We start from the raw sequence: 71716 nt of genomic DNA on the forward strand, positions 1-71716 counted from the left end.
TCTTGATTTATTAATCAACTCGATCTCTGTCTAGGAGTTGCAACTAGTTTCTGGTGTTTGTAGGTAGTGTTAGTAGTCTACCAAGTGGCACCCGGTACAGGTGGGCTTGGGACAGACTAGGCACAGTGGCCCGGTGTACCAAGTGGCACCCGGATGGTGGGCTTGGGAACCCTGTACACATCGTTTGGGGCCGTGAGCGACACCCCGGCCGGATCTCCTTGTGGATGGAACCCGAATAGGCGATAAACCTGGACTAGAGACTTGTGTGGTTAGTCAAGTCGTGGCCGACTCCCTCACCAGGCTTCCGCTTGAAGGTTGCCGAGATACACGACGTGTACATGGTGGTAAGTGGCGAGAGCGTGTGTGAAGAAGTACACCCCTGCAGGGTTATCATTATCTATTCGAATAGCCGGATTCCTCAGATATGGAAACCTGGACCCCTTGCATAGTTCATAGACAAGTGAAAGTGGATACTCTAAAACTCGCAAGATAAGCGTGAGTGCTATGGATGGCGTTCTCGCAGGGAGACGGGAGCGGATCCATAGTGGTGTATTGGTATGGTGAATTTGTGGACTCATGTGCGCCACCTCAAAAGAGTTACTTGCAGTCGTAGTTCAGGTTAGCCACTGAGTCAAAGCTGGCTTGCTATAGTTAAACTCCACCACCCCCTTTGTTGATACCGATGCATATGTAGTTAGTTCTGATGTAAGTCTTGTTGGGTACATTTGTACTCACGTTTGCTTAATTTATGTTTTGCAAAGAGATGTTAGTCTCGCTAGTAGTTCCACGTGGACTTCGACCTTTAGCTTGTTACCTCAGCTATGGTCTTGTGCCCTCGGCAGGATCTGGTAGATAGTCAGGCTTCTTAGCCTTTTTCATTTATAGATGTCTGTACTCAGACATGTTAAGCTTCCGCATGTGCTTTGATTGTATGCTATGATTGTTGGGTCATGAGACCCATGTTTGTAATATCTCGCTCCTCGGAGCCTAATGAATAATACTCTGAGTCGTAGAGTCTTGTTGTGATGCCATGTTGTATTGCACATATTGAGCATATTATGTGTATGATTGAAATGCTTGGTATGTGTTGAGGATATTACTACTGGGCGTAAACCGGCCTATCTGGGCCGGGTTAACTTCATCAGTAGTTAAGTATGTTAAAGCCCATGAAGGTAGATGAGGGCTCAAGACCCATAATTGGTTGAGAGCCTGTAGCCGTAAACCGGCGTCAATATGTAACTTGTATTGTAAGTTAGGAATAAGTAGAGACCAAACCGGACACATCTATGAGCCGGTGTTGGGACTCTGTAAACCGACGAGCGTCACCCATGTATATAAGGGGAGGACCCGGCGGCGGTTCAAGGACAACAGACAACAACTCGAGACATAGGCGAAGCTTGTTTGCTCCCTAGTCATCGAAACCCGATCAATTCCATCACAACTAGACGTAGGCTTTTACCTTCATCGAAGGGGCCAAACTAGTATAAACTCTCTTGCGTCCTTGTGTCCGCTTTAACCCCTTCAAGCTAACCCATCGCGATGGCTCCACAACTAAGTCCTTTCTCTAGGACATCTGCCGTGACAAAACCACGACAGTTGGCGCCCACCGTGGGGCTATCGCACGATGGTTTCCGGTTCTTGGAGGGACGCTTTGAAGGACTCGAGGGCTACGCTGTAGGCCGGATGACTAAGAGTCGTCGCGGCAAGCTCTACATCGACGACGCAGGCTGGGGCCCCGAGGCTGGCTCAATTGAGTACGGGTACCGGGTCCCCTTTGGTAGCATTCACGTTTTCATTGGCAAGATCGGTGAACCGGGCCCTAAGCCGGACATCTGCACCGACCTCGTCGAGACGGCTCAGCGTGCGCAATCCGCCCAGGTTAAACCGACCATGAAGCGTGCCTTCGTGGGAGTCATCCATGGAGGAAGTTATGAGGACGGATCGGAGTTTCGCGGGGCGACTGTCGTTTGTTCCGGTGACGAATCTTCGACCGGAGAAACCGAATGTCTTTATCGGCTACAAGATGGCCGGATTGGGGGCTGTTCCGATGGCGACAGTATTCCGGACCCCTCTGATCTGCCCAACCGGGTTGGAATATTCATGATCGGAACACAAGGAGCGCTTCATTCTTCGACAGCCGCGGCAACGATCTCCGGTTCAGCAGCGGCGACGGCTGCTGGGGCAGGAGGCCCTGTGCGCCCGCCGGCTCGGGTTCTATCAGAACTATTTGATGCGTTGGCTGTGCTTATGACGGAAGTTAATCCGCCAGATCAGGACGTTCACAACACGGAGATTGCAAAGGTAAAGGAACAGATCACCCAGGCCAGGGCGGATCTGGCGGCTGAGGACACCAGGATGGCCGCAGAGCGGGCCACTTTAGACGCACAGGCCTACAGGCTTATGTTGGACCAGAGCGCGTCGCATGAAGTCATGAGGAGGAAGCACCGATCCCGCTTACCTCTAGTTTTCGAGGCCAGAGACCTTTTCAACACTCCAGGACCAAGAGCCGGCAATCCGCTGGAGGGGAACCGGGCACAAGCCCCTGGGACCGGTGCACCGGTTCAGCCTCGTCAGATGGACCCGCCTCGTCAAAACACCGTTATACCTCAGGATGCTTTAACACCTCCGGGTCACTACTCCAACCCAATGGACAATCTTGTTGCCGCTGCTGCACGGCTAGAGGCCATTCCAATTGAAGGTGACTCGCCGCAGGCAGTAGAGACGCGACGGGTCAAGGAACTTCTGAGGACAGCTTTGGCCCAACAGGAGGCGTACTCGTACAGCCGCGACCGGATCCACTCGACCCCCCGTCCAAGCCAAAGCTATAGCAGACATATGGATGAACCAGCAGTGTCGAGTAATGAACGACGTGGAGCACCCCGTGGCAACAACCCGACGGGTGGTGCTGATGATGCTCAGAAAGTGGTGAACCGGGCCCGAGCACGCAGGGAGGCCGAGTTAGCCACACAGCATCAGGCTCGGCAGCTCACGCCGGTTCGTCCAACCATCTCGATCGAACCTGGTGTTACTTCTAGTTCTTTGGGGGTGCCGTGCCTTATCCCCGCTTTACGCAACGTGCGCCTGCCCAAGGATTTCAAAGGCCCGTGCAAGGTACCAAATTACACGGCGGATCAACCTCCAGAGACATGGGTGGAGAGCTACGAGATGGCCATGGAGATGCTTGATGTGGATGACACGGCGTGTGCGAAATACTTCACCATGATGCTTGAAGGAACGGCCCGTACTTGGTTAAAAAGCTTGCCAGCTAATTCTATCTGTTCATGGGCCCAATTACGAGCCCGGTTTATCAGTAATTTCAAGGATACCTGTAAACAGCCTATGTCAATAGTGGACTTAGCTCCATGCGTCCAGGAGGAAGGAGAATCAACGACTCATTGGGTGCGCTGGGTTTCACAAGTGTTGCACTCCTCAGACCGCATCAACGCTGACACCGCAGTATTAACCCTAGAAGGTAACTGCCGGTTTGGGCCCCTGAAGTTGAAATTGGGACGGATGAAGCGTCATTGCACCGACATGGGGACCCTCATGGCCGCTTTGGTGAAATATGCTGATTCTGATAATACCAAGGATCCCGAATCTGATGATGACAAGACAGGGAAAGGGAAGAAGAACAGCAGCTCCAAAGGTCAGCAGCATCACTAGGTAGGCAATGGCGGAGGAGGCAAGCGTAAAGCGGATGGTAACATGGACTTTGTGGCTAATACCAACGCACAGGACAATGGTCAGCGACGCAAGGGTAGGCCAAAATATCGTAATGGAGCACCCAAACCTAACCCAAACCGCCTAAACTATCTGCTAAGCCATCCCTGTCCAAGACATGGGACGAAGGAGGAGCCAGCAAACCACCTTTGGAAGGATTGCTTTATTATGCAGGAGTTCAAGAATTCTAATAATTTCCGGTATGATCACGAATCTGGCGGTGGCTCAGGGTCCGGGCCGGGTTACGGTGGAGGAAGTTCCAGTTCAGGATTTAATGGTAATCCGGGCGGGCATAATGGTCAAAATAGTCAGAACAACCAGGGTGGTTACAACCAACAGCAGCAACAGTCAGGTTACCAGAGCAACCCAAAGCAGTTGAGTAGTGGGCAGTACCATGTCTTTACCACTAGCTTGGACAAGCGAGACCGGAAGGTTCAGAGGCGGGCAGTCAACTCTGTTGAACCGGCCATACCCCGTTATCTACGTTGGTCTGAACAGCCAATCATATGGAGCAGAGAGGATCACCCACCGCAGGTCGATAATCCGGGTCAGTTGGCTCTGGTGGTGGCGCCTCAGGTGGGAGGTTATAAGTTCACCAAGGTGCTCATGGATGGAGGGAGCAGCATTAACATCCTGTACTATGAGACCTTTCGTCGTATGGGACTAACAAATAAGAATCTCAAACCGTCTAATACAGTATTCCACGGTGTAGTGCCTGGCAGATCAGCATATCCCGTTGGTAAGATAGCTCTCGAAGTGGCCTTTGGGGATGATCATGATTCCAGGTCGGAGACATTGACGTTTGAAGTGGTGAAAATCCAAAGTCCATATCATGCCCTGTTTGGGCGACCGGCATACGCCAAGTTTGTGGCTCGGCCCTGTTATGTGTATTTGCAGCTCAAGATGCCGGGTCACAAGGGGACAATAACGGTTCACGGAAGCCGCAAAATCGCTTTGGAATGCGAGGAAGGAGATGCGGCTTATGCAGAGTCGGTTTGTGCCACCGAGGAGTTGAAGTACTATAAAGACAATGTTGATCCGGCGGATATGACTCCATCGAAGAAGCCAACTACGGAGCATGATCCGGCCCTGAAGTTCAAATCGGCAGCAGAAACTAAGCTTGTTGACTTCGTACCTGACGATTCGTCCAAGCAGTTCAGCATCAGTGCCAACTTGGATCCGAAATAGGAAAGCACGCTCATCGAGTTCATCCGTGAGAATCGGGACATTTTTGCATGGAAGCCCTCTGACATGCCAGGTGTACCGAGGCAACTCGCTGAGCACACACTTAATGTGGATCCTAAATATAAACCGGTGAAACAGTTCCTCCGCCGGTTTAACGAAGAAAGACGCAAGGCGATTGGAGAAGAGGTAGCCGGGCTCTTAGCAGCTGGCTTTATTGTTGAAGTTTTTCACCCCGAGTGGCTTGCCAATCCGGTGCTGGTCCTCAAGAAAAATGGCACCTGACGCATGTGTGTGGATTACACAGATCTTAATAAAGCTTGTCCAGCAGATCCTTTTGCCCTCCCCCGTATTGATCAAATTATTGATGCTACGGCGGGTTGTGAGCGTTTAAGTTTTTTGGATGCGTACTCTGGCTATCATCAGATCAAAATGGCAGTTAAGGACCAGGAGAAGACAGCATTTATAACTCCCTTTGGAGCCTTCTGCTATGTGTCTATGCCCTTCGGGCTCAAGAGTGCCCAGGCAACTTACCAACGGTGTGTACAAAATTGTCTTCACAAGCAGATTGGCCGTAATGTACATGCTTACATGGATGATATCGTGGTTAAATCCAGGGAGAAGGAGACTCTGATTGATGATTTGAAGGAAATCTTTGATAACCTGAGAACATACAAGATGATGCTTAATCCGGACAATTGTGTCTTTGGTGTACCGGCAGGCAAGCTATTGGGTTTTCTAGTGTCCAACAGGGGAATTGAGGCTAATCCGGAGAAGATCACGGCTATCACCTCCCTGGCTAAACCGAAGTGTATCAACGATGTTCAACGCCTGGCAGGCCGGATTGCTGCGCTAAGCCGATTTATCAGTCGCCTGGGTGAGAAGGCAATCCCTTTGTATCAGATGTTGAAGAGGACGGATCAGTTTGTCTGGAGTTCTGCTGCTGATGAAGCATTTGAGGACTTAAAGCGGCAATTGGCCAATCCGCCTGTGCTCGCCGCTCCCGTTGACAAGGAGCCGTTACTGCTATATGTTGCTGCTAATGTTCGGGTGGTCAGCGTAGCTATTGTGGTGGAGCGAAAGGAGGCAGGTAAGGAGCATCCGGTTCAACGTCCGGTCTATTATATCAGCGAGGTGCTCATTGAGTCCAAGCAAAGGTATCCGCATTGGCAGAAGCTGGTGTATGGAGTTTTTATGGCAAGCCGGAAGCTTAAACAATATTTCCAAGGGCACTCAATTACGGTGGTCAGTTCTGCTCCTTTGGGAGATATCATCCAGAACCGGGAAGCAACTGGCCGGATTGCAAAGTGGGCCATAGAGCTGGGGGCGTACGGTTTGAAGTATGTGCCTCGGACAGCGGTTAAGTCTCAAGCACTTGTTGATTTCATCAATGATTGGACAGAAATGCAAGCACCTGAAGAAAAGCCGGATCATACGTATTGGACCATCCATTTTGACGGATCCAGGCAGTTGGAAGGCTCGGGGGCTGGAGTCATATTAACTTCCCCATGAGGTGATAAGTTTTGTTATGTTCTCCGTTTAATGTTCCCGTGTACTAACAATGCGGCTGAGTATGAAGCCTTGCTCCATGGTCTCCGGATGGCTAAGGAGATGAATCTAAGTCGAGTTAAGTGCTTCGGTGACTCGGACCTTGTGGCTCAGCAAGTGTCTGGCACTTGGGACTCCAAGGACCCACTCATGGCAGCATATCGTCGTGAGGTGGATACTGTCGCAGGTTATTTCAAAGGCTATCAGGTGGACCACGTGGACCGGCGGAAAAATGAAGCGGCAGACGCTTTAAGCCGGCTAGGCTCTCAGCGCAAACCGGTCCCACCCAATGTTTTTCTGGATGTGCTGCACAACCCGTCGGTTAAGATCCCTGGTGAAGAGGATTTGGCTATTCCTGATCTGGAGGCTCAATTGGTGGCAGTTCTTCATGTTATTCCGGATTGGACACTTCCTTACCTGGTGTATCAGGAGCTTTTCAACGTTGCGTGTCTCCTGAAGAAGGCCGTGAAATTTTGCGTGAGATCCACGAAGGAGATTGTGGTCACCACGCCGGTTCAAAGTCTATGGTGGCTAAAGCGTTTTGCCATGGCTTCTATTGGTTAACTGATCATGCTGATGCGGAGGATCTGGTCAGACGATGTGATGGTTGCCAAAGGTTTTCAGGACGTGCTCATGTACCGGCTCAAGAATTGAGAATGATTCCAATTACTTGGCCGTTTGCGACTTGGGGGCTGGATATGGTTGGGCCTTTCAAAAGGTCCAAAGATAAGAAGACCCACCTCCTGGTGGCAGTTGACAAGTTTACAAAGTGGGTGGAGGCAGAACCTGTTAGCAAGTGTGATGCGGCCACGGCGGTTCAGTTCATCAAAAAGGTGATTTTCCGGTTTGGCTTTCCGCACAGTATTATCACAGATAATGGTACCAATTTGTCCAAAGGTGCTATGAAGGAGTTCTGCGAATGGGAGCACATCCGGCTCGACGTTTCATCAGTGGCACATCCACAGTCCAATGGTCAAGCAGAAAGAGCTAATCAAGAGATCTTAAGAGGCATCAAGCCCCGTCTCATGGTTCCTTTGCAGAGAACGCCGGGTTGTTGGGTAGAAGAATTACCATCTGTGTTATGGAGCATCAATACAACACCCAACAGATCAACAGGATACACACCGTTCTTCATGGTTTATGGAGCGGAGGCGGTTCTCCCCAGTGATATCCGTCATGATTCACCTCGTGTCACGGCTTATATTGAAGCGGACAACGAGACAGCACGGCAAGATGCTTTGGACCGGTTGGATGAAGAGCGTGACATCGCAGCCGCCCGATCGGCGATTTACCAGCAGGATCTTCGTCGCTATCACAGTCGCCGGGTCAGAACCAGAACCTTTCAGGAAGGAGATTTGGTGCTTCGGCTCATCCAAGATCAGACTGATATGCATAAGCTATCCCCACCTTGGGAGGGGCCTTTCGTGGTCAGCAAGAATCTGCACAACGGGTCGTACTATCTGATCGATATTCGAGAGCATAAGGACTCACGTACATTAGAGGAGGAGACTAACAGGCCGTGGAATATAGCTCATCTTCGGCCTTATTATACCTGAGCCATTGGCTATACTTATGTACATATTACGACAATGTATATATTATGATTAAATATAATAAACCGGAGCCTCAGCTAAAGCGGGGTATCTGTTCTTTTACATCATGTGAGGTTACACGGAGTTGCTCTAAAGCGGCCTCTGGTTTACCCCTTGAGTTCGCTTTGCTAAAAGCATCGTGTTATATCACTTGGAGGATTGGTCGTGTCCGAACCAATACCATGCCTCTTGATAGGCGAGAGCCACCAGATCACTTGGGGACTTGGTCATGTCTGAACCAGTCATGCCTCTTGATCGGCCTAAGGCCACAGAATCACTTGGGGGCTTGGTCGAACCCGAACCATGACCATGCCATTTTGTCGGCATAAATGCCACAGAATCACTTGGGGACCTGGCTGACTAGAACCATAGTTACACCTAATGGGAGCTTGGTCGTGTTTGGCCATGGTAACGCCATTTGATCAGCTTAAATAAACCTTTTTTGGCAAACGTTTTTGTCGTTGCTTTTGCTTCACACTTTTCTTTGAAGGGGGGTTTTTGCTTTTCATTGTGTTTTTAAACCAACAAAGTTTTTTAACCAATCAATTGACGGAACACAGTTCACGTCAATCCGGAGAATATTTGTCCGGTTTGATCCTTGTTGTTAACATCCTCTTATGGAGTAACACGGTGTTTATTATAACCTGGCACGATTTACATGGTAAAACCAGCGTCATATATATATACAGGAGCTGTTATCTCCTCCAACAGTGTGGGTTTGCAAAACTCCGCTTCAAGATTGGCCAAGCCAACTTCACACTCAACGATGGCAGGTATTATGTATCTCAAAAATTTGATCATATACTTCAAATTTTGTTTTGGATGTTTTGATTTCATATATACAGACATCATATTCCGCCTGACGGTACAACCACGGTGGCACTTGACGAATTTCTCATTTCAGAAAGTGTTTTGGAAAGTTCATTACCACAGGAGGAGCAAGTTATGCACGGAGGCATATCAACATCGAAGGTATCAGCTAGCCTATTACAAGGCAACATGGTGCCCATACTAATATAATTGTTTTTCACAAAGGAGAGGCAGTTTTAAAACCGGCTTCCGGTTCAAGCTTGGTCACCAGCCTGGCCTGATGGTTGTGGGTCATCTTGCGCCGCTTCAGCTTCCGTTTCTCTACCCAGTGGCTGGAAATCCACAGTTGTCCAGTCGGTTCCCATTAATGCTTGAAAAACAGCTTCATCATGGATCAGCAATGATGGGTCAATATCGGGAGCATAAGTATGCTTACGGATTGGAGGGATCAGATTTTCCGATTCATGGATTGGTGCAGCTATTCGCTTGTTCTGACTGCCATATTGTGCTTGATAATGAGACAAGTCTGCTTCCTCAGCCAACTGACAGGCTAGTGGACGTACCTCCCGGTTTATTGCTCGCAGATCCGTTTCACCAAATTCTGACCCGTCTTCCTTCAAGCTGGGATAGCCCTGAGCCGCTTCAATAGGATCAAAATCCGGCACCCAGGCTTTTGCCCGGATTAAGGCATTGATTGCACCGGTTCGAGCAGCAGATTTCTTCAGCTCTTCAACCCGGGCAGGAAGCACTGACAGTTTCATCAGAGTATCTTGAATCAAAGTGGGCGTCAGTTTGTTATGAGACACGGTACAGATGATCCGCTGGGCACCAGTATACAATTTTTCAACCAATGTATAGGCGGCTTTCAATTTCTTCCGCACATCTGACCCCAAGTGACCAATGCGTGTCCCTGAAATACCATAAAGGGTTAATAAACCGGCGACTCTGTAAGAAGGCAGAGCCAATTCAGAAGGCAAGCTGGCTTACCAAAGATAGCAGTGGTCATGGCATGAACGTGCCGCTTTATGCTGGTCAGTTCATCCGTCACTGGTTTTAGTGCAGCCTCGGCATCCTCTGCTCGTTTGATCAAAGCGGACTTTTCAGTGGCCCAATCCGCCCGTTTCTTCTTGAAGTTCTCCTTAAGTTGTTCCATGGCGCTTAAAGCACTGGCCAATTCCTCTTTTTCTTTGGAGGTTTCAGCCTGTTGGGTTTTCAGGTTTTCTTGAAGATCGATGACTTGGTTTTCTTTCGTCTTCAGCTCCGCCTGCATGCATACAGATATATGTTTCAACAAATCGGTAGAAGAATTCAAGTACCAACCACATAACAAGTTATGCGCTTAGCACTTGGGGGCTAATGCATATTCAATCTTCATGTTTCAATTGTTTACAAAGTCCCAAGATCAATACAAGCATTCAACTTGGCACTTGGGGGCTAATGGCTATTTGATCATATATATTCTGATGCGGCAGTTTCAATTACTTAAAGTACTGGTTTAACTACGCTAAGTTGAACCGGCCCTTGGGGGCTACATCAGCAAATTTCAAAGCATCAAGATTTATATTATTAAGTCCCGGTTTGAAAGAATATTTCAAACCGGCCCTTGGGGGCTAGGAGAGTCAGCAAGAATGGAAGCATACAAGTAGGAAGGAGCATATGGAAGTTACCTCATATTTATCTTTCATCATATTAACCAGACCGGCTTCGTAGTCACGGCTGGTATACAGCCGGTTCAGATAGCCGGAATGGATATCTTGGGCGTTCAGAGCAGCGTAAGTCGTCAAATCAGCGTTCCACTTGCCTTTGCCAAAAGCAGCAAATTCTTCCTTGGCAGAATGTTTGGATAAAGCGACAGGATTGCTTGGCTCAGTATGGCCAGTGCCAGTAATGACAACCTCATCATCCTTGGTACCGCCGGTTTGCACTGGAGCTGTTGGCTTGTCAGTACGTTTTGCTGGACCGGTGGGGCTTTCAATCCGGATGGAACCTGTGGGCTGATGGATAGGAGCTGAGGTATCAGTAGGTCTCTCTTCAGCAATAAGATCATCATCTGGCTGCGGTGGATCATTGGGAATATCCTCAGGAATAGCCGCTTTAGCATTGGGTGTCTTGTCTGCTTCAAGAACGACATCTTCTTCGGCCGCTTTGTCCAGGCGGGCTTTCTTGCTTGGCCTAGGTTTGGCCCTGAGAAGAATAATAAAATCAAATCAGCATATGTTCTAAGGCAATGTACTGCAAACATCACAATAAGTATAGCTTACCCAAGCACCGTTTTAAGCGGTGGGAGCTGAGTAGCCGAGGATTCACCATAAGATGAGTGGGAAGTAACCTGGTAATCAGAGACAGATGGATTAAGAGGTTGACGAAAGCAGCCCGCTTTAGGACAAGCATTGACAAGCAAATTAGAGACCTCTGAATGGTGTTTCCGAACCGGACTATTCGGTAAACCGGCGGAGGTAACTACCTGGCCGCTGTGCCGGGTTGTGCAACGAGCTTCGTGTTGTTGGGTCTTCATAAGAAAGTTAGGATCCAAATAAGCAAGAGGATGAGAAAATTTAACTTTCCGGTTTGCCTGGCGGATTTTTTGTTAAGGCAAAGTTTCTGAATCGGAAGAGAGAATAATTACCTCTGCAACATCTGTGTGGCTGGCTTCGGCATCATCCTGACAAATATCATCATCAATAAGATGTATGAAAAATAAACCAAGTGAGTCAAGCTCTACCTCAAAGTCCGGATTATCTACATCATCATCAGCGGCCGGATTAGAAGATGCAGTGGTTCTTTTCCTGTGGGCAGTCTTCTTCACAGCTTTAGTCTTTTGCCGGGTTGCTCTTTCCAGTTTGTCTGGTTTTTCTGGTTTCTCCTGCGGCAGTTTTTTGCTCCAAAACGGATCATTGCCCTGATTATGCAGACACTGATATTAAAAACAATGACCAGACATATCAATAACAGAATCAGCAAATAGAAAAATCAAAGTCTTACAGCTGGCGGTTTGTTGGTGGCACAGAAGGGAAGCAGGCCGGTTCTAGCGCAGACGTGTTCCGGTTCATTCAGTATCTTATGCACAGCTTCTGTGATTTCTTCATCGGAGAGCTGGAGTTTTGAATGTCGCAGTGGGTCATCAACACTGTCAGTATACTCGCACATCAAATCGGAGCACTGACTAAGGGGCAGTATGCTCCATGATATCCAACAGCGAGCGAGATCAACCCCTGTTAAACCGTTGGCCATAAAGGCTCTGAGCTTTGACAGCTGGGGAGCATATTTGCTTCTCTCCTGGGCAGTCAATCTTTGAGGAAAAGGGTGTGTATTGTTGAGCCGCTCCGGACGAAAGCCAGGCAAGGGATTCTCACCAGCAGGGGAGGTGTCTTTGCAGTAGAACCATGTCTGATTCCACTCCTTGGGGTGACTGTGCAGCTTGGCGTGAGGGTATGTGATCTCTTTCCTTTTCTGAATCGCCATGCCACCCAACTCCGTATTAGAGCCATCAGTAAACTCAGTACAGCGGTTTAGATGGAAAAGATCTCTGAACAATTCCACTGTGGGCTCCTCTTGAAAGAACACCTCACAGAGCACTTGGAAGTGGCACATATTTGTAACAGAGTTGCGGCCAGTGTCTTGCGGATGGAGTTGGAAATCGGCTAAAACATCCCGGTAAAATTTAGAACCGGGCGGCTTAAAGCCCCGGGCTAAGTGATCTACGAAAACAACAACCTCTCCTTCTCGAGGTGTGGGAGGGCATTCTTTGCCAGGAGCCCTCCAATGGATGGTATCTTTGCTGCCTAAAGCGCCAATCAGGACTAAATCGTCCAGTTGATCCTCTGTGATGCGAGAAGGAACCCAATTGCACTCATATACTTGCTTGGCCATGATGGAATCTACAAGGTAGAAGATCCCGGTTCAAAAATGCATTTGATCAAGGTACGTTGGTATGGGCACTGTTAAACCGGAGACAGAACTATCTGAACCAGAGTTTCATGAAGCAACCAACATCTGGCGGTTCAACAAGGGGACTAATGGTATATACCGGTTTGTCAATTTTTTCTACAAAGTTAAACCGCCTGGTCTAAACATTGAACAGTCAAGACTGCAGATGAGTAAGTACACAAAAACAGATTTCACAAGATTATACTACAGCTTTGGATCTGGAACATGTTTATAAAGGAGATAAATATTCAAGTCCCAAAAGGAGCAGTGCCGAATCAATGAGCGAAGGTACGGATAAGATCTATGGTCTTAATATGCGAAAGTGAAAACGGAGGATAAAAACTACTGCTACACAGAGCAAAGATTCACAGACTCGTCTAAGGATCTATCATATGAACAAGAAGCAAGCGATGAACGCTAGAGAACATGGAAACCCTAGAACAGATCTATGATGAAAAGGATAGAAGACTTACCGGAGCTGAGGAAGAAGCGGAAGGTCGCCGCAGTGCTCTGGTACGCTCAGGGTGATGCAGCGGTCAAAGTTGGTGCAGAGGTCGACGGCGGCGGCGGAGCTCCGAAGCTGGGCGACGCGAGGAAGATGAAGCAGAAGGGCACGAAGGGGAAAAAGAAATGACCCTTCGGTCCTATTTATAAAGCAAGGGACATGGGTCAGGCACGAAAATCAAGGGGCTGCAAGTTTGGAAATAGAGCTGTCGCCTCGATTATCATAGATCTATTAAACAAGAAGATATCATGGATAGTTTCTTTATGACAGATGACGTCACGCCGGTTTACAGCAATCAGAGAAGATGACATCACGACGGTTCACCAAACTACAAGAAGATGTTGAAGATGAAGTTTTTGCTAAGGATTGACATGAACCTGTTCAAATCAATCTGGGGCCTAATGTTGGGGATATTACTACTGGGCGTAAACCGGCCTATCTGGGCCGGGTTAACTTCATCAGTAGTTAAGTATGTTAAAGCCCATGAAGGTAGATGAGGGCTCAAGACCCATAATTGGTTGAGAGCCTGTAGCCGTAAACCGGCGTCAATATGTAACTTGTATTGTAAGTTAGGAATAAGTAGAGACCAAACCAGACACATCTATGAGCCGGTGTTGGGACTATGAGAACCGACGGGTGTCACCCATGAATATAAGGGGACGACCCGGCGGCGGTTCAAGGACAACAGACAAAAACTCGAGACATAGGCAAAGCTTATTTGCTCCCTAGTCATCGAAACCCCATCAATTCCATCACAACTAGACGTAGGCTTTTACCTTCATCGAAGGGGCCGAACTAGTATAAACTCTCTTGCGTCCTTGTGTCCGCTTTAACCCCTTCAAGCTAACCCGTCGCGATGGCTCCACGACTAAGTCCTTTCTCTAGGACATCTGCCGTGACAAAACCATGACAGTATGTGTGGGATCCGACAACCTAGTTGTTTACCCTTAGTAGCCTCTCTTATGGGGAAATGTAGTCTTGTGCTTCCATGAGCCATAGTAGTCTGCTACAGCCCGGTTCACCGGAGTCCTGCTAGCCCAACACTATTGCTCCAAAACACTTGAGTGGCCGGCATGTGATTCACTTCATTCCTGTGTCTGTCCCTTCGGGGAAATGTCACGCGGTGACATCCGGAGTCCTGCCTAGCATGCTACGGCCCGGTTCACCAGAGTCCTGTTAGCCCAGTGCTACAGCCCGGATTCGCATGCTGCTGACCGACATGCTCGATGTTGATTCATGTATGCCTATCCCCGTAAGTTAGTGCCACTTTGGGTTCACGACTAGTCATGTCGGCCCGGGTTCTCTGTCATATGGATGCTAGAGACACTATCATATACGTGAGCCAAAAGGCGCAAACGGTCCCGGGCCATGGTAAGGCGACACCCGTGGGAATACCGTGCGTAAGGCCGCAAAGTGATATGAGGTGTTACCGGCTAGATCGACGTGACTTGGAATCGGGGTCCTGACAGCTTTGGTATCAGAGCCTGACTGCCTGTAGGATTACCAAGCCAAACTGGTCGAAGTCGTGTCTAGAAATGCTTTAGTTATGTAAGGGAATTAATTATGGAAGGGAACATAAGGCTCTTTTTACTCCTTTACCCTATGGCCTTCTAATCCGAGTCATCCTCTTCTCTTCTACGGGGATTAAGAACTAGGCTTCTCATCTTTCTATCAGGATCACATGTTACTAAACCGTAGTTGCCTAGGATTGTTGATTTCAAGCCTCAATTCAGTTACTACTACTTCCATATGTTCATAGCTGGCCTCAGAACCTTGATATTGTGATGTTGAGTGGTTATGCCACCATTTTGCAAGATGTCTCAAATCTTTTCGAGCATTTACAGCCGTTATGCTGTCCGAGTCATTCCAGGTTTCTAAATAATCTGATGCATTTGCAAATCCTTCCTCCGTTCCCGATGTCCTTTTGGTCAGAATAAGCACTCTAATCGGTGTGTTGAGGTACTCCATGGCCTTGACGTGTATATTGGAGTTAGTATTATGACCCTAGGTGTCCTCAAGAACCACTCAGTAATTTAGCAATGCTTTCGTATCCCCAGTGTGATGATTCTGGCCACCATTCTCGGAAGCACCCCGTGATGCCATTTAGTTAGTAGGCATTCTACTCCTGGGTTTTGAGCCCAAGATTCATCCTACTTACTTCATGTTGATAGTGTTGCTAGTTCCTTTAGGATATTAGTAACCCTTGCAATAGTCCTCGAGGTTCGTGGTATTACCCTCTTCCAAGTACCATTAACTGCTTATGGCAGAAGTTCCTCGCTGAACCGAAAGGTCACAACCAGAGTGCTCTTGACGAGTTCTCGATTCTATGATGTGACTCTGCCAGTTCTACCTTCTCAGCATGGGTTATCCGGAAGAAATATGTTGAACCCGTTCGACATGCTAATCTATGCATCCACAACTCAGAAAAACATATGTTCCTTTAAGTTGTCTCTCTTTAGTTGTATTTTGACCTTGTCTATCAATTGATAGTGGGACTAGTTGTGCATTCGTGTTAACGATGCCTATTATTCTTGTGGTCCATCAAGCCATTCTATTCCGGAATGACTAGGAGAAACAAACTCCAGCACCTCATCCATTTCTTGGACTGGTTAAAGTAGTTGTATTATCGCAGATCAAAATGCTAATCCAGCTTTTGCTCTGTTCTACCTCGGAGTATTACCCCCTTTATGTCAAGAATATCATATAAATTGCATCGTGTCTTATGAATTCTTGACGAAGTGATAATTCTCGCCATCGTTCTTCATTCCTCGGTCTCTGTGTTGTTGCAATCGGAATGCCGAAAAGTGAACTATGATGTGTGAAATCAATACTCCTAGCAACTCTGTTGCTTGGTAGTTAATGGATGATAAATTTCATTCCTTGCGTGATGGTTATCGAATCGTCATCTTAAGATTGATCATGCTACCTAGTCCATATTTCTGGTGCACACTTCGATCAATGAGTTAGGATCGTGCCAATCCCTCGCTTATTTGATCATATCGTCTTGCCCTAGAAAGCAGGATTATTCCCGAGCTTAATAACATATCAGTGGTTCGTGATTTTCTGAATATCCTCTCTGAAGTATCACCGGGTTGTCCCCTGACCGTTATGTTGAGCTCGCGATCAAGTTGGTTTTGTTATAAACCACCCCTTCTCCAAGAATCTATGTTGGATATCCCTGAGCTGGTTGGTTGAGCTACACAACAACTTGGAGAGTTGGAAGATGAAACTTGTCCCACTTAGTTCATTTTCAAAGGGATATCCTTGTGTTGTGTGTTTGTTGAAGAAAGATGATATCTTCATCGATTAATCCTCGTGATCAATTGTCGGTGCCATTGTCTTATACAATCTTTGATTTGTGCATGGGCTATCGTCAAATCAAATCAGAACCAACGATAACCGTAATGTTGTCTTACTCATGGTTGATCCCTCGAGCATACACCATTACATCTTTTGGTCTGACCAATACTATCACATTGTTCACATAATGGTGGAATTCCAGTGATATGGAAATTACGATGAGTTGCTGTTCAGCCCATCAGCAGCATCTTGTCTCCTCCATGATTCATGTTGAACATTGAGCTAGTGTTGGAAACTTTTGTAAGCATTGCCTTCGTGTTCCACTCATGAGGTATATGTTAGGGTGAAAGAAGTGACTTTCTCCAAGTTCACGTGCATTAGGTGTAAGTTGCCGCCATGAATTTGAGAAAGGTTTGTTTCTATTTCCTCTGGTACCATCCCAAGTCATTTATGCATGTGCAAATGCATTCTATGGTTTGGTAGATTAATTACCTCCACTCCATATGTATTCCCTAGCACACCAAGCCACTGATTGATTTGTTCAAGGAGAAGAAGTTCCTTCTTAAGAGCATGCCTTATGCAAGGACTTTGTTATCCTCGATGGTGGTTCCCCACCTGAACTCGGTAGTGTTTTATTATAAGACTACTACGTGGTCATGCTTGTCTGGGACAACATGTTCACATGTGTTAGCAGAGCTAGCTCATGTTTTGGAGCTTACTACCATAGTCCATTTCCCGAGAATCTCGCAACGCCATCTCGTCGATTTGTGTTGCAAACTTTCATTTTCTTCTAGACTCGATGGGTCTGGAATATCCTGTTACCAACCAGATATGAATCTCAGGCAGATATGATGGTTGGAACTTTTCCAAGATCTATGATGTAGGTCCCCGACAAGGTTGATGTTCTGGCCGACACACCTAGCCAAAAGATCTATCATTGTAGTATCTTGATTGAGCTATTTGACCATCTTCTCCATGAGTATTTAGTGTGACCTATTCTTGAAGTTGTTTCTTAGGGATCCTTGTGCTCTCAGTTTCTTCGATGATTCTATAACCATTGGAACATTGGAAACACTCTCGACTGTTGAGTTCTTCCCCAGTTACCAGAATCATTCCCAACATTTGCATTTTGTTCCCAGCTTGCACCTCAGTAGTTGTTGTTCAGGATCATCTTAAAAAGTGGACTTACCATGGGTACCATCCATTTCCGATGGTAAGCTAAAAATCATCCATTGCGTTGTCTTCAACAAGGTAGTCCACATCATCCATCCTAGTCGGAGTATGCCATTCTTTCGAACCCTTCCAACGATCGATTGTGATTACCTCAGGCTGGTATAAAGAGTTTCAATGATCTTTGTATCAAAAGTAATTCTTTTTGCCACTTAAGGGAAATGCTCTACGACTCATCTTTCCCTAAGGTGTCCCGTTATCGAATCATGGCAGATAAGTCCTCTTATCTTGAAACCATGCACCATCTTATTCAGCGTGGAATTGTGCTTATCAACTTGAATCTCCGTTCTCTGTTTCACTCCATCCCTTTGGATGTATGTTTTGTGTCTCAACTCGAGATGTTTCAACATCTCATTCCGTGAGTTGATCGTGAGTTGTTCGATCTTCGAGAAGATCGATTTCGGTAGAGAGTCTCTTTCCGTCATCATCATGTTGGATAAAGATCTCGATAGCAAAGATGTCAAGATCAATTGGAGCAATGAATCAACATCCTTGAGAAGAGCAGTTGGATCATGAAGATTGTGATAGTTCGAGTCCCCTCTTCTTTTACCCACGCTTGAATCTCGGGACGAGATTCTTGTTTAGTGGGGGCGAGTTGTCACAGCCCTAGCTTCAGCCTTGTTGTGGTCTAGTCTTGGTTGTTGCATCATGTTTAAATTTTCTTAAACCTGAAATGGGGATGTCCAAACCCTAGCACCAAATGAAATGCAACTAGGATCAAAATAAAAATATTTTCAATGAACCCAAATGCCCTTTAGAAAAGTCCATGATTTTTGTTAAAGGTGAAAACCTCTGCCAAAAATGATGCACATATTTCTAGGCCATTCTGGATTTTTGAATTAAATATTATTGTATTTGACTTTGGGCATTTAAATCCTATAAATAATTTAAATGTTCAAATAATGTTGGAACTATTTTTGGGACACTGAAATATTTCAGCAAGTGCCCAGGAATATTTTCAGGATTCATAGAAGTGATTTGGTGTTGCTACTAAATCAAAAACAAATTTGCAAAGTAGAAAACAGAAATAAAAGTGAGAGAGAATCACCTGGGCACTTACCTGGCGCTCTAGCCCACCTAGCGGCCCATCTGAGCTGGCCGGCCCAGCCCACCTCTTCCACTCTGTCGTCTTCCTCCCCCTCGCCCCGAAGCAGCTCGGTGGCGAGCGCCGACGCCGCCCTGGCCACCTCCTGCTTGCCACCGAGGCGCCCCCGACACGCCTAGAGATGCCCGAGCCCCCCTGGTCCTTCCCCTCTCTCGCAGCTCACTCTCCCTTCCCCTGCTCTCTCTCTGTAGCACGACCGAACACGGCCGTCGCCGCCGCTCGCCGTTACCGCTGCCACCGGCCACCCTACCCCTCTCCGTACCGCCTAGAGGCTCCGCCGCGACTCCCTCTACCTCTCGACCAAGCCACGTGACGCCAGATGCGCCGCAGCCTCGCCTAGGCCATCATCTTCAACCTTCGGCCGTGGATCGCCGCCGACGATTCGCCGACTCTGAAGCCTCCCCGAGCCCGCTGAGCATCTCGCCGTTGTTGCTGCCAGACCCGCTGTGAGCCTCCGTGCTGAAACCCTCTCTTCCCACTCGCGTTCGCGAGCTCCAGGATGCATCTCCGCCATGGCCGAGAGCTCGGCTCCGCCGCGCATGACGCCGCCGTTGTTCTAGCCACCGCCACTCGCGTCTGAGCTCACCACCGAACTGACCGCACTCCCCTGAGCATAACGCACACACCCATCCATCTCCTCGTGCTCTGTAGCCCCGTCTCACTCAACACCCGAACACCGGCCGCCGCTACGAGCTCGACTCCGGCGAGCTCGGGCCACCTCAGCCCCTGCCGTTTGCACAAATGGATGCGGGCGAGTCCCAGCTCCACGTAGATGCCCTCCACCGGCCATTTGGTCGCCGGAGGAGGAATCCCGAGCCCCTCCTCCGTCTCGGGCTTCGCCGGCGACGAGCCGCGGGTCAACTCCGGCGAGTTGACCCAGGGGTTTGACCCCGTCTGACCAGGGTTTGACCACCTTGGGTCACTGATGCGTGGGGCCAGTCCTGCTAATTAACCCAGGTTAGTGTTAATTTATTTAGTTAGTTTAATTAGCCTCTGACATGTGGGCCCAGGCCTTAACTAAAATAGATTAGGTTTAGTTTAATTTTAATTAACCTTGTTAGTTAACTGTGTCACTGACGTGTGGACCCCACACGTCAGGTTTGACCTGGACCGAGTCGTTGACCTGCTGACGTCACTGTGAGGTCATGCTGACGCAATAATTCCTTTCTGGAATTTAAATAAATCTTAAATGATTTATTATTTTTAGAAAATGCCCAAAACTTCAAAAAATCATAGAAATTCAACCGTAACTCCAAATGAAATAATTTATATATGAAAAATTATCAGAAAAATTCAATCTATCCATCTGTACTAGTTTCATGCATGACAAACCAACCTAAACCTGCTGTATAGATGAAAACACATAAAGGGCATTTAAAATGCTTAAGTTTGGAGTTGCATTTGAATCCTTGATTCAAATGAGCTCCATTGAACTTGTTGCTATTGGCATTAGCACAAACAACATCACATATACATGCCATGATCATGCATCATATTGTTGCATTTGCATTGATTGTGTTCTTCTCTATTGCCGGTGCTTGTCCCCTCTTGGTAGGCGTATCCCGACGATGAGTTCGATGACACCGATGAAGAGCTATAATATCTTCAGAAGTGCCAGGCAAGCAAAAACCCCTTGTTCATTCCGATACAATCCCACTCTCTCGCTCCTGCTCTCTTTTACTACATTAGGACAACAGTGATTCAACTGTTACATGTTGCGGTAGTTGAACCCCTTTCCTCTGCATGACCTGTCATTGCCATAGTAAATAGATGAAACCCACTAGCATGAGTAGGAGTTGTTTGAGCCCTGATGTGCCTACTCATTCATGCTTGTTTCTCATGCCTACTACTGCTTAGAGTTGAGTCAGGTCCGATTCATCGGGGATGAATAGGAATGTGGTGAACATGTCCTACTGTGTGTGAGCTAAGTGTGTGAACACGATTTGATAAAGGTAGCGGTGAGAGGCCATGTAGGAGTACATGGTGGGTTGTCTCATTGCAGCCGTCCTAAGGAACTGAGTTCTGTGTTTGTGATCCATGAACAGTTACTACCACACATTGGGCTCCGGGCGCTCCAAGCTCTCTCGATTTATTAATCAACTCGATCTCTGTCTAGGAGTTGCAACTAGTTTTTGATGTTTGTAGGTAGTGTTAGTAGTCTACCAAGTGGCACCCGGTACAGGTGGGCTTGGGACAGACTAGGCACAGTGGCCCAGTGTACCAAGTGGCACCCGGATGGTGGGCTTGGGAACCCTGTACACATCGTTTGGGGCCGTGAGCGACACCCCGGCCGGATATCCTTGCGGATGGAACCCGAATAGGCGATAAACCTGGACTAGAGACTTGTGTGGTTAGTCAGGTCGTGGCCGACTCCCTCACCAGGCTTCCGCTTGAAGGTTGCCGAGATACACGACGTGTACATGGTGGTAAGTGGCGAGAGCGTGTGTGAAGAAGTACACCCCTGCAGGGTTATCATTATCTATTCGAATAGCTGGATTCCTCGGATATGGAAACTTGGACCCCTTGCATTGTTCATAGACAAGTGAAAGTGGATACTCTAAAACTCGCAAGATAAGCGTGAGTGCTATGCATGGCGTTCTCGCAGGGAGACGGGAGCGGATCCATAGTGGTGTATTGGTATGGTGAATTTGTGGACTCGTGTGGGCCACCTGAAAAGAGTTACTTGCAGTCGTAGTTCAGGTTAGCCACTGAGTCAAAGCTGGCTTGATGCAGTTAAACTCCACCACCCCCTTTGTTGATACCGATGCATATGTAGTTAGTTCTGATGTAAGTCTTGCTGGGTACATTTGTACTCACATTTGCTTAATTTATGTTTTGCAAAGAGACTTCAGTCTCGCTAGTAGTTCCACGTGGACTTCGACGTTTAGCTTGTTACCTCAGCTACGATCTTGTGCCCTCGGCAGGATCTGGTAGATAGTCAGGCTTCTCAGCCTTTTTCATTTATAGATGTCTGTACTCAGACATGTTAAGCTTCCGCATGTGCTTTGATTGTATGCTATGATTGTTGGGTCATGAGACCCATGTTTGTAATATCTCACTCCTCGGAGCCTAATGAATAATACTCTGAGTCGTAGAGTCTTGTTGTGGTGCCATGTTGTATTGCACATATTGAGCATATTGTGTGTATGATTGAAATGTTTGGTATGTGTGGGATCCGACAACCTAGTTGTTTATCCTTAGTAGCCTCTCTTATGGGGAAATGTAGTCTTGTACTTCCATGAGTCATAGTAGTCCGCTACAGCCCGGTTCACGGGAGTCCTGCTAGCCCAGCGCTACTGCTCCGGAACACTTGACTGACCGGCATGTGATTCACTTCGTTCCTGTGTCTATCCCTTCAGGGAAATGTCACGCGGTGACATCCGGAGTCCTGCCTAGCCTGCTACAGCCCGGTTCACCGTAGTCCTGTTAGCCCAGTGCTACAGCCCGGATTCGCACGCTGCTGACTGACATACTCGATGTTGATTCATGTATGCCTGTCCCCGTAAGTTAGTGCCACTTTGGGTTCATGACTAGTCATGTCAGCCCGGGTTCTCTGTCATATGGATGCTAGCGACACTATCATATACGTGACCCAAAAGGCGCAAACGGTCCCGGGCCATGGTAAGGCGACACCCGTGGGAATACCATGTGTGAGGCCGCTAAGTGATATGAGGTGTTACCGGCTAGATCGATATGACTTGGAATCGGGGTCCTGACATAGAGCATAGCCAGACTATATGATTTTGTAGGGATAACTTTCTTTGGCCATGTTAATTTGAGAAGACATGATTGCTTGTATGCTTGAAGTATTATTATTTTTATGTCAATATTAAACTTTTATCTTGAATCTTTCGGATCTGAATATTCATACCACAATTAAGAAGAATTACATTAAAATTGTGCCAAGTAGCACTCCACATCAAAAATTATGTTTTTATCATTTACCTACTCGAGGACGAGTAGGAATTAAGCTTGGGGATGCTTGATACGTCTCCAATGTATCTATAATTTTTGATTGCTCCATGCTATATTATCTACTCTTTTGGACATTATTCGACTTTATTATCCACTTTGATATTATTTTTGGGACTAACCTATTAACCGGAGGCCCAGCCCAGAATTCCTGTTTTTTGCCTGTTTTAGGGTTTCGAAGAAAAGGAATATCAAACGGATTCCAAACGGAATGAAACCTTCGGGAACGTGATTTTCTCAACGAACAAGACCCAGGAGACTTGGACCCTATGCCAAGAAACAAAAGAGGAGGCCATGAGGTAGGGGGGCGCGCCTACCCCCCCCCCCCCCCCCCCAGGCGCGTCCTCCACCCTCGTGGGCCCCCTGTTACTCCACCGACGTACTCCTTCCTCCTATATATACCTACGTACCCCCAAACGACCAGATACGGAGCCAAAACCCTAATTTCACAGCCGCAACTTTTTGTATCCACGAGATCCCATCTTGGAGCCTGTTCCAAAGCTCTGCCGGAGGGGGCATCAATCACGGAGAGCTTCTACATCATCACCATAGCCCCACCGATGAAGTGTGAGTAGTTCACCTCAGACCTACGGGTCCATAGTTATTAGCTAGATGGCTTCTTCTCTCTTTTTGGATCTCAATACAATGTTCTCCCCCTCTCTTGTGGAGATCTATTCCATGTAATCTTCTTTTTGCGGTGTGTTTGTTGAGACCGATGAATTGTGGGTTTATGATCAAGTCTATCTACGAACAATATTTGAATCTTCTCTGAATTCTTTTATGTATGATTGGTTATCTTTGCAAGTCTCTTCGAATTATCAGTTTGGTTTGGCCTACTAGATTGATCTTTCTTGCAATGGGAGAAGTGCTTAGCTTTGGGTTTAATCTTGTGGTGTCCTTTCCCAGTGAAAGTAGGGGCAGCAAGGCACATATTGTATTGTTGCCATCGAGGATAACAAGATAGGGTTTTCATCATATTGCATGAGTTTATCCCTCTACATCATGTCATCTTGCTTAAGACATTACTCTGTTTTCATTAACTTAATACTCTAGATGCATGCTGGATAGCGATCGATGAGTGGAGTAATAGTAGTAGATGCAGGCACGAGTCGGTCTACTTGTCTCGGACGTGATGCCTATATACATGATCATACCTAGATATTCTCATAACTATGCTCAATTCTGTCAATTGCTCAACAGTAATTCGTTCACCCATCAAAGAATACCTATGCTCTTGAGAGAAGCCACTAGTGAAACCTATGGCCCCAGGGTCTATCTTCATCATATTAATCTTTCAATATTTAGTAATTTCCTGTTTTTTTACTTTGCTTTTATTTTACTTTGCATCTTTATCATAAAAATACCAAAAATATTATCTTATCATATCTATCAGATCTCACTCTCGTAAGTGGCCCTGTAGGGATTGACAACCCCTTATCGCGTTGGTTGCGAGGATTTATTTGTTTTGTGCAGGTACGAGGGACTCGCGGGTAGCCTCCTACTGGATTGATACCTTGGTTCTCAAAAACTGAGGAAAATACTTACGCTACTTTACTACATCATTCCTTCCTCTTCGGGAAAAACCAACGCAGTGCTCAGGAGGTAGCACATTGATTTCACTTGAAGTTAAGTATGTGTGCGGCTCCAACGCCGCTGAGTCTATAGCTTCCGTGGCGGGGTTGAGCTTCCCGTCCTCGGATGGCGCAATCTGCTCCGGATCTAAGGCCAGAGCAGCTACAGGTACTATCTCTTAGGTATGGTCCAATGACAACGGATTTACGCCATTCTCATCATAGTGGCAAGGAGCGGCTGTTGTGGTCTTGAATCCTTCGAAGATCAAGTCTCCGCGGATATCCGCAACGTAGTTCAAGTTTCCAAATCTGACCTGGTGGCTAGAGGCGTAGCTTTCAATCTACTCTAGATGCCAAGTGAGTTGGCCCGCAGTGCGAAGCCACCGAATACGAATATCTGTCCGGGGAGGAAGACTTCCCCTTGGACAGCGTCGTTGAAGATGGTAGAAGGAGCCATCAATCCCTTTGACGACGACACAGTGGAGCTCTCAATGAAAACACCAATGTCGGTGTCAAAACCGGTGGATCTTGGGTAGGGGGTCCCGAACTATGCGTCTAAGGTCGATGGTAACAGGAGACGGGGGACACAATGTTTACCCAGGTTCGGGCCCTCTCTATGGAGGTAATACCCTACTTCCTGCTTGATTGATCTTGATGAATATGAGTATTACAAGAGTTGATCCACCACAAGATCATAATGGCTAAACCCTAAAAGTCTAGCCTGTCTGACTATGATTATGAGGATATATCTACGGACCTAGCCCTCTGGTTTATATAGACACAGGAGGGACCTAGGGTTACATAAGATTGGTTACAGAGAAAGAAATCTTCATATTTGGTCGCCAAGCTTGCCTTCCACGCCAAGGAGAGTCCCATCCGGACACGGGTAGAGTCTTCGGCCTTTGTATCTTCACAGCCCATCAGTCCAGCCCATATTCAATAGGTCAGACGCCCGAGGACCCCTTAGTCCAGGACTCCCTCAGTCCTCTCGCACATGGAAGGTGGCGGCGGCGGCCCAGCAGCCGTAACAGCCACAAGACCAAGAAGAAGATCCAGAGTCGGAACCGTATCCATACGACGAGCTTGTTGAGTATCGTGATTACTAGGAAAGCTAGGACAGCGTAGGATATTATTCTACCTTGTCTTATACTCCAAGATGATCATGTACTCCTATATATATGCCCATGAGGATCAAGCAATACAACAACTATTCCACCTAATCCCTCTCTCCGTTCTAACATGGTACCAGCCTAATCGATCCAAACCCTAGCCGCCGCCCGTCGCTTCCGTCCCATGCGCTGCCCACGGGGCGGTCGGCCTCCATGATCACCGCTGGGGCCGCGCCGCCCGTACCTAGGGTTCGTCCCACCGATCACGTTGATCAGTTGCCGTAGAGTCTTTTTCCTGATCGATTGATCGGTGTTATTCTTGTTTGGTTTTCCGATCCCTGATCGGATTGAGTCGCACTACGTCCATTCGTCCTCTACGAGTTGCGTTTACTCCATCAGCATCTTCATGCCTTCGAGTAGATCGGCGGAGGACGCTGTTGGCTTCACATGCGCCGCTGATACGTCAGCCGTCGTGCAATCCTGTGATGGCCCTCTTGCCCTCGTCGCGTGGCCCGCGACCACTCACGCGCCTCGCGTGGTGTGGTGGCTGCTCGAGCGCCCGCGTTGGCCCAGGGATCCAGATCGCGTGGCTGTGTGCATGATGGATTGATGGGTGCTCGTGCACTTTGTGTTAACTACGGCAGTACGGCTGCTTGCGTACTTGTGCGTGTGTTAACCGGCCGCCGTGCACAACGTGTGTCCATGTCCGGCTGCACGCTCCTGCTATGTCTAGCTGCCTGACGCATGCCGTCTGGTCTGATCAACTGCATGTGCGTGCCTGCGTTGGATTCTATGAAGATCATCACTGAGTACGCGCATCTCTTCATCGATCGAGCAATGGGCTACCGCTGCGTACGCCCCGTTGGACCGCAGCGCCGCCGCTTTGTGGTTCTTTCTGTGACTGCACCGTTCCACGCTGCCGTTGCGTCGCCTTCGAGCCATTGCGCTGCGGCACGTGGTCCCTGCCGCCGCCTTGAGGCCGTTTCCGTGGTTGCACAAATCCGCGCGCTGACGCTATGTCGCCTTCGGGCCGTAGTGCCGCGGCCCGCGGTCAACCGCCGCCCCAAGGCCATCCGCTCCAGGCCGTTCCTGAGGCTGCACCGACCCTCGCACTGCCGCCGTGTCGCCCCATCGGGTCGTAGCGTGGGTGGCACACTGTAACAACCCGAGACCGACGCTCCAGATGCCTTCCATATATTTCGTGATCGCCGTATGATTTATTTTGTTTGTTGCATTATCATGTCATCATGTGCATTGTATTCGCATGTTTTCATAAAGTTTGCATCAATTCGTAGTTGTCGCCCCCCCCCTCCCCTGCCTTCGTTGACCGTTTCGAGACCAACCGGATTTTTCGAGTCCCTCTTGTTTGGCCGCATAACCTCTCTGCACAGTGCACCGACGACGCTTGGTGAGTTGAGAGAGTCAGTGATCGTCCGGCACCCGGTAGGACTCAGCGTTGATCTTCGATAACCGCGCGTCGGGAAGTAGCAGCTGGGGACAAGAACATCTACAGAATTACGAATGGGCCCCTGTTGAGGAGCGACAGGAGCTCGAATATAAGGGGAGGGAGGGAGGGATCTGAGGAGACAGATCTTACGTTGAGCCGATTCTGCACTGCAGGTGGGTGGTGGCGAGGGCGGCTACGCGGCAGCGCGCCGGTGAGGGCGTAGATGTCTTCCTCGATCTCTTCCGCGGAAAGCGTCACGGAGAACCGTGGCCTGTCGAGCGCATCGGCGCGGACCGAATGTCGCTTGCGCTCGGACGCCTGTGGTGGCGCGCTCATGGCTACCTCTTCTGCTTGGGATGGCATAGCAGGGCGGCGGCGGCGGGTATGCGCCTTCAACAGGCGCGAAGAAACCGCCTCGGCGACATTAGCGGACTCGTGGTCCGCAGGCTTGCCGACTCCCGGTGCTGCGGTCACTTCATCGAGGCCGAGTTGTAGGCTCTGGTTGACCTCGTCCAGATCCTGCGAGGAGGAGCCCATGGTCGGGGCTACTGCTTCGCCAACACGGTTGACGGGAGTGTACCGCAGCAATCCTTGGCTCCCACACGACTTGAGTGTCGACAGGAGCGACAACGGCGTGCCGCGGTGGAAACCGAATGAAGCCGTCATAGCCTCTGCAGGAGTGCCCCTCCCATCCTCGACGCCACCTTCGATCGCGGGATCTGACGATAGAGGCTCGGCCGATGGCTCCGTCGAATTCACCATGGCCGTGGGTAAAGTCGCACCATCAACTGGCGCTTCTGCAGCCACTCCAGATCTGGCAGCGGCGGCGGCAAAAGGGGTATGGCGTGGATGTGGTGAGGAGGATTGAAGGGCGAGATATGACAAGGAGGAGGGTGGTTTTGTCTGCAGCGATGGAACTATGGGAGAAAGGCGAAATAGGTGGAAACATTGCTGGTGAATAAGTAAACCGGGGGCAGGGGGTGGGGGAGGGTGGGACGTGTGCATGCGTGAGTTCAACGGGGGTTACAATGGGGTTTCACTTCAGCTTGACGGCTTTTTTGCTTTTTTTCACGGAACAATGTTTGGACTGTTGTCTGTAGACACTCCATTTCTCCACAAATTTCTGCTTTCATTCCATTGTATGGATCACCATTTTTTAAAGTAATATCTAGGTATACCTTTCTACTTAGGGAAAAGTGCATATAATGCAATGCTCATCTACACATTTACTTTCATGTTGAATGGTCCTTCGTTAAACCTATAAATTGATGATCTAAAAACAATGTGTGTCATACAAACTTGAAGAGAGATATTACCCATGTTCATAAATACACATGTTCATACACACAAAAATTTGTGTCGATTTGACTATTGAAAGTTTTTAAATAATTCATATCCTAAGGTAAACAATTTTTTTCACAAAATGAGTTTTTCATATTTTTTGTGTTTCTTTACTAACTTTTTGGCACTTCTTTTTACGAACATACTATTTCCTTCCTTTACCCATTAGAGGGCGCATAAGAATCACAAGTTTCCCAAAAAAAATTGTGCATGGTTAACTATCATTAACAAACAATCTAGATTTAGAAGGTTTTTTAAGATACATTACAATTACCGTTGATTAGACCATCTATGGAGCCCTCGCCATCTTCATGTGATCTTCTCTTTGAGCAACAATGTGTCTCTTCCTCGGTTCTATTTGCACAACCGTTTTGACTTTGAGGTTTAGAGCGGGAGGGCCAAAATAGGGCGTTGGCAATTGTATCTGAGGCATGCACCACATTATATAAGATATAGTGATTTAAAGTTCATGCCATATGCAGGGGACGATACCATTTAATAAATGTGCTTAGTTACTTCTCTTTAACTTGATACTAGATTTCGGCCTCATTTAGCAATAAGGGTTTTCAAAACAATTGGGGGGGGGGGGGGGGGGGGTGGAGGAAATTTCGCGGTTCCCTTCCCTCCACCCAATTCCCTCAATTGTACGGCCATCCCCAAACATATCACATCCCAAATCCCCTTTCTATGAAAAAAAATGGTTGGTACACAAGGTTTGTTGTAAGGTCAAAGTCATATTCATCTGTCATCGGAAAACAAAAATACATTTTTTGCTCAAAGATTGTGCAAATAATAGTGCTACACTTCAAAATCAACTTTTACATCAAAGATGTTGCAAATATAAGTCAATAATTGTTACAGTGTAATTAGTTGCAATAAAAGTATGACATATGCAGAACAAAAATAAAAAACACATCATATAGTTAGCTGAAAGTATCATGGTGCAAAATATGAAGAAATTTGTTATTGTATAAACACAGACCCATGCCATAGACCAAATGAAAGTACAGATGTCGATCCGCAAATGGAATGTGGTTCGTCACAAAGAAAAATTACCTATCCAACATCAGATCTGAGTTATTGTTCACTACTATATCTTAGACCATGAACATGCCATTCCCTTTTTCGTGCACTCATTAATAGATGGTCAGGAACCTTCTTTTGAAATGTACTAAAGGCACAAAAATATGCAGCGCACGCGAGCGGGCGCACCAAGTATGCAGCGCGCGATGCCGTTTTGTCTAGGGTGTTGATCTTGTTTACCGCATGCAGGATTTTTTTTTCTTGAAACTAAAAAAGTCCAACTTTATTTAATCAGTCCTCGTGGGGATCTCGTTTGAAATCACATGCAATATGAAATCTGGGGGCACAAAGCGCCACATATAGTCTAACTTATTGGTCATTGCTTCTCTAGCTACTAAGTGTGCAGCCCTGTTTGCCTCTCTTCTGACCCACGACACCTTCCATCTCTCCCGCGATGCAAGCATCTGCTTGACTTCCTCCACAATCAGTCCCAGCGGCGACAAATCCTTCCCTTTACTCTGGAGCTTGCAGGCGATCTCGTGGCAGTCGATCTCAATGTGTATACTTTGTATGTTCAGCTCTTCTGCCAGCCGAGCTGCTTCTTTGCAAGCACGAAGCTCCACAGCCATTGGATCGCTGCACATTGGAAGGAATTGACTTGCTGCACCCATGTATGCGCCAACATGCATGGTTCCGGAGCACGACACCCGTGCCACCATTCTCCCCCACCTTGGACGTAGCTCCATCTACATTGGCTTTCACCCACCCATCTTGTGGTGGACGCCATTTCTCCTTCACTACAGCTGTCTCCGGCTTGTGTTTTCGGCCATGTATGGACTGCCATTCCTCCATTAAACTGACAACTCTTCTTGCTATCGCATCCGCATCTTCAATCTTCTGGCCATCACATGCATTATTCCTTGCTAACCGGAGCGCATACGCGCCCTATACAAGGATAGCACGTTCATCATCTGATGCTTCTGCGAACCACGTCAAGAGCCACCGCGACAAAGTACTCTGAGAGCAAACCGACGCCGGTGGGATCGCCACCGGTACTCCCAATACCGAGTTCATTGTCTTCCAAAATTTTGTAGAGTGGAAGCAACTCCAGAACCTGTGTTGATTCGTTTCCTCTTGTCCACAAGCCGGACAAAAGACACCTGCTTTAATCTTCCTCCTTGATAGCTCCGACCCCACTGCTAGCCCGTTGTGTATCAACCTCCACATATGTGTCTTTACCTTGCCTGGTGCCACCGTATCCCATAGGTTTAGCCATGATTTATGATCCGCAACAGATGACGAGGTCTCTGGCCGGCCCGAACGCATCCGCTTCTGAGTCGTACGTAAGTGGTAGGCGGACCGGACCGTAAACACCCCATTCCTTGTGTAATTCCATGCCTGGTAATCCTCCACCTCCGGGCCACCAATTGGGATTTGGGAGATTTCTCGAGCCTCATCAGGAGGTAACATGGCTTCCACTTTGTTCACGTCCCAGGAGCTGCCCGTTTCATCCAGCAGGTCACACACTCTCACAACCCCTTGTATGTAGCTCTGGCCCAGTGGCTTCAAGCTACCCTTCCTCAGAATCCAATTATCGTGATGAATCTTAATTTTGGAGCCGTCTCCAATCCTCCATATCAGACAGTCGAGTAAGAGATCTCTCCCGTGCAAAATGCTCTTGAACGTGTATGAGCCACCACTTGGACAAGCTGCATTTAAAATGGATCCATCAACATAATACCTGGCTTTCAACACTCGAGCACATAGTGAGGCGGGTTCCTGGAACAGTCTCCAAGCTTGTTTGGCAAGCATAGCTTGGTTGAAAGCCTCCGGATCTCTAAAACCCATTCCTCCTTCATGCTTTCTCGTACACATTTTGTCCCAAGCGATCCAATGCACCCTCTTCTTACCATTTGCTTCACCCCACCAGAAGTTCGATGAAATAGAAGACAGGTTCCCGCACATTTTCTTCGTGAGTTGAAAACAGCTCATGGTAAAAGTTGGTGTAGATTGGAGGCCCGACTTGACGAGTACTTTCCTTGCGTTCTTGGATAGTCCTTGCCCTTTCCATCCTGAAACCTTCCCCCTTGCACTTGTCTCAACATATTTGAAGGTTCCGTCCTTCGACTTCCTCACCACCGTGGGTAGTCCAAGATATCTCTCGCTCAGTGCCTCCTCCGAAACCCCTAGCACCTGTTTTAGTTCCTCCTTTTTATCATCCGGTGTTCCTTTTCCAAAGAAGATTGCATATTTGTGGAGGTTGACTTTCTATCCCGAGGCATCCTCATACTCTTTAAGGATGGACCGTAAAGCCTCAAAGTTATCTCGTGAGCCCTCCACAAACACCACACTATCATCAGCAAAGAGGAGGTGAGTCACTGTAGGTCCACTACTCCCGAAAGCCAATCCCTTAACTTGCTTCTCCTGTTGCGCAACCCTCAAGAGTGCGGAGAACCCTTCCACACAGAACAAGAAGAGGTATGGGGAGAGGGGATCCCCCTGGTGCAGCCCTCTGGACGGGTTGAAATGACGAGAAAGACCACCGTTCAACTTAACTGAAAAAGTTGCTGATTTCACACACCGCATGACCATCTTTGTCCAGTGATCAGAGAAGCCAAATTTCAGCATGATTTTTTCCAGGAAATCCCACTCCACCCGAACATATGCCTTCATCATATCCAACTTTACTGCGCACATCGGCCTTTTCCTTTTCCTCTTCCTGATTGCATGAACACATTCGTAGGCCACTAGCACATTATCCATTATTAATCTTCCTGGTACAAAAGCACTCTGTTCATCAGATATCATGAAAGGAAGCACAACTTTTAAACGGTTGGCCAGTGCCTTAGCCGCAATCTTATAAAGAACATTACATAAGCTAATTGGGCGAAACTGTGAAAGTAACTCCGGTGAGTTTACTTTCGAAATCATAACAATGATGGTGTCATTAAATCCGTTCGGTGCAGCCTTCCCTGCCAAAAACTCTCTTACCGCACCACATACATCGCTCTTAACCAACTGCCAGTGCCGTTGGTAGAACATGGCCGGTAATCCGTCCGGTCCCGGCGCCTTTGTAGGCCCCATTTGGAATAGGGCCGTCTCAATCTCCTCATCTGTGAAAGGCGCACCAAGGTTTCCATTCATCTCATCCGTAACCACTCTCTCAATATGCTGTAACACCCTGTCATTGCCCGTCGACCCTTCAGAAGCAAAGAGGTTGGCGTAGTATGGAGCGGCCATCATGCGCATACCCTCATCATCTGTACACTTTGACCCATCTTCCTTCCTTAGCGCCTTTACCGTATTTTTTCTTTTCTGATGCGAGGCTCTATTTTGGAAGTACCGTGTGTTTTGGTCACCCTCTGCTAGCCAGTCAACCCGTGATCTTTGCTTGTAAAACACCTCTTCCCTCTCATATAGCTCATGCAGCTGGTCTTCAATCTCCTTCACTTCTTGTCTGTAACCTGACTTTGCAGCTCACTCCTTAGCATCTACAAGCTGTCCTTTCAAGTGTGCAATCTGTTTTTTAATTGAGCCAAAAACCCTTCGGCTCCACTCTTGCATGGCCATCGAAGCGGTCCGCAGCCGACTGCATGCATTCTGGAGATCCCCGTCATGCTGATTGGCCGCATGGGCCTCACCCCATGCAGCAGCGATCATGTCCTCATACCCCTCATGTCTTGTCCATGCAGCCTCATATAGAAACGCTCTCTGACCCTGGCTCCTCTTCTCAACATGAGTTGTCATTTCTTTGATAAGTAGCGCTTGGTGATCCGACTCCTCCGTCATAATATGTTGCACTTCGACTGCTGGGAAAATCTGCGCAAATTCCGCATTGCATGTCGCCCGGTATAGTCGAACTTGGATATTGTCGTTCGCATCCCGTTTATTATCCCAAGTAAAAGGGTATCCTGAGAATCCCAAATCAGCTAGCCCGCAATCGGACAAGCATTCCTCGAAAAGTGCCATCTGGTTCAGAGACCTAGGATTACCACCCTGCTGTTCATTTTGTCGGAGTGCCTCATTAAAGTCCCCCGCGCAGAGCCACGGCAGATCATCTTGTGCTCGGAGGTATCGAATTACATCCCATGTCTTTGTTCTCTTTTCAACACTAGGCTCCCCATAGATTCCAGTGAATCTAAACGGGACTCCCTCATACACAATCTTTGCATCTATATAATATTGGCACCACGGCCGCACGGTAACATCAATGTGATCCCTCCACCATAGTGCTAGTCCCCCACTTTTACCCTTGCAATCCACCGCTACCCCTTGTCTGAACCCCATGCTCCACTTGAGCCTCTCCATTGCCCCTGACCTCTTCTTTGTTTCTGATAAAAACACCACCGCTGGGTTATATGACCTAATCAGGTCTCGTAGTTCACCCACTGCCGAGCCCAACCCCAATCCTCGGCAGTTCCAGGCTAGGGCGATCATTGTTCCCGGCGGCCCTACGCTCTTGCAGGGTCCGCTGATCCATCATTAGCTTTTGAGATACGGTCAAAAACAGAGCGTTCGTTCTCAGATATTCGATCAAACACCGAATCCGTTTTCAGCCTCGTGGCCCGAATAAAATTTCCCTGGCTGTCATGCTGGCTCATGTCACCCTTTGCCACCCACATTTGTTTTGGAGCCCTCTTCCTGCTAGTGGGGTAGTTATGATCATAGTTTTGCTTTGGCTGATACTCAAACTCATCCCTCGTTCTCCTCACATAATACCCAGGGCGCCTCTCTCTCTGAAAGGATTGTCCCGAACACCCTGCTCCATCATAGCTCTTTGCCACATATCTCTTCCTTAGTTCTTGTCTCATATCCATCTGTCTGTTCTTTAGCTCGCTCCTTATTTGCTTCTCATTTCTTAGTTCCAAGTCTTTCCTCAGATCCTTTGTGTGTATCTCATCTCTTCCTTTACCCTCCTGCCAGTTCCTCTTCTCCTTTCCCTTTTCCGCAGCCGGCCAGTGCCGCTGCTTATTCGGGATGTTTACCTCCTCTTCATTCCTCTTCTCGCTGCCGCCAGTGCGGGAATCAGCCGACACATTGAAGTCCCTATCCAGATTTCTCTTCGTAGGGATATCTCGGACATAACCAGATCTCCTCCTTTCACCATTGCTCTCGCTCGAGGGAGCACTGTTGAAACTATGGCTGTTTTGGCCCCCTCCCTTCTGCACCCCGTCCTTTAAAGAGGAAGATCGCCCCGGTGATGCACGGAGCCACTCTCCCCATTGCATATCTGACTGCACAGGGGGCACACACCCTTCTGGGCCATGAACAAGCCTTCCACAATCAAAACAGAAGTGAGGGATTTTTTCATAAGCAAAGTCGTACCATATTCCTTCAGGATCGTCTTCTGTCTCCTTCAAATTGAAACCCCTCACAAGGGGCTCGAAGATGGACAGCTTTGTGCGAACCCTAAGGTGCGCTCCTTTAATTGATCCATCTTTCCCCACGTCCACCCGTATCGCTGAACCTAGCCAGTTCCCTAAGGCCTTTCCAAAAGCCTCTATTCTATTATCCAGGGGAAGGTCAGTAACCCTAACCCAAACCTCCACTGAATCAAAAACCATCTCAGACGGCCTAGTATTACCTTCATACTCCTTCAGCACAACCACATTGAAATCAAACTGCCATGGTCCTCCATTAAGCACATGCTTCCAATCACCCTCACAATCAAACCGCACGCAGGATTTTAGCGAAGCTGCTGGAGCGCTAGTTTTGATCGCGCGCTCTATATAGCTGTTTTTTTTCAGCACGCGGCTTATCTAGCACGTCTGTTGAAAATGCTCTAACGTAATTGAAGGCACAACGTTGCACCGCGAGTTAGCACTACTAGTTGCAGGCACCGGGAGACAATGGGGTTTCAAAGGTTAAATTGAGAAGAGGGGCCTAGAACTTTATTTACGAAATTATGAGCTAATATTTGGGTATACAAGCACATTTCACTTTTAATACTCCCTCCGTTTCAGGATCCTCGTTTTGGTTCTGGGGAGCATATGCCCAACGCCGGATGTGGCAAAGGGAGCCACCGGAAGCGCGAGCATTGGACCTGGCGGATGAGGTGTGAGGCAAGGGGTGGCAGTAGATATTGGAGAGGCGACCACATGGCGAAGAGAAACAAACACACGGATGCGACGGCAGTCGACACGTCGACGAGCTAGGACCCAGAGTACTCCTTGGCTGATTTGAAGGTCCTGATCGAAGCATGTCCGCATGACAGGTCGATCGCAAGTCTGTCCGGATGCGTGATCCAATATAGACTAGGCGACAGATTGATATTTGATCGCGTGCTGACTTGGATCGGCAACGGATTGGTTTGGTTGGCGGCGGCGCACACGCATAGAAAGCGCGTCGCATGGCTATATTAACCTGGAGAGGGGAGCGTCTTTCCAATCGAACACAAGGCCAAGAAGTTCCCATCTGTGTCGCATGCACATGGAGATGAAGGCCCCGTCGTCAAGGTCGAGCAGGCATGTTGCCCCCGCCCCACCACTTCCATCAGTTCGCTACTACATGCTGGACGAGCACGACGAGGAAGAGGAAGAATGGCTATCTCGTCCGACGTCTCCGAGCGGCGAGCCTCCTGGGCCATGCCTGGGCGCCGGGTGGCTCCCTCCGACGATGTCCCCTCGCACATGGAAGGCGGCAGCGGCGACAACCGCCCAGCAGCAGGAACCGCCGCAAGACCAAGAAGAATATCCGGAGTTATCGGAACCGTATCCATACGAGGAGCGGACGTTGTACGCACCACGGCTCGACCCGGCGGCGCGGCAGCACCTCCAGACGAGCCTAGCCACGTCGGCCGCCGAAGACGCGCTGCACCACTACAACGCCGACGCCAGCAACAAGGTCAAGCTCGAGCTGACCAGAGCCATGAGATACGCCGGTCTTCTAAACAGCCTGTTGACACCAGATTTTGGCACGGCGAAGAACTTAATTAAGATGGCCTCAAATGGAGAAGTGCTCAAAGTGAGAAAGTTCCTTATCGTCAAAAGGAAAAAAACTTTGATATTTGGGCCATAGTCATCCGGTACCATCTCTAAGGCCGAAGTTGTGTTTGAAGTACTCAGATTTTGTATTCAGAACACTATTCAGCTGATTACGCCCCTAAGACTGCCCCATATTGAAAACTGATCTACATGAATTGTCTTCGTCTCGTCGAAACGATCGATTTTGATATAAAGATCGTCTCAATCCAAGGTAATATGCAAAAGTTAGAGCCCGCACAGCGCGACCCTCCAGTGAGCAAAAATATGACGCCCGGAACCAGACACATATGTGGGTATGTCTATTGTGCTGCGTGAATAATTAGTTGTCTTGCACGAGCGATTTGACCCTTGAGATGACCTCTGATGAAAGAACTTTCAACATGAAAGTTGTTCGTCTCATCGAAACGGTCAAGATTACTTTTGGACTCGTTTCCATCCGAGGTCGTTTGTCACCACAAAAAGGCCCCTCAAAGTACAGCCAGTTTAAACCGAACAGTTTTGAAAAGTTTGGATAAAACCAGTCCGAATTTGACTAGGGTTTTGGACGTGAATTGATGTAATTTTCTTGTAAGGAAAGCCTAGATAAATCCTTTGCTTGTACGGGAAGTCCAGCCGCCTCTTATATATGTTGGGGCTGACGGCCGATTAAAACAACACCAATCGAACAAACACATCTACTACTTTTCGTGTTCATCTACTTTTTATCTCTCCTTTGTATCTTTCTTCTCGTTCTTCGCTAGTTCTTCATGCCGGAGGGCTGTGGAATCACGAGGCTCTAGGGGCAAGCGAATCGACCTAGAGCAGCCCATAGCCGCCGCGAGCCCTGACGGGGTCCCTCCCGGGTAAGCGGGGCTTCGGGTCTACAAAAGTGTCTGCCGGCTGTCCTACGTATCGCGCTGCCGATCGGACCTCCTTCGACGCGAGCTGCGGTGCATCACCCCCGGCGTCAAGGGTACACGGTGACGTGTTCGTGTGCGAACACACTTTTTGGCGACTCCGCTGGGGACGAAGCGTTGAACGGTCTCCGGGCCGTTCTTGCTACGAAGAGATCGTCATCTAGGGTTTGACATCTGCAAAGGTAATATGAATACCCACTTCACTTATGTAGATGCAAATAATGCATATATTGTTGCTAGATCGTCTAATGAGCATAATGTATCGGCTAGCCCTAGTTTTATCAGTAATGTATCTAATTATGTGCAACAGCCGATTCAGAATAATCTTCATGCTTCAACTTCATATAATTTCAGCAACATGCAACATATGTATCCCAACTCCCATGCATCGGCAACCCCACAAATCTATATGCCGGTGAACAACATGATGAGTTTGGTTAATCAAGTTGAGATACCCCATGTAGGAACTTCCAATAGGATGCAACAAAGTGTTTCAACTTTTTATTCATCGGCAAATAACTTGCAGTTTGTTAATCCAAACGTGCCGGTGGATAGGGGAATTGGCCATGCTACTACTAGTTATTCGGCCAATTACCCTCAAACATCATATGCTACACCTCATGCTACTAATTTTCTGGCACCATACGCAACTGTTGATGTCCATAATTCGGCTCCCCACCTTCATGGTCATGGCCGAATAAGTGAAACTTCTACAGGAGCACAAATGCCTTCACCTACTACCGTGGCATATCATGTCCCCCAACACAATTATAGAATTTCGACGACATATCGTTACCGAAAGAGTCTAAAAGTGTCGGGGGGCAATTCTATCCAGATAGGGTCATTAGGAAAAATCTTACGTCTTTTTGGGATGAACGCAATGTTGTTCTACATGAATTAATAAAAGAGGGAAGGCCTATTAATTCTACTGCAATCCAAACTAGATTATGCCAAAAAGAGAAAGCATTGGGTGTGGATAGAATTATCAAAAAAGATAGTGATTCGGATAATAAAGTTAATTCGGCTATTGAAAATACTGAATCAAATATTACGTATGCCGAATCTATTCTAGAAAAACAGGATGAGAAGGTGTTGGGGAGCTATTCGAAAGAGGAACAATCTATCGTTCATGTAACGCAACCATCATGCTCTCCCAACGTGTTTGAAAAGGTATGTCTAGCAAGTGATTTACCTATCTTCCGATTTGATCGTAGCTTTATTGTTGATGCTTCTATAAGAGAAATTCTCATAAGTAATTTTGAAAGATCAATGACGAAGGGAAATTTACTTGTTAGCAATAAAACTGTTATAGAACATATTTGTCAGTCTATTGTGCCATTTATAAAGACCGATAGTGACCTATTATTGCAGCCAAAGTTTTCCCCATTGCTTTATCAAAATTTCATATCTAATTGGGTAGCTTTGCTTGTTTCTTACTTGGCTTGCACTTGATCTCAATTGAGACGTGTGTATTCTAACTATTTTCGTTTCAGAAATTTAAAGCCAAGGTCAAATTCTTTTGAAAAATCCGATGCTAATATAATATCTTATCCAAATACATCGGAGATAGGGTGTAAAACACAATGCATAGCCGAATGGGGAGATTCTAAATCTGAACCATTTGTTTGCTCAACTCCAAAGCCGTTTGCACACCAAGATCGGCTAGAAAATAAGAAGTATACCTTCAATTCAAGCATGTGTGATCACATATTTGATTTGTTGCTGAAAAATAATTACATTAAAGTTCTTGATCACCATGTGAAGCCATCAATCCAAGGACGAATGTATTGGAAGTTGCATGATTCGTCCAAACATAATTTTGAGGATTGCAACATGTTTCGTCAAATAGTTAAATCGGCCATTGATAAAGGACGATTAAAATTTGTTGAAACACCAAGGGATGACCAGTTTATTCTGATTGGTCCTAATGGAAAAAGGTTTTTGAATCGGCTTCTTCAAGACGATTCCTTTAAAGATGAGAAGGTAAAAACTACAGGTGATGGGATCAAGCTTTCAAGTAAAAAAGTTGTTCAAGAGCACAATGAAAATATTCTTGAAGGCATGGGTTCTATCGGAGATACAATGAAGACGCCAAGGACTGGGGGGCAACAAGAAAATACAAAGATCGATGCAAGTCAAGACAAAGGAGATAAAGGCCGCAATAAGCACAAGTGCAAGAAATCCAATGTCACTTCTGCACAATTTTTAGATAAATATCAAAAGAAGAGTGAAGAGAAAAATGCTTATCGGCCAACTAATGGAAAAGCATCAAGATCACCCCCTAGGCGCAAACCCGAGGATTGGTATTGGCAAAATGAGAATTCTAATGCGGTATATTCATATTCATATTTTGTGCCGCCAATGCCAATGCCATGGATACCTTCCTATGATCATGTAAATCCATATCCATCGTGGGACAAGTATGATACAAGGGTGCATTCTTCATCTTATTTTAGACCATCTCACAAACATTATGTAGCTCCAAAAGGATCAACATTTGAACAATCACATGTCAAAGACCGTTTCAATCATAAGGAATCGGTCCGGAGCTCAAGGAACAAGAAAGAGGTGGTCAAACAAATTTATCGTGTTAAAAAAGATGGTCGTAAGAGTGCTACTTCAGATTTGATCTCAAATGAGAAGGAGCCAATTAAAGTATTGACATTGGCTACTAATGATGATGAGGCAAGTCAATCAAGTACCAAATCTGAGAGAAGAAGTTGAGAGTGCACATGGTAAAACAAGAATTGCCATTGCTTCAAACAAAATCACAGCCAGGGTGCCCACTCGGCTTATCATATTGGCAAAAGAAGAAATTACAAAAACTTAGTGCACAATAACTTGAAGAAAGGAATATGGCATGGGTTCCCAAAGGAAGTATTCAAAATAAGAATTATGTGCAAACTTCCTTTACAAGGAGTGCGGCAAATGTGAAGAAGGAAAAGAGTGAAAACTATGAAGGACCAAGCCGAAGGTTTCAACATCTTCGGTCCACACATTATCCATTTTCTTCAACAATGTCGTTGATGCCTATGCCATGAAATTTCTCATCAGGTATGATTGGTTACCCTCAATGGGCTTATTTTAAAGGGATTTTTGTATTCGTGCCCCTAGTTGGGTCACGCTCGACTGATTTGCCCCTATTTTTTCAACAATTATGGTTTTGCCCAGCTCACTTCACTCGCCTTGTGTTTTTGCCCTTCCGGGGCGGTTCCGGCCAGTGAGCAGTCGCCACGTGGCGAACCGTGATTGGTCAGAACCGCCCCGAAAGGGCAAAACACAAGGCGAGTGAAGTGAGCTGGGCAAAACCGCAATTGTTGAAAAAATAGGGGCAAATCAGTCGAGCATGACCTAACTAGGGGCACGAATACAATTGTTCCTATTTTAAAACATGGATGCAATATAATTTCTTACATCATGAAAAAGTATTACCAAATCATCATATGTTTGATTAGCTTTACTTTTGTTGCTAATCCAAATGGCCGATATATACTTATCGTCCTAAGCACATAAAATGGCCGATGGAGTGTTGACATCGTTCTTAGGAAAAGCATCATGCAAATTATTTTTCGGTACACAAGTTTGCCGAAAAACAGGGGGGCATGTGTTCACACCAGATTTTGGCACGACGAAGAACTTAATTAAGATGGCCTCAAATGGAGAAGTGTTCAAAGTGAGAAAGTTACGTATCGTCAAAAGAAAAAACTTTGATATTTGGACCATAGTCATCCGGTCTCATCTGTAAGGCCAAAGTTGTGTTCGAAGTACTCAGATTTTGTATTCAGAACACTATTCGGCTGATTACGCCCCCAAGACTGCCCCATATTGAAAACTGATCTACATGAATTGTCTTCGTCTCGTCGAAACGATCGATTTTGATATAAAGATTGTCTCAATCCGAGGTCATATGCAAAAGTTAGAGCCCGTACAGCGCGACCCTCCAGTGAGAAAAATATGACACCCGGAACCAGACACATATGTGGGTATGTCTGATGTGCTGCGTGAATAATTAGCTGTCTTGCATGAGCGATTTGATCCTCGAGATGACCTCTGATGAAAAAACGTTCAACATGAAAGTTGTTCGTCTCGTTGAAATGGTCAAGATTTCTTTTGGGCTCGTTTCCATCCGAGGTCGTTTGTCATCACAAAAAGGACCCTCAAAGTATAGCCAGTTTAAACCAAACAGTTTTGGAAAGTTCGGATAAAACCAGTCCGAATTTGACTAGGGTTTTGGACGTGAATTGATGTAATTTTCTTGTAAGAAAAGCCTAGATAAATCATTTGCTTGTACGGGAAGTTCAGCCGCTTCTTATATATGTTGAGGGTGACGGCCGATGAAAACAACACCAATCGAACAAACATATCTACTACTTTTTCGTGTTCATCTACTTTTTATCTCTCCTTTGTATCTTTCTTCTCGTTCTTCGCTAGTTCTTCATGCCGGAAGGCTGCGGAATCACGAGGCTCTAGGGGCGAGTGAATCGACCTGGAGCAGCCCATAACCGCCGCGAGCCCTGACGGGGTCCCTCCCGGGTAAGCGGGCCTTCGGGTCTACAAAAGCGTCTGCCGGCTGTCCTGCGTATCGCGCTGCCGGTCGGACCTCCTTTGACGCGAGCTGCGGTGCATCACCCTCGGCGTCGAGAGTACACGGTGATGTGTTCGTGTGCAAACACAACCAAGGCTCATACCACCATATCAACTTCTTCGCTAGGGCCATGACGAACTCCACGGAAGAGGAAGAGCTCTTCTTCTTCGCCGAGTTGCATGATCAGTACAGGCGTAGCCCTGATGGAGCCAGGATACGGACTCCGACTTGCCTGCGCTCGCTGAACGGAGGAGACGATCAGGTCGGCGGTCTCGCCGGCAACTGGTTTGCCAGAGCTCGACCGTGGCTCGTGCTCGTGGATTACTGCCTCGCGTGTGACGATGAGATGAAGCATCCCAAGGACCGCGCGTCCTACCAAGCCGGCCACCTTTTTTTTGCAGGCTAATAGAGAGCTTTACTGATTGAAGGTATTCGCTGGGCAGTCCGCCAACATGGCACTGACCAGCAAACCGGGAGTGTTATCGAGCCAACTATCGGTCCTGTCAATCGTGCAAGCATGCTTAGCACAGATGTGAGCAGGCCCATTAGCTGATCTTACAACATGACAAATATCAAAAGATGAAAAACAAGTCGTAAGCTCTCCAATATCTAACAAAATAGGAGCCACGACCGAACGGGAGTCGTGACGAGTAGCCCAGAGGTTTACAACCTCCAGAGAGTCCGTCTCCATGATGACGTTTGAGAAGCCCCTTAGTTTAGCGAAGATCACGCCGTCCCTCACCGCCGTCCCTCACCGCCAAGCCGGCCACCTGTACGCACTGTCACAGAGGAAACCGCGCTTAGATTGATTATTTAGATGGGTGTGTCTAGGGCACATCTAGATGTGCTCTAGTTATTGCACATCTAAGTGAGTGAATCAAGCATAAAGAAAAAAAGAAAAAAGAGGAAGAAAATATTCACACGAATCTCAATGTAAGATCAATGACATATGATTTAGATGTGCAATAATTATGGCACATCTAGATGTGCTTTAGCAAAACTGTATTTAGATATATACTCCTTGTAATGCAGATGATCGACAAGATTTGGCGTAGCGCAATGTCATGCTGCTTTTCTTCCTCCTCTCTATCTATCTCTCCACAAGACGTCCTGTCCTACCAGGACAAGAAACTGCACCTATCAGGTTTTGTATAGCTAGCTCTTAATTATAGTGGAGTGGTACTCCCTCCGTTCCAAAATATAGTACGTCCAAAAATATAGTGGGTTCGAAAATATTGTGCGTCTTCAGTTTCTGTGCTTCAACTTTGATCGTAAATTTAACCAATGAGACCGACTACGGCGGGAGCAAAAGTTATACCTGTGAATTCGTATTCAAAAGAAGTTTTCATCTGGTATATAATTTTTGCTCCCGCCATAGTTGATCTTGTTGGTTAAATTTATGATCAAAATTGAATCTCGAAAAGTGCGGACACACTATATTTTGAAACTGAAAGAGTAGTATATAAAAAGGAAAACGTTTGATCCCTCAAAAAATAAAAATAAAACGTTTGGACCCGGCGTGCCGGCCGAACTTTCCGCCGATCACGCGCGCCACTGGAGCTTACCGAATCGTGCACCCCACAACACCCCATCGACGATACACGCTGCTGTGTCCCCGCGTCAGTTTCTTCTTCTTCCTTCACCACACCACGCAAATCCTGCCGCAGGCCATCCCACGGCCGCGCCGTCGCCGCCTAGCAGGTTCCACCACTCTGCGCCTTCGCCGCCGCCGGCCATCCTCACAACCGCACGCTGTCCCGCACCTCCTGCGCTCCCTCTTCCTTTTTTTTCCTCTTTCCCGTGCAGAGGTAGCCTGCTTGCGCCCTCTATCTCCACACAAATGGCGACGACCTCCTCCGTGAGGAGACTTTGCTCTAGCGGCAACATTTTTTGCTGCAACCGGCCTTGGATTTTTCTGGCACCGGCTACGCGGCGAGCTACAAGCACGGCGGCGACCTCAGGCCTGACAACGACCTCCACCGTGCGGTGCTAGAAACCAACAACGAAATGTTGGAACCGGCGGTGAAAATGTTGCAGCCGGTCATGCAGTTTGCTGGAACTGCTTGGCCGCCCAGCGTGAGCCGGTGGTGACCACACGTGACGGGGGTGCTGCAACTACGACGTCCAAATGCTGGACCCGTGACGTCTAGATGTTAGAACCCATGGTGGTTTTTGCTACATGCATTCAAGGCGGAACTGTGACCAGCCACGGCGGTGGCGATGCTTTTTCTACAACTATCGCTGGATTTTGCTACGACCGACAAGTAAATTTGATACATACATTCATGGTGGTGTTGCAACCTGCAACGATGGCGATGATGTTTTGCTGCAGCTATTTCAGAGTTTGCTACAACCGACTAGTTTTTTGATACATCCATCATGGCAGAGCAACCACCCTGCGACGAGACGATGACGTTTTGCTGCCACCGTCGTCAGTTTTTGCTATGACTAGGCGAGAATTTTCTTACATCCATTTTGGATGGCAGAGACTGGTGGCCATCGTTTGCAGGGAAACCTGTGCGACAAGTGTCGGTGGCGAGGGGCGGGAGTTCCAACCGGCGACGACCTGCAGGACCAGCAGTGCGACGAGTTAGGCGAGCAGCGATGGTTTTTTGAGCTCGCCGGCGGTGTGCTTCGAGCTCGCAACCAGTGAGGTTGGGCGCGGTCACCAAGGGGCATGCGAGGGTGCGCTAGAGGGGGATCCCCTCCTCGAGCTGAGCCGGTCGGCGCCGCCACGCATCAGGGACAGGCCAATGCGGGGCACATAGCTCCCTTGTTTCTCGTTGTGGTGTGGAGCTCTGGCGCAGATCTGACGGCCCTTAATCGTTGTATCGGAGCTGACCGACCCAAATTTTAGCCAGCGCACCGGCACCTAATAGTGGCCATATAAAATAATTTATGGTTCTGCATCTAACCTACCCCATAATCTTGGGGCATCTTCAATGCCGGCCTCAAAACACACATAGTATTTGTCGGCACATACATACAGATTCTTCACGGACAATGCATGATATGGGAGCCGGCCGGCCCCAAAACACACATAGTATTTGTCGGCACATACATCACCCCTCCCCCCCACCCCACCCCAATACAAACAAATTCAGACATATTCATGCGAACACAACACAATTCATGCAAAAAGAAATAAGTTTGATATATGTAATTTACATAAACCGGACGATATTTCATCCATTCAACTAAAACTAAAAAAGTAAACTAATTAGTAGCAGACGGTGACCTTGTATGCCTAGCCGGGCTGGTCGGCGGCACCTCCATCGCCGTCCATGCCGTTGTTGCTATCGGAGTGGTCCTTCCACGGGCCGAAGGAGGGCAGGGATGTGGCAGCCCTGCCCGTCCACGGCCTGGCACTCATGGAGGAGCCGCTCGACTTCCTCCTACGTGGTGCGCAGGGCCTCCTCGGCCAACGCCGACCCTGTCCTAGGAACCCCGCGCTCGCCCTTGTCGGCAGTGTCGCGCAGGGAATACTCCTCCCTAATTTTGTTGACTCGCCATCAAGGCGGTGCAGCTGTCGCACGGATTTGTGATGCTTTGTTCCAAGAAAAAAATAACTAGCCACTATGGGATTTAAAAATGTCCTCTTAGAGCATTGATTTTGTTCGTTTTTCGCACAGGGCACCACAAGTGTCATTTCGTCACGAAGCTTTGCACGATGTAGAACACTTAGATATTTTTATTTCCAAAATTTCCTAGTTTTTTCTTAATTGTCTTACTAGGTTTTTTGAATTTTCTTTCTAGCAGGAGCATGTGAGCTCGGGAACTAAAACTGCTCAAATAAATCTTACTTACCATAGTCCGGATCAAAAGCTCCGGATGTTCGCCTCCGCCATTGCGTTGACATGTTTGGGTGTCGGCTTTGGTTGGTAGGATGACTTGGTCGGTTTTTTTTTTCTCAAATACGCATAAGCATGTGTATGCCAGTGGTCAGGAGCCAAATTACAGAGCTATCAAGCCACTTTACAACCAGTAAGAAGTCGGAAGGTGGACTCAGTGTGACTTGGTCGTCAACTCGTGTACGGGCACGGCCACGGGAGCAACGTGGTGTGTTCTGTGTTTTTTTGACATCAGTACAAACACAAGTGTTTATATACACGCGTAAAGACTGAGCCGGCATATCATCTTAAATTTACAAAGTCACTGTAGGCGTCTCGTCGTCAACGAAAACGTCTTCTTTCACTGAATGTGCATCACTGAAAATTCTGAAATAAATCCAGAAATAAATGCAAGCACCAGGATTTGAAACCTGATAGGCTGGAAATACCACAATCTCTCTAACCATCCAACCACATGTTGGTTCGCGTGGTGCGTTCTGTGTTGTATGGTTTTTGGCCCGTTTTCTTATACGAAAACACTAACGCTCACACGTGTGGGCGTCTGGCAACTCGCCCACACGTATGAATCCTCGTCCAACCAATTCTGCACGAATCTTGGCGCGTTCTAACAGTTTTTGTGTGCCACGTAGGACTAAGCTGGTGTGTGGGCATTCATCCGGTCGTCCACACGGTCTTTTTCACCACACAGGGGGCTGGTGTGTGGGCGTTTAACAATTCGCCCACACGTCAGTTTTTACGCACGCACAGGGGCTGATGTGTGGCCGTTTATCACTTCGCCCACACGCCCGTCTCCTCGCCCACACCCAAAGCTGGCAGTTGCCATGTGTTTCTGCAGGGTACATGACAACTGCCCTAGCTTTGCTTGTAAGCAGATGGCAACTTTCTTTTACCCGAGTTGCCATGTGTTCTTGCATGGTACATGGCAACTGCCCTAACGTGCACGTAAGCAGATGGCAACTCTTTCTCTTTACATGGCAACTGCCTTAGCGTGTTGGGAGCACATGTCAACTATCTCTTTTACCCGAACATGTTTTTTTGCCATACCTTTTCGTAGTGCTACACGGCAACTGCCTAGTGTTAGTGGGTGGCAACTCCTAAAGTTTTGAAATCATGGCAACTGCAGTTGACCAGACCATACATGGCAACTGCAGTTGAGCAACCATGGCAACTGTAGTTGTCCGACATGGCAACCGAAGTTCAGCAACATGGCAAGTACAGTTAAACTGGACGAGAGTCTGGACCATGGCAACTGCGGGACGCGCGGTGACTGTCACGCGGAGCGTGCGGGACCACGAGGTACGAGGCCTGACGTACGGGGCGTGTGGGCGTTATCTGTTTCACCCACGCGCACGCTGTGAGAGGGATCGGAAGGGAAAAAGAGGTGTGTGGGCATTACTTGTTCTGCCCACACGTAGATGTGTGGGCTGTTCCTCTTATACACCACACAAAATGTGTGGGCAGAGTCCCTAACGCCCACACATGTGGCATTTATCGGCGTCCTTCTTATAAACTCTCCGACTCAAGGCTTGAAAAGAAAACAAATATCACAAAAACTGAAGGAGTCCGAACGAACATAAACAGACTTGCAACATCTCAAACAGTAAATCTTACCATAGTCCCGATCAAACGCTCGCAAGTCTCTCCGATACAAAAGGTGGCACAGGCGGCGCAAGCAGACGCGGCAACGTGTTCTAATCGACCGCCCCGTGCATGATTCATTGTCCTCAAGCCCTGCCCGACGCCAAATTCGTGGCCGGAGCAAAACGACTGCCCCGACCGATTCGTGTAGTCGTCGGTAGCAACCAAGGGCGTTGGACGGCAATGCCGCGGAAGTCTTGGAAGCCGAGGGGAGGCCCTGGATGTGTGGCGCCCGCGCCGGAGCTTCACTGGAAGGCCCGAAACCCTAACCCCATCCCCGCGGAGGTCCTCGAGTGCTCCCGCTCCCGCGCCGCCGAGGTGTCCGACGACGACGCCTTTGTGGGCGTCCCCGTCGCCACCGCTGAGGATGCTCTCGTGGAGGAAGAAATAGCAGGAAAGCTGGCAGGGATTGACATGGAGTTGAGTCAGGAGGAGTTCGGCGCTAACCATCAGATGCAGGAGGACGAGGTGATGTGTCAGCTTTTTTTCTCTCTTTCAGACTTGGGGATGCATCATCTTGCTCTTCAGTACTGTAGATGGTAAAGCATAGTTGAGTAGCTTCATGGAAATAAATAAGTTAAATGAGTACATTCTATATTAGATCACCGTAGTGTACTTTATGATTTTATAGCATAGTTTTAAATAGTGCACTAAGCCTCTTAGCGGCGGACCTTTTCTAAACGCTATAGTGTTCTATAGTGAAGCTATAGTGCGCTAGCTATTTAAAATATGTGTTCGTGTGTTTGATCCAAAAGCCCCTTAGCGCACGACGTCTTCTAAACGATATAGCGTGTAATTTTTAAGGGCCGATTGTGAGGTCTGGAATTATATTTTCATGTTGTGTGTGAAATAGCAGGCCTGCGCTCATAACGACATTTTTGTTGTGTTTTGCTCACCCAGAGAAGAGATGTTCTGTGTACCAGTTAAGCCATGCCTGCTTTTGTGCTGATTTCTCATTCTTATTTTGCTGTTATTTTGTTTTTAAATTGGACATATGTTTTTTTTCTTTCTCAAATACACCAAAGTGTGCGCCTGCTTTTTAATTGGATTGGACGTATGGTGATCACTTTTTTGTGTCTGATACAAACTAAACTTAATGCCCAGATATTTGCCTTGGAAGCAATTTTTGGAGACAGCATAGTCATTTTAAACAAAAAAGAAGGTCAGCGGTCTTTCCAGGTATGTCCATCACAATTATTAATTTTCCAGCCATATTAATTCTTGCTAGTGAAGGCAATTGAGGTTTTAATATGTCAATGTTGTTACACAGGTTCATGTACATATTGAGATACCAGATGATGGTATAGATGTCTCAGCAAAGCTCGATTATGGTACTGGAACATTAAATTATGGGGAAACATGCAATGGTGATGCCTTGGATAATCTTGTTTACAAGTTTAGGGTTGAGCATTTGCCTCCAATCCTACTAACATGCTACCTGCCTTCGTCTTACCCGAGTCATCAACCTCCCTCTTTCACTATCTCCACCGAATGGCTGGACACAGTGAAGATTTCATCATTATGTCAAATGCTTGATATGATTTGGGAAGAGCAACAGGGCATGGAAGTAATATATCAGTGGGTTCAGTGGCTCCAAAACTCTTTACTTTCTCACCTAGGGTTTACTGATGAGATAATTTTAAGCAAGGGTGATCTAACCTGTCATGAAGATGGTGGGGATAAGCGTGCTTGTCGAGATGATTCTGCACCTAATGTTATAATTACAAGGATTATGAGATACGATGATGATAAGCGCCATGAAGCCTTCTTACATGATATTCATGGCTGCATGATATGCTTCAGCGAGTTTCCTGGTAAGCCTTAGTTTTCTGCATAGCTGTTTGTAGTGTTATATAGAGACTTATACGTAGAGGTCTTGAGCTGTGTTATACTCCCTCTGTAAAGAAATAGAAGAGCATTTGGATCACTACTTTAGTAATTTAAACGCTCTTATATTTCTTACGGAGGGAGTAACTAACAATGGCCTATTTTCGCTAGTCCCCATTACCTCATGCATTATCCTTATTCTTTGAGTTAACTACATACTACACCTGTAACACCATTGCATAGATGGCATATTAGAGATTTTCATTCAGATGAATTTTTTGTTTGCCTTTGTTCTGAGGGTACTGTCTTTTTTTTTGTAATACAATAAAAATTATAGTGCAATGGGGGTATTCATGATGCATGCCATGTCCAACTTGGATATTTTCCGTTTAATTTGTTAACCCTTGGTATCTCAATTATTGTTGCTTCGATAAAGACAACTTTTTGAGAAAAACTAGTGTACTAATTAAGCACTTTTGCAAACTACGAAATGTATTCTACCATTCACTATCCACCTTGATTGGAGATATTTCCAAACTGAGGCCTATAAACCGGAATGGAGGGAGTATCCACTAGCTAACAGCGAAAATGAGAAATCTAGAAAAGTGATATGGCTAGGAGTGTTTTATATTATAGCATCGGTGCACATTTACTTTTCTCTTTTCTATTTACATTTGCTGGATGACTATGATGAAGAGGATTTTGCATTTCGACCAACTTTGGTAAAATGAGCGCAAAACGTATTCTTTCTGGAGATAAAAAAATTACATATCTGCTGTCATTTTTTATCTGTTATGTCTTTAAATGATCTATGTGAAAACTAACTTTGTTTTGTTTGGTGCAGGAACGCCTAAAATCTAGGCAGGAACGCGGCGACCAGAATTTGACAGATGAAGTACTCAGCCTCCAGGCAATTATGAGGGATGCAAAACAGTGCCCACGATGCAAGATCGCTATATATAAGATATCAGGATGCAATAAGATGACGTGTTCGAACTGCGGGCATTACTTCTGCTACCAATGTAACTTTACAATTGTTGGATATGAACATTTCAGGTGAGTTCTCTTTTAGTGATATATTTTGCCCCCATTGTCATATATCCGCCTTGACAAGGAAGAAACATGTGTTGCGTTCAGACCGGGTGCATGTGATCTTTTTTCTCGGGAGGAAATACGTAAATGGGAAGCGCGAATGAATCCAGGGAGGGGGCGTGTAGAGGACGCTCCAGCTCCTGCCCCATTGCCTGAAGGACGATATCGTCACCCTTGTCCTACATGTGGCAAAGGAACTCCAAAGGTAACGTGAACTTGTTTTCCTTTGCTTTCATATACAGATATCTGAGACAAGCAACCGTAATAATAGTTAATGAGAATGGTGCATTTGCCTACCTTTTGTTTCTGAAACTGTCAGTTGCCTCTCTTTTGCATCGAAAAATCAAACTAAGTGTTTTTTCTTATACAACTATTCGTGGTCAGTTCATTCTTTGTAAAAGAAAAATGTTGCCATTAGGGGTTTTACTCTTTTGTTTGGTGCCTCTACGCAGGTGTGTGCATATAGTATTTAGACTGCTTATTCCAAATTCAGTTTCATATATAACTTGGATCACTCATGACTATGTCATAACTTCGACAAAGAAATTGTTTGTTGGCGTAGCTTATAATGCTAAATAAAAGTAAATCAGCGGCTGGTCTCCAAGCCGTAATAATTGCTTGTTGGCTTTGAGCCCGCATGCATGCTCCGAGTGAATGAATTCTTAACTGATTGAAGCTGTGCTTCTTCTTATTGTTTCTTTCCACATTGCACAGCACAAACGCCTCATGATTTTTGTGTGTTTACTTTGGTCGCAGATTGGAAACAATAACCACATCTCCTGTGGGTCATGCCAAACTGGGTTCTGTGCATTGTGCCGGAAGACTGTCCACAAAACTTCACAGCATTTTGGTCCCAGGGGATGCAAGCAACATACTGCAGATCGCGACTGACACTGCGATATGCGCCAGAGGCCGGGGTTATCCCCTTTTCGGAAGGAAAAAAACGGCCATATGCCCAGCACCTCAACGCAACTACAATTTCCAAAGGTTCTGCTCATGATCTGCTTCTACATATACTGTGCCCATATCAGGATACAGCCACGGCGTTTCCTGCATTTTGCAGGGAGCTTGATTTTCAAGTCCCCGGCTTCTTGTACCGTAGTAAAGATCAACTGCGAAGTAGGACATTGCAAAGGACTAATGAGGAATTATATCAAGAATGTCAATTTCTTGTTACTTGTCAGGTTTTCCGTTGCTTTGCTTGCTTCCTCTCTTGTATTTTCTGCACACTGCGAGGTGTCGTCGTTGGGCTACCCACTTACACCCCATTTGTTTTGCGGTCGAGCGTGAGGGCGCAGGTGCTCGCTGTCACGGGCTCTGCCGACTGTCATCGCCTCTACTGGATTGAGGTGATTTCAAGGGATATGCCCCGCTTACAATCGCTCTGTACGAGAGTGCTGTACTGCTGTCCCATACTATGATTCACACAGTCAAATCAAAGATTGCACCTCTAATTACCTGTTGGTGAGCCCAAAGCACAATTACCTACAATAATTATTCAAATATGCCTTTGTTTTTAACGTATCATCATTCTTTTGCGTATAAGGAACACCGATTTGAGGCAGCTACAGTCTACAAAAACAATTCTTGTAGAGGTAGTGACCTAATTCTCCTATAGGAACTAATTAAAATAACCATGTATTCCCTCTGTTCCATAATGTAAGCCTTTTTAGCAAGCTAGTTTAAATAAAGCTTGCTAAAAAGGCTTATATTGTGGAACGGAGGGAGTAACTTTTAGTGCTCCCATCGTTTCTTAATGCAGTGTATTCTACATTTTGTCAAGTCAAGCTAAATAGAGAAAATATTGCATCTACAGCACCAAATTAGTACACTATTTATTTGTTGTTATGGATGCTTGAGCATTTTTTTTATATATACATAAATGTTGGTCAAACTTTAAATTTATTTGAAAAAGTCTTCGGTAAAAAATATAGTTATTTGTTTGAGTTTTGAATTCTCAAGTTCCGCTTGTAGTTACCAACCCGAAGGATAAAAATAAAGGGAAAGCCGACCAATCATGGGTCAGCATTGGCCGCCGATCCCCTCGCCTCCTTCATCTTGTCTAGTTGTTTTTCCCATCATCATGTGTTATGTTTTCTTCTCCACTGCCGCTCCCTCCATCTACCGCCAGTGTCGTCTCTATCCCCCCCCCCCCACCCCCCACCCGCTTGGTGTCCCTCGTGCCACACAAAACAACGCTCACACAAGCATGTCAGATTATATAGCCCACCGCTGCCGAAGGACTCCGATGATCAGTGAGGTACATGGACTCCGATGATAGCCGCCGGAGGATTTGGTGGAACCCTAGGTGAAACGGTAGGGGAAACTCAACAAAAAAATAATGTGAGGGCTACCAGTTCGTGACCAAACGTGCACCCACCCGTGCAGTTTGGGCCGATCCAAATTGGGGTGTGAGCCAACGCTTGATGGGCGGTCGGCTTAATTGGGCCCTAGCCCATACATAGAAGAAAAACTGAAGAAAAAATAGAGAAAAGTGCAATTAGAAAAATAAATAAAAATATTTACAAGCAATAAAAAATGTTCAGGATTTGCAAAAGTATTTGTGGATCCAAAAAAGCTTGTGAATTTCATGGATTCAAAAAATGTTCATGGATTCAAAGATTCAACAAATGTTCACGGGTTCAAAAAATGTTCATGGAATCAAATAATGTTCATGGATTTTAAAAGGTCAAAAAATGTTCAAGGATTCAGAAAATGTTCAAAGATGAATATAATGTTCATGGATTCAGAAAATGTTCATGGTTCCTTATAATATTTGTGGATTCAAATAACGTTTGCAAATTTCAAAAAAATGCTATCAAAAAATGTTCATGAATTTCAGAAAATGTTTGTGGATTAAAATACATCATGAATTCCAGAAATGTTCGTGGATTCAATAAATATTGACAAATTCTAAAAACATCTTGGATTAGAAAATGTTCATGAATTTCACAAAATGTTTGTGCAGTAAAAAATGATCCTGGATTTAGAAAATGTTCACAAAATTCAGAACGAATGACGGATTCAAAACTTGTTCATGAATTTTGAAAAATGTTTGCAGATTCTAAAAAGATCATGAATTTAAAAAGTGTTCACAATTTTATAAAAAAATATTGATTGAGAAAACGTTTGCGGATTAAAAAATGATCATGAATTCGAACATTTCTCACAAATTTTAAAAATTGTGGATTCAAAAAATGTTTGCAGATTAAAAAATGGTCATGAATTCAAAAACAAATCATGGATTCAAATAATATTAGTGGATTCAAAAATAATCATGAATTCAAAAACAAAGCACGGATTCAAATAATGTTTGTGGATTCAAAAAATGCTCACAAATTTCAAAAACAAATCATGGATTCAGAAAATGTTTACAAAGTTGAAAAAATATTGTAGATTCACAATGATTGCCAATTCAAAAACTGTTCGTGGATTCAAAAATGGTTCTTAAATTGTTCCGGGTTTAATAATTGTGTTCTATATTTTCAAAATATTAATGAATTTCATTTTGTTTTGGTAAAATGTTATAAATTTCAAAAGAAGTTCATCGAAAGAAAAAAATATTTATGAAATTTTAAAATGTTCTAAATTTCTAAAAATGTTTGCAGTGACTAAACACCCTGTTCGGTAATCATCCGTTCCTGAAATCTGCGGAGCGGAGAAACTGTAACTCCACCGCTTTGAACTGCAGCTACGCCAACTCCGCTCCTAGGGTTGTGAAGCGGAGCGATGCCCAACAGCGCCAAAATCGACAATAAAAAGAGGAAGAAGGGAAAAGAAGGAAATATAATACTGAGATAAAACCAGAAGAAAACCATCATAAAGAAACAGGAAAAAAAGTGGTTCAAAGAAAGTCGTAGAGCCTTTCCAAAACCGGTGGAGAAAGACCGTCGGACCTGGATTTTCCGTGGTGTCTTCGCTCCTCAGCAAGCAAAGATCCCATGAGATCGATGAAGCGAAGTTCACAAGCTGCTGATCCCAAGTACTAAGAGCAACTCCAATGCGGCGACCCATTTTATCCGTAGTCGTCTGTTTGGATTGGTGCGGACACAAAAGGCGGTCCAACGCGCCGATTCAAACAGATGCGTTTCCGTTTTTCGTCCGCGTACGACTCATTTTCAGCTCATTGTTTTTAGCCGAATTTGTGTCGGTGCGGACGCGTGATGGACGCGTGCGCTCGCCTACTTCTGTCCCCGGGCCCGCTGGTCTGTGGCACATTGGCCTCCCGTCTTACCCTACGGCCAACAGGCAACCCTCCCGCCTCCTTCGTCGCCGACGCCGCCGCCCATTTTTTTCCGACGACTCTTCCCGCCGCCGCGCCTCCACATCCGCCAGCAACACCGCCCCTCCCCCCGTCGCCCTCCGCCGCTGTTTTGCCGCCGGGGAGCAAACTGCTTCCCACCGCACAACCGCCCGCGATCAAGAAGCCGCCTCGCCGTCCCTGCCACATTCGACCGGCACGCTCGTCGGACGCCGTCACACTCGTCGAACGCCGGCAGGGCAGCTAGCTGGTCTGTGGGCGCCGCGACTCCCCTCGCCGGCCGTGTCCTTCGTCGACGCCCGCAAGTTCGACAGTTTGCCAAGGTACGAAATGGACTCCGCCGACGAGTTCTTTTTCCACAATTTCCTTTGCGACTCCGATGATTCGTCGTCCGACAACGAGGATGAGATAGTGGCTACCATGTTGGTCCATTACCACCTGAACAGCCAGCGTCCGTTGTTCTGTGGCTCCATTCCGGGCCACCTTCCGGTGTTGAATCGCAACCGAGAGAGCGGACATTTCCTTGTCTGAAAGGACTACTTTGATACAAAAAATCCCGTTGTTCAAACATCACAAATTCCGCCGCCGGTTACGTATGAGTAGGCATGTTTTCAACTGTATTAGAGAGAGAGTGGTCAGCTATGATGACTACTTCGAGTGCAAAGATGATGCCGTCGGCAAGATTGGTTTCTCCATTTATCAGAAATGCACTGCCGCCATCCGAATGCTTGCATACGGAGTGCCCGGTGATCTCATTGACGAGTACGTCCGTATGAGCGAGTCTACATGCCTAGAGTCCCTGTATAAGTTCTACAAGGCTATTATTGCTATGTTTGGCCCTGAGTACTTGAGAGAGCCGACAGCTGAAGATACAACCCGTTTGTTGGCGATGAATGCCAGCAGGGGCTTCCCGGGGATGCTTGGCAGCATAGACTGCATGCACTAGGAGTGGAAGAACTGCCCTTCTGCTTGGCAAGGGCAGTATAAGGGACATGTCAGAGCTTGCACTGTCATACTAGAGGCCGTGGCGTCTCAAGATCTCTGGATCTGGCACTCTTTCTTTGGGCATGACTGGATCACACAATGATATCAACGTGCTTCAGCGCTCGCCGGTGTTTGCTAGTCTTGCCGAAGGCAACAACCCACCGGTGAACTTTACTGTCAACGGCCACAACTACGACAAAGGGTACTATCTGGGTGATGGTATCTATCCTCAGTGAACCACTATTGTCAAGACAATACCTAACCCCATCGGAGAGAAAAGGAAAAGATTTGTCCAAGAGTAAGAAAGTGCTAGAAAGGATGTCGAGCGTGCCTTTGGTGTTTTGCAATCTCGACGGGGCATCGTTCGGTATCCCCTGCTAATACTTGGAGCACGCAGAAACTGTGGGAGGTGATGGCTGCTTGTGTGATCATGCACAATATGATCGTAGAAAACGAGCGTCTGAAACGTCTGTACGATCAAGGCTTTCAGTTTCAGGGTGAGAATGTTGTGGCTGAGCATGGAGTAACGGCAACATTTGAGCAGTTCACTCAATTTCATGAAGACATGTGTGATTGAAAAACTCACATGCACCTGCAAAATGATTTGGTTGAGCATACGTGGGCTCATGTTGGCAACCAATAGATGTATCTTTTTTTATTCATTTGCAAAATTATGTGAAACATTTTTATTTGTATTTGGCTTGTAAAACTATACTATTTATTTGGGCGGTCATATTAAACATTTTCATTTGATAATATGTTGAATGCAAATCAATATATAATTGGGCGGCCAGCCGGCCACATCGGCACATATGGGTCGGTGCATTGGGCGCATTGCCGACCCATGCAAAACTGGAAAGACATCGGACGAGCGGTCGACCCAAACGGACAAAAAAAACGAACAAAAACGTTGTCCGTTTGGGTCGTTGTCCGTTTGGGTCGGCCCGTTGGAGTTGCTCTAACGTACCGAAAGCAGCTCAACCCGCAGCTTTATTTGTGCGTGTGGTCTGTCGCACGTTTTTGTGTTATACTACATCGGTGTGCTTAGAAAAACATGTCTCGAGTCCGCGAGGTCATCGTACCCGTTTCTCCACGATCATCGGCCCAGCGGTCCCGGCCGGCCGTTGCCAAGTGGCGCAGGCAGGCTTGGACCCGACCCTCCCTTCCCAGCGTCACGCTCGCGGGCGCGTACACCGGCAGAAACAGCAACATAAGCCAACCCTGATGCCCGCCGATGCACACGTCCACACATTCAATTCAACAGCAATTGTGCTCTACACACATGCCGCACCGACCGGCTAATCAAACGATTCGCTTCCAGGAACAGCAACTGTCCTCTCTTCTCCGGGGGCAGTGGATGCCGGTGGCAATCAAGGAAAGGAGACGAGTTTAATGGCGTCCGATCTGCCTGTCAGGAGAGCCAGCGAGAGGGCTTGTACACGGATGCACCGCCATGAACGGATCAACTGGCTCGGAGGACCAGCGAGCACATGCTGTGGGAGCCAATAAAAGGCGTGCGTGTTATTGCCGGCACATCTCATTCATTCATTCATTCAGCACGCATGCCTGCAGTAGTACAGTACTGGTCTTTATTCCCATTATTTGCATACGTGCTCTCACAGCAGCAATATACGACTACGTACGTACTACACGAGCACTGCTGTCCTGGTGTATTCGCGCAACATTCGTGCACCTTAATTAATTGGCCAATGAAATGAGTGACCCACTACGTACATGTACTGTCAGAATATCTCGCCTGACTTTGATTTTGCGAACCCCTTCCGCTTTTCATGTTTTTTTTATTACGTGTTCTTCCGCTGAGATCGATCATGTCTAGCCATCTTTGGCAATAAGTAATTCAACACGGCCATTTCACACAAAAAAGATATCACACGATTGTATTTACAAGGATTTAAAATATTCGCAAACACTTTTTTTAGTTGCCCAAATGTTAGCTCCAGAAAACATGCACGTGGCCGTTTTTTTCAAGTTAGGGAGCGTTTTTTTTATGAGTACAAGAACACTTTTAAAACTCCATGGATGTTTCTTTAAATGGCATGAACATAATTTGAAATATGTGAACACTTTGCTATGTGTCAACTCTTTTAAAATTTCATGAACACTTTTAAATGTGTGGGCACTTCTAATAAATTTAGTAAAACATTTTTTTAAATGGGTGAAATATTTTAAAATCATACTGACCTTTTATTAATCTGAAGGCATATTTTTATTATTTAACATAAAAGTTTTTTCGACGGCATATTTAACAGAAAAATTCATCTTTAACCCAGTCACTGTAAATTTTTTTAACTTTTAATAAAAAAGTTGGTAGCTACCCGCAAAAAAAAAAGTTGGTAGCTGACCAGGCCAGGCCCAGTGGACCGCGTTGTGGGCGAGGCGCTCTGCTGGGCTGGGCTCCACCCAAACCCATCGAAAACATCTGGACTCGCGCTCCTTTTATTCTTGTGCGTGTGCGCGCCTGAACTCTCGCACGTTTTTGCGTGATTAAAAAAACATGTCTCCTAAAATCCAATCGCAAAAAGAAAATAAAAAACATGCCCCCCGTTTCTCTGCGATCCACGGCGCGGCGGACGGCGAGCGGCGGCCGGGCGACTAGTCAGTCGTCGCCGGTAGGTTGCCAAGTGGCGCAGACAGAATTGGACTCGGCCCTCCCTGCAGCGTCACACTCCACCGGCGAAAACAGCAACAGACATCAACCCTGATGCTACTGCCGCATCAGCACCAGCAACTGTACTGTACTACGACCGGGCAACCAAAACACTCGCTTCCATCCGTCTTCTCCAGGAGCAGTAGTCAGTAGTAGTAGGGGTCCGTCCCAGGTGTGACGGTTAGGTTTGTCTCGGCGACCTGTTTGGCGACCGCAAAGGCGACCACATCTGGGCAAGGGTTCCAGGTCGCGCCGCTGCCGACCGTCTCCGCCAGCGCTTCCCGCATCTGGGCGAGATTTCCAGGCTGCGCCGCCTGCCGTCCGTCCCCGCCAGCGCTCCCCGCATCTGGGCGAGGGTTCCTGGCCGTGTCGTCGCCGTCTGTCTCCGCCAGCATTTGCTCATCTGGTCGCAATCCCCCACCCCCCGCCGTCCACCATACGCCTTCCGTGTGTGCTGGGGCGCACGGTCGTACATCACCTGTAGAACCCCTAGCGCTAGGTCTGTACGTTTGCGAGCCTAATGGATTGTGTGGAGGGGCTGCTGAAGAGCCTGAAATTGACTGAATCAGAGAAGAGGGGGAGGAAGATCATCTGGAGTGGGGGAGGGAAGGTGGGTGTTGTGGAATCGCAGGCGATGGCCAAGCTGCTGTCTGGTAAGCCCGCTTTGGCGGATGCCCTGGCCGGTGCTCTAGCAAGGGTCTGGTGCCCGCTGACGGGATTGGACTGTAAGGACTTGGGTGACAACATTTTCCTCTTCACTTTCCATCAACAGTCAGGAAAACGTAAGGCTCTGGAAGATGGTCCGTGGGAATTTGGGAAATCCTTGCTGGTAGTGGAGGTTTTTGACCCATCAAAAACAATTAAGGACTATGAATTCCGGCAGGTTCCGGTCTGGGTGAGAGTATTTGATTTACCTTTGGGCATGATGTGTAGAGAAGCAGGCGAGGCTATTGGCGATGTCATCGGGAAAGTTATGGAGGTTGATGTTGGGATCGATGGAATGGCAGTAGGTAAATATCTTCGGATAAAGGTCTGCATTGATATAAAAGAGCCTTTGATGCGTGGCTTCATGAGGGAAGAAGATGAGGCAGACAATGAAGAAATGGGGGAAAAGAAGGGAAAGAAAAAGAAGGAGGAGGAGCTCTGGTGCCGCTTTGAGTATGAATTCCTACCTGATTTCTGCTACACGTGTGGTAGGCTAGATCACATTGACAAAGACTGCAGCATTAAGTTGAAGAAAGGAGATGTACAACAGTTTGGCTCATGGATGAAGGCATATATACCAAGGAGGGGGGGAGACTCGAATAGAGGTTTTTGGAGTGGGGGAAGGCCGAGTGGGAGTGAGGGTAGACACAACTCAAATGCTCGATCGTACAACCTGGGTGCCTACAAGAATAAGTCAGGGAGCGACAGCGGTAGCTGGAGAAAGTCAAGTGAAAGTGAGCTAGCAAGGCTAAAAGGGAAGGATGAGGTAGGAGAAGAAGTTACTAGTCCTTTGAAAGAGGCTGCCAGGGGTAGTGAGGGAGGAAATGAACAAGCATATAAGAATAGTGGGAAGAGCCTAACCTTTCTGGACAAGGATGCAGTACAAGAGAAGGGGAGGAATGCAAGTGCAGATGTTTTAATTTGTAATAAGGAGGATCGGTTGATGGAGGATGTGCAGACAGTTGAGGAGAATGATGGAGGGAAGGAAGTGAAAGAAGATGGCACTAAGAAGGAAAGGAGCAGTGAGAGTGGGGGTGCAAAGGATGGGAAGAATGGGGGCAAATGTGGTAAAAAATTTGCCCGAAAGGATAGGCAAGGGGGGAAGGGAGATCAAACCCCGTTAGGCGTACAACTGGGAACCAAAAGAGATGGAGGGGATATGGAGGTAGATGGAGTTGAAGGAGAAGCTGCTAAGAAGGCAAAGAGGATAGGAGAGGACACCTTACCAAGTGAAGTGGGGCTGACGTATGAGCCCTGCGAGAAGCAATGAAGCTAGTAGCTTGGAACTGCCGGGGGCTTGGGAACCCGCCGGCAGTTCGTGCCCTCCTGGAGCTCCGAGGGGGTGGAAGAGCTTGACATTCTCTTTCTTTCTGAAACAAAGCTGACAGAGAGAGAATTGGAGAGTCTGAGATGGAAAATGGGAATGCCAAACATGGTGGTGAAAGATGCGGTGGGTCGGAGCGGCGGGCTCGCGCTGTTCTGGCGCAGGGGAGTGAACGTGAACTTGAGGTTGAAGGACAAGTACTTCATTGATGCAGAGGTATGGGAGGAAAATGGGGTGAAGTGGAGGTTGACGGGACTGTGTGGGGAGTCGAAATGGGGGGAGAAGGAGAACACATGGAAAGCCTTATGAAATCTACATGCACAAGCAGATCTGCCATGGATTGTCCTAGGAGACTTTAATGAGATCTTGTTCGCAAATGAGAAGGAGGGAGGACCGCCCCGGGCCCATCCTTGTATGGATGCTTTTCGGAACACCTTGGAGGGTTGTGGTCTCGAGGATTTGGGCTTTGTTGGGGACCCGTTCACGTGGCGGAACAATTGGCACTCACTGGAGGGGTATACTAGGGAGCGGCTGGATCGAGCAGTAGCAAATGCGGGTTGGCGTGGTCTCTTTCCTTTACACAAAATTATAAATGGGGACCCAAGACACTCTGATCATCGGCCTATAATCACAGAGCTGAATGGTATGTCTGATTGGTATAAACATATGGCAGGCCCAAATGTATTCCGGTTCGAAGCCCGCTGGTTGCAAGAGGAAGAATGTGGGAAGGTTGTAGAGGAGGCATGGAATAGTGCTTTTCAGGAGGGAGGATGAACAGTAATGGAAGGGTTAAGGCGGGTGGGGACCGAGCTGTCTAGATGGGATAGGGAGGTGCTGGGGGAGTTGAAGGGCCGTATAAGGAATGCTAGGAGGGATCTGGAGAGGTGTCGGAGGAGTCCTTTGAGCCAGAACCATGTAAATCGAGAGCATTTGCTGCGATACAAGTTGAGTAGACTAGAAGATCAATATAACCTGTATTGGAGACAGCGTGCACATGCTAATTGGTTGACGAAGGGAGACCGTAACACAAAGTTCTTTCAAGCCTATGCATCGGAGAGGAGAAGGAAAAACATAATTACAAGGCTGCGAAAGGAGGATGGGAGTGTAGTGGAGGGAGAGGAGGCGTTAGGGAATTATATCGCTAACCACTACAAAAGTTTGTTCACATCCTCTGGAGGTATTCTCACAAATGATCTCTTATCAAGGGTTCCCACCGTGGTCACCCCTGAGATGAATGCCCGGCTCATCAGGCCTTATTCAGGAGAGGAGGTAAAAAAGCTCTCGAGTCAATTGGAGACCTGAAAGCACCAGGACCAAACGGTATGCCTGCTGTGTTTTATAAGAAGTTCTGGGAGCTAGTGGGAATGAAGGTGCAAGAAGAGGTGTTGGGGTGCTTAATGGTAATCCTATGCCCGAGTCCTGGAACGAAACCACCATCGTCTTAATACCAAAGAAGAATAATCCCGAGAGGATAACGGAGTTCAGACCGATCAGCCTTTGCAATGTTCTGTACAAGATGATCTCCAAGGTCTTAGCAAATAGACTGAAGGAAATGCTCCCGGAGATTATCTCACCGACCCAATCAGCATTTGTACCAGGAAGGTTGATTACTGATAATGTGTTGTTGGCTTATGAGATCAACCACTTGATGCATAAGAGGAAGGGGGGCCGTGATGGTTTTGTGGTGGTCAAGCTTGACATGAGCAAAGCATATGACCGTGTTGAGTGGGAATTCTTGGAGTGCATGATGCGCAAGATGGGGTTTGGAGAGGTGTGGATTGGCACTATTATGAAGTGCGTTAGATCGGTAAAATATAGAGTGAAAGTGAATAGAAACCTCACCGATCTAATCATGCCCGAGAGAGGGCTGCGCCAAGGGGATCCTCTGTCCCCATATCTGTTCATCATGTGTGCTGAAGGCTTCTCAGCCCTGTTGCGACAAGCGGAGGAAGATGATATTATTCAGGGCATCCAAATCTGTAATGGGGCGCCAAAGATAAACCATCTCTTCTTTGCGGATGATTCCCTTATAGTGATGAAGGCAACTGCTCAAGGTGCAGCTAGACTGCAGTCTATCTTGGCTTTATACAAGTCCCAATCAGGTCAAATGATAAACAAGAATAAGTCCTCGGCAACCTTCAGCAAGGGCACAACAACAGCAGTTAAAAGTGAGGTCCTACATATCCTCGGTATCCCCCACGAGTCGCGCTGTAAAAGATATTTGGGGTTAGCGGTTCACGTTGGTGCTGCCCCAAGTAAGGAATTTGAATACATCAAGCAAGTGATATGGCAGAGAATGCAGGGCTGGATCGAGAGGTTACTATCTAAACCGGGCAAAGAAACCTTGGTAAAAATCGGTAGCCCAGGCAATCCCTACTTTTGCGATGTCATGCTTTGATCTAACAAATAAGCTGTGCGAGGAAATTGGTACCCTAATTAATCGATATTGGTGGAGCCAGCAAGACAAGATGGACAAGTGCCATTGGATAGGTTGGGATAAGCTTACGAAATCCAAGAAGGAGGGCGGCTTGGGCTTTCGAGAGCTGCACATCTTTAACCTCGCGACGTTAGCACGACAAGGTTGGCGTCTTCTGCAGGAGCCGGATACGCTTTGTGCACAAATCCTGAAGGCTCGCTACTATCCAGACTGTTCGGTACTTGATGCTGTGGCAAAAAAAGAGATGTCCTATACATGGCGCAGCATATTAAAGGGGATCGAGCTGCTGAAGGAAGGTATTGTTTGGAGGATTGGGTCTGGTGAGAATGTCAAAATCTGGGATGATCCGTGGATTCCGCGGGGAGAGACGAGGAGGCCGCGAACTCGTCGGGGAAGTGTGCTGATTGATCGAGCTAGCGATCTAATGGATCCAGTCACTGAAATTTGGGATGAAGAACTAGTCAAGGAGCTGTTCTGCCAGGAGGATGCAAAGGAGATATTGGCAATCCCAGTGAAGCATGGCATGGACGACCAAGTTGCATGGCATTTTGACCCAAAAAAAATGTTCTCTATTAAGTCTGCCTACCACTTGGGGATCAAGCTCAGGGAGACAAAGAAAAATAGAGATGCGAGCCCCTCGGCACCGGCACCTGCGGATTCACATAAGTGGAACAGGATTTGAAACTTAAACCTCCCTCCAAAAATCTGTATGTTTCTTTGGAGACTTGCGTATAATAGCCTGCCTGTGAGGATGAATATTAAATGCAAGCATGTTGAGCTGGATACTAGGTGCCCGATGTGCATGCGTCTTAACGACGATGGCGGGCATCTCTTCCTTAAATGCAAACAAGTAAAACAAGTCTGGAGAGCCTTACTGATTGAGGACATCAGGTTGAACCTCCTCCAGTCAAACAATCCCATGGCAATGTTTGACCAATTGTGGGCTCTAGATAGTGAACGACGTGAGCTAGCGCTCATCATGTTACGGGAGTGGTGGAATGTTCGAAATAAAACTAATGCAGGGGAAAGGACTCGTACATGCGAGGAAATTTGTTTTACTGTCAGGAAGCTTGTGACTGAACTTGCAGCACTAGGAAGCAGGGCTGGGGTGCAGGTTGTAACACCAGACCCTGCATCTTGAAGCAGACCAGAGGAGGGATTCATTAAAATCAATTTTGATGCAGCTTTTCACGTGGCTGTGGGGCACGGGACTTGGGGCTGTGTTGCCCGCTCGGACCAAGGTGAGGTAATCTCTGCTTGTGCTGGAAAACTTGAGTTCCTTGCCTCACCACTCCAAGCAGAAACTACTGCATGCATCAAGGCCATTGAAGCTGCTAGCGAATTGGGCATCCATCGGGTTATTTTTGAGTCAGATTCGCTGCAGCTAGTTAATGCTCTGAACATGGGCGAGTATGACAAGTCCTCCATTGGAGTCCTGCTACGAGAAGCTCGAAGCATCTGCTTTGCGTTCTTCGACGCCTTTGATTTCACTTTTTGTAAACGTTTCTGTAATAGGGTTGCCCATAGCTTGGCTGCTTTCGGATTCAGGGCGGGCGTGTCTAACTCCTGGTGGATGGAGCAGGTCCCGGACTGTGTTGTTGACTTGGTTGCTAGCGACAACGCTGCGCGTGGTTAAGTAATTTGAAACGTGTGTTCCCAGCTCAAAAAAAAAGTAGTCAATAGTAGTAGATGCTGGTGGCAATTAAGGTGGGATTAATGGCGTCCGATCTGCTTGCCAAGGGATCGATCCAGATGGCGTGCACACGGGCCCGGGGTGGAGATGCACCGAGCATGTGCCCTCAACGGTCCAAGAGAAAGCTATACTTGGCGACCTTGGAATTAATCATGGTCAAGCAGAGACAGGGGAAAGGAAGACACGAAGTAATAGGGTACAAGATCCAGAAGTGACCAGCATCAACCCCCTATCATCTTTGGAAAACAGGGCTGGTCTCCATACAGGGAGGGAGGGAGGGAGGAGTATTTGTCACAAGGCAGATATGGGATAAAGATAGGCAAGATACAGATCCGTGAAACGACACAAGATGCTGCTGCTGCCACGGCGTTACCATTAGACCTCCATCGTAATTAAAAGACACAGGCCTCCTTTGATTTATAGGATAGAAAAGTCATAAGAATAGGAAAGTCCTAGGAAATGAGATGACATGTATCTCAAATCTTATGAGTAAGAACAGATAAGAAGATGCCCTTTGGTATTAAGAGACAGAAAGTAGGGTCGTCCTGTGAATGCCGATTTGCAGGTCGGTAGCAATAGCGAAGTCCTTAACTAGAAATTGACCGTGCTTTGCCAACCGGCAGGCCTCCAAGTGATGAGGCCGCTCGGACGGGATCCTGGACTTGGTCTCGGCCCACGTCACACTCACACCATACATGATCCTGATCAAAAAAGAAAGATCTTGGACTTGGATTTGACCCTCCTTTTATTTTCTCTTCTTAATTAGTACTCCCTCTGTTCACTTTTATAAGACCTTTAAGACATTTCAGACAATGTACAAAACAGCCCATTTTGAGTTGTCTGAAATGACTTACAAAAATGAACGGAGGGAGTACTTGACCTCTACCCACCAGCTGTATATACTGTATAACCGGTGCTACAGTAGTCACTTGTGCGCATTCATCAAGAGCAACGGTGCATGGTGCCTTGCTGCTGCCAACCGGTTCCAAGTCTTCCAAGTCGTAAAAATGTGACTTGGAAGTGCTTCACGAGAAACGCACGAAAATGGAGACAAATAGGGACATGGTTTACAGGTTGCAAGACCGTGAAAGCAAGGATTTAGGCCCGTCAAGCGATTGAGTCTAGGTTTTGCTGGAGGCGATCGTCAAGGCGACTAGGTTTTGTTGGGCCAACGCCGTCCGCCCCCGGCGGCGGCGCTGGTGCCGGCGCTCTTGTCCCAGGGCGGCGACCTCGTGTCATCGCTGCTGGTCCTCCAATCTCTACTACAGGCTTTCTTGATGGTTTTCCACCAGGGTTCTGAGAGTAGATTCGTAGTCTGCTTCTTCGTCTACGGCCGGTGAAGCATATGTTGCAGGATTTGTTGAAGCTGTGATCTGGCGTTTAGCCTAGATTTATTGCTGTGAGGGTGATAATCGTTTGTGGGCAATGAAGACCGTTTGCTCGAACTGCCGTGGTATGGCCAGTACCGTGACAGAGAGGGCACTTCTGGACGTCCAGAAGCAATAGGGGCCGGATGTATTTTTTCTGTCCGAGACACATCTGAATAAAGTTAGGGCAGAAAAGCTAATGAGAAAATTAAAGATGGATCACTTTGATGTGGTGGAGAGTGTAGGGGCTAGCGGTGGCCTCTTACTGTTCTGGCGCAATCATTTTGTGCTAGAAGTGATGGGTAAGACAAAGAATTTCATTGACGTAAAAGTGGGTGCGGTGACGGATGAGAATTGGCGATTTACTGGATTCTATGGTGAACCCAAATGGGAAGATAAGCATCTGACTTGGGACTGCCTGAGGAACCTGTACTTGCAGGCATCTCTGCCATGGGTTGTCATAGGGGATTTCAACGAAATCCTCTACTCTCATGAGAAAGAAGGAGGAGCTCCAAGACCAGTATGTATGATGCAGAATTTCCGCGATGCTCTGGTTGATTGCGAGCTGGATGACATGAGTTGCTCAGGAGAACTTTTCACTTGGAGAAGGCGACACCTCAGGGAACGACTGGACCGGGCTGTGTGCAACGCTGGGTTCCATGGCCTTTTTCCTGATGCAAAGATAGTTAATGCTCCACATACAAAATCGGACCATCGACCTCTGGTGCTGGACACAGAGGGTGATGCGGAAAGCACATTCCATCATGGGAAGGGGCAGCGACGGTTTGAGGCAAGCTGGCTCAAAGAAAGCGACGTTGTGGACAGAGTTATTGAGGCATGGAATCGAACGCCCAGTTCGGTACCACTGTCAGAACGAACAACGGCAGTGCATTTGGAGCTGCATGACTGGGACCGAAGAGTTCTGAAGTCCCCCCAACGCCGTCTAAAAAACCTGAAGGAGGAACTTGAATCTCTGCGGTCGGGGACACTCACTGATGAGTCAGCGGACAGGCAGAGACATCTGCTGATTGAGATTGAAGAGACCATGGAGAAAGAAGAAATCTATTGGGTTCAACGAGCTAGAGCGAATTGGCTTAAATTTGGTGACCAAAACACAAACTTTTTCAACAATTTTGCATCAGCCAGGAAGAAGAGGAACTTCATTTGTCGGCTTATTGATGATAGCGGGAATTGGAGAGAGGACAATGAATCTATGAGATTGTTGATTGATAACTATTTTCAGCATCTCTTTTCTGCAGAAGTTACTGTTCCAAACCTAGAGGTCCTTGATAAAGTAAAGCCTAAAGTTTCACCTTATATGAATGAAGCTCTACTTGCACCTTATACGGAGGAAGAGGTAAAGCGAGCGTTGTTTAGCATTGGGGATTTGAAAGCCCCTGGTCCCGATGGCTTACATGTGATCTTTTATAAAAAATTCTGGCACCTCTTAGGTGATGACCTCGTGAAAGAAGTTTTGCAGGCAGTGAACAATGGGGTGATTCCCGAAGGATGGAACACCACCACAGTTGTTTTGATCCCCAAAGTTGATACACCGGAGAAGGTCACACAATTTAGACCGATAAGTTTATGCAGTGTGGTCTATAAAGTCATTGCAAAACTGTTGGCAGCTAGGCTAAAAGTTTTCCTTCCTGATATTATTAGTGAAACACAAAGTGCATTTGTCCATGGTCGGATCATCACTGACAATGTAATTGTCGCTTATGAGTGTTTGCACACTATGAAGAAGAAAAAGAGGGGAAAGGTTGGAACATGTGCAGTAAAATTAGATATGCATAAGGCATATGACCGAGTTGAGTGGGTGTTCTTGGAGGCAATATTGCAGAAATTGGGCTTTGCCACCCGATGGATCTCACTTATCATGGCATGTGTCACATCTGTACAGTACAAAGTGATATTTAATTCAAATGAGACGGAGCAATTTTCACCAACTAGAGGCTTGAGACAAGGGGACCCCTTGTCCCCATATTTGTTTCTGCTATGCGCTGAAGGTCTGTCAGCTTTAATTACTCATGAAGAGGAGAATGGGCACCTAAAGGGAGTCCAGGTTTGTCATGACTCTCCGTTTATTTCTCACTTATTATTTGCTGATGACTCATTGATACTCATGAGGGCGGATTCTGCCAATGCTACTACTCTTAAGAGGATTCTGGATGACTACTGTGCTGCTTCCGGGCAACTGGTTAGTGCCGCCAAGTCCTCTATCTATTTCACTCCTAATACTCATGTTGATGAGAAGGTGGAAGTTTGCAAGATCCTTGATATTATGACTGAATCCTTGTCGGATAAATATTTGGGTCTTCCATCAATGATCGGTGTTGATCGGGTGGATTGCTTTAAGCATCTTATTGAAAGAATACAGAAGCTAGTGAATGGGTGGAAAGAAAGAACGTTATCTTATGGTGGTAAGGAGGCTCTAATCAAAGCGGTGGCTCAAGCCATCCTGACATATGCGATGGGTGTATTCAAATTTCCAAAAAAAATATGTAAGGGAATCACTGATACTATATCGCATTTTTGGTGGGGTGACGGTGAAGACCAACGAAAATTACATTGGTTTGCATGGTGGAAGATGTGCGTCCCTAAGGTATGGGGCGGTATGGGTTTCCGTGATATCCAAAGTTTCAATCTTGCAATGCTTGCTAAACAATGCTGGCGTCTCATTGATAATTATGATTCGCTATGTGCAAAAGTTTTAAGATCAAAGTACTATCCTTCTGGTGACTTGTTAAACTGTGGTCTAAAGAAGGGATCCTCCTATGCATGGCAAAGCATTTGGTCAGGAATCCAGACTTTTAAAAAGGGCTGCATATGGAGAGTCGGAAACGGATTGAAAATCAATATTTGGGAGGACTGTTGGATACCAAACAGTAGCTCCCGGAAGATTATCACAGCTCGTGGTAATTGTGTTCTCACTACAGTTAATGAGCTCATAAGTCCAGTCACGGGAGAATGGGATGAAGCATTGATCCGTGATAATTTCTGGCATATTGATGCTGAGAGAATTCTGCAAATCCCAATATTTCAGCATGACACTGAGGACTTTATTGCTTGGCACCTCACAAAATTAGGTATATTCAATGTCCGCTCAGCATACTATAGGCAGTGGGAGGAATGCTACGTATCCAATAATGCGAACCCAACTGGTATTCGAGGTTCCTCACCTCATCCAGTATGGAGAAAGCTATGGAGTTTGAAAGCACCGGGAAAGGTGAAAATTTTCCTGTGGAGATGTCTGCATGACGCAATTCCCTGCCGTTGCGTGCTAGCTAATAGGCACATATCACAGTCCGCTCAGTGCCCAATTTGCTCACGATTTGTAGAAGATATAGCACATCTCTTATTTAAATGTGATAGAGCACAGGAGATTTGGAGGGGGCTCAGACTGCATGAAATAACACTACACCACAACACTAATGTAAGGACAGAGAAACTGTCGGGGGAAGGTTCTTTAAAGAGCAGAAAAACTGCCGGGACAATGGTTCTCCCGGCAGATAGAACCGCCACGAGAACGGCTGCCGGGGATTACTTTTCCCGGCAGATAAACTTCTCCCGGCAGTTTTACTGCCAGCACAAATATGTTTGCCCGGCAGATAATAGGCCATCATGATTTGTTTCAACAACAATCTAGGCTGTTCTAGGCAACATATCCCCAATTTAACATCCAATCACAATACACCCAGGCATCATACATCATTTCACACAAGGTTTAATGGCAGACCTCAAACACATTCAGACTAAAAATTCAAGATCTCAACATCCATAGATGTGTTCAGTAGCAAACAGCTACATTGGTAAACATAATTTACATGAGACAATAAGATGTTATGTCTTCAAACTAAGCTACACTAACAGTATGAGCTTGACTTATCACTATAGCTATGTCTAGGAAACAATGGCATGTTCACACTTTTGTATATTTCTGCTCAGCCGTTTGTTGAATGCCATTGCCGTAATCATGGGATGTTCTGAATAGAAGACTCGCCACCATCATGTGAAGCTACATTATTCAAAGAGGGCCACATGCCTCACGCCACTTGATTGTGTTGTCACAATGAACAGAAGAATCACCATGTATCCTAGTTGACTTGTACAACTACGTGTCGACCAGAAGATCTTCCAGTGTGATGCCAACCTAAACAGGTAAGAAACAACTTATAGAAGCTGCTGGATGTAATGAGATAGTCATTTAAAGAAATACCTTGGATTTATATAGCTACTAAAAGCATTAGCAATGAATCTTTGCAATAATTGATTTCAGAGAAGTAAAACATTATAAAAAGCTAACAAATCACATGTCAATTAATGTGTTTTGTTTTAAAAAATCTTAACATAAAAGGAAGACAACATGTGTTCACAGATGAGAACCATGTTACAAAAAAGAATTCTGCTGACTTAGGTCAAAGCTCAAACGATAACTTGAAAGCGAGTATACATGTTCCTGATTCTAGTTTCCAGCTGTTTCTATAAAATCTGTGCCACAAGTAGATCGAGTCTTACAACATTGATATTATTTTCGTTTCTTCGTCTGTAGGGTGTAGAGCTTGTGCACAAGCAGACCCACAAAAGCATGGTATGTCAAAACTCCTATAAACATATTGAGATTGCAGTTCTAGGAAAAATAGTAAGGGGTGCAACGCTGACCTGCACTCCATGTGGTGAGGATGAAGAAGGGTTTACTTTTTGGACGGGTAACAGAAGCATTGCGTCGCTACAGAGCTGTTGGTTGTGCTCTGCTCTACGGAGGATGCAAAGGGGTTTGCACCGGGTAGAGGTAGTCACATTGTGCCCTGCCCTGTGGATTGCAGAAGATTCCTCTCTATTAACCCCCCCCCCCCCCCCCCCGCTCTCTCTCTCTCTTCGTGTGTTTAATTCCTCCTTCGAACTCCTTTCTCCACGTGCATGGATCAAATTGAGAAAAGCAACGGAAAGCTGGAATAAGTGTGAGCAGGATCAAACTCTGTTAGGTGAGTAACTGAGTGTTACAGCCACAATGGTTTTTCTATATCGATGGACTCTATGCAGGCTTGAGTATCTTTTGATTTGCATTATTTTCTTATTTATAGTGAAACAGGTTTATAAATATCATCAATTGTTAGCTCATAAATATTTTTCCATCCGCTAAAATGGGATGGCCTCTTTCCAAAGTCGGTGACTACATCTAACTCATTTTTTCAGAGTTCGTGTAGTTTCAGATACCAGAAAGAGTGTTCAACTACATATACAGCTGGTTGGAAATCCGTAATACCTGGTGATTGGTATGTGTACATCATCAGTGTCTCTGCTCCAAATTCATCAGTTTGAAAATCGCAGGCAAACATGTAATGGTCGAGGCTGCATTGCTCATGGTCTCATTCAACAATTAATAGTAAAGTTCTGTTTCCTGCACAATGTCAAACGAGGCCGCAAAGCTGCACAGTTAGTTTCTATCTATCTATCTATCTATCTACTTAATTCATTTTAGGATCTTTGTGACTGAAGGATCAAAATAAGACGAAGAACATGATTGGAAGATTAGATTGAAACATCAACAGATTCATTGCAAATTGAGAAAAAAAATCCAAAACAATTCTAACAAGCTCACGCACCATTCATGCACAATTCTGTCTAGAAGAAGGATGGGCAAAAAACATCAACACAGATGGTTTGCACTGGCAATCACAAGATCTCGTGTAGAAAAATGAACATGCATGAAAGCGGCAGTGGCCACACTTGCCTCTCGGTGCGAGCGCAGGAATATCCTCACTGGACAGGGCAGCGTGTGCTCCGCCGAGCATCCAGCTGCAAAGGCCTGGCTCGGTGCACACACACTAACACACATGAGCGGCAAACACCAAAATAGAATTGAATTTTTCTTTACCTTTTAGAATCTGATGCTTTGGTTGCACACCAATAACTAAAAAATTATAGCAAATCATGCCCTGATTCCACCGATAACAATGAGATAAAATGTAGGGAAGGAATCGCTTAATTTTCAGAGGCATGAAAGCAATCAACTAAAAGTA

At 46.8% G+C, this 71716-nt stretch overlaps 4 protein-coding genes across 4 annotated transcripts; 2 read left to right on the plus strand and 2 right to left on the minus strand.

The window, feature by feature from the left end:
* Positions 1 to 26993: 26993 nt before the first annotated feature.
* On the minus strand, positions 26994 to 27780 carry LOC147989799 (uncharacterized). The gene is made up of 2 exons (XM_087536148.1): positions 27169 to 27780; positions 26994 to 27062 (listed from the first exon to the last, which is right to left on the minus strand). Exons 1-2 carry the CDS (start codon positions 27778 to 27780, stop codon positions 26994 to 26996), a joined length of 681 nt encoding a protein of 226 aa, XP_087392274.1.
* A 5079-nt stretch (positions 27781 to 32859) lies between these two features.
* LOC147989800 (uncharacterized) lies at positions 32860 to 33690 on the minus strand. Its single transcript, XM_087536163.1, has one exon. The coding sequence runs from the start codon at positions 33688 to 33690 to the stop codon at positions 32860 to 32862; it is 831 nt and encodes a 276-aa protein (XP_087392289.1).
* A 2100-nt stretch (positions 33691 to 35790) lies between these two features.
* LOC125532655 (uncharacterized) lies at positions 35791 to 42252 on the plus strand. Its single transcript, XM_087536171.1, has 2 exons — positions 35791 to 36275; positions 41937 to 42252. The coding sequence occupies exons 1-2, from the start codon at positions 35806 to 35808 to the stop codon at positions 42250 to 42252; spliced, it is 786 nt and encodes a 261-aa protein (XP_087392297.1). The 5' UTR covers positions 35791 to 35805.
* A 5266-nt stretch (positions 42253 to 47518) lies between these two features.
* On the plus strand, positions 47519 to 51145 carry LOC125547273 (uncharacterized). The gene is made up of 6 exons (XM_087536176.1): positions 47519 to 47803; positions 48440 to 48514; positions 48606 to 49149; positions 49996 to 50218; positions 50300 to 50459; positions 51011 to 51145. The coding sequence occupies exons 1-6, from the start codon at positions 47519 to 47521 to the stop codon at positions 51143 to 51145; spliced, it is 1422 nt and encodes a 473-aa protein (XP_087392302.1).
* Positions 51146 to 71716: the final 20571 nt, after the last annotated feature.

This window comes from Triticum urartu, chromosome 1A (genome assembly GCF_056163025.1).
Source record: "Triticum urartu cultivar PI428250 chromosome 1A, HENAU_Tu73, whole genome shotgun sequence".
Taxonomy (NCBI): domain Eukaryota; kingdom Viridiplantae; phylum Streptophyta; class Magnoliopsida; order Poales; family Poaceae; genus Triticum; species Triticum urartu.

Excerpts from the sequence above, each read along its gene's own strand:
- LOC147989800 (XM_087536163.1), bottom strand. The coding sequence starts at position 33,690 with ATGGAGAGGCTCAAGTGGAGCATGGGGTTCAGACAAGGGGTAGCGGTG.
- LOC147989799 (XM_087536148.1), bottom strand. The coding sequence starts at position 27,780 with ATGGTGAATTCGACGGAGCCATCGGCCGAGCCTCTATCGTCAGATCCC. Across the intron at positions 27,063-27,168 it reads CAGTGCAGAATCGGCTCAAC|CTGCTACTTCCCGACGCGCG; the intron begins GTAAGATCTGTC and ends TCTTGTCCCCAG.
- LOC125547273 (XM_087536176.1), top strand. The coding sequence starts at position 47,519 with ATGCCGCGGAAGTCTTGGAAGCCGAGGGGAGGCCCTGGATGTGTGGCG. Across the intron at positions 48,515-48,605 it reads AAGGTCAGCGGTCTTTCCAG|GTTCATGTACATATTGAGAT; the intron begins GTATGTCCATCA and ends GTTGTTACACAG. Across the intron at positions 50,460-51,010 it reads GTGGCAAAGGAACTCCAAAG|ATTGGAAACAATAACCACAT; the intron begins GTAACGTGAACT and ends CTTTGGTCGCAG.
- LOC125532655 (XM_087536171.1), top strand. The coding sequence starts at position 35,806 with ATGCACATGGAGATGAAGGCCCCGTCGTCAAGGTCGAGCAGGCATGTT. Across the intron at positions 36,276-41,936 it reads TACGCCGGTCTTCTAAACAG|CCAAGGCTCATACCACCATA; the intron begins CCTGTTGACACC and ends GTGCAAACACAA.